Below are 72089 nucleotides of genomic sequence, written 5' to 3'. Positions count from 1 at the left end.
ATTGCAATTGCCACAACAGACAGAAAAATAATTAAGTGATCAGCAATAATGAATTAAATAAAAGAATTAAGACCCTCAGCAATTTTCAAAGGGTCTGGAGGCGGATGGTCTGGGAATCACTGAATTACTGCCTGGTTGGTTCAGCAATTTATGTTAGATAACAACAACAACAACAACAAAAATCCCTCTTCAGAAATTGAGATTCAATTTTGTGTAAGCCAGTGAATCTCAGTTTTATTGAACTTGGAGCCATCTTCAGAACTTACCTATCTTTGGTTCTCCTACCCCTATATTAATCACCTGTTGCACAGGAACAGAGATTTTCATGTGCAGTTTGCAAAAGGCTCTTTTGATTGTGGTGTAATCCAACACTAGAAAAAGACATCTTCCTGAAGTTAGACACAATGACATTTCCATTAGAACAAAAACACCTGGAAGGGCACCAGGTTGATGAAAGCTGGACTAAGGAATCTAGAGGAATGGTGGCCCATTTTCATCTTTAGGGAAATTACAAAATCAATAATATCCATATCTAATTGTAAGAGATGTTGTGCACCTGAGTTCTCTGAGCTCACACACCCAAATGCTCTTGTGCAAAATCATCTAGAGGAGAATTTTTATTGTTTCCAGTGAGCTTCCTTCGGGTAAGCATGCATGGGATTGCAACCTTAAGCAGAGGTGGATTTAGGGACGCGTGACCAGTTCCCCTGCACTGGACGCCAAGCGTGCACATGCAGAATGGGAGGCAAGAGGGGCACCGAATTTTGGGCTTGCCCAGGGCACCGCTGCAATTGGAAAGACCAAAGTCCCTGCCTTAAGCACCTTTCAGAATTCAATTGCATGCTACTTTACAGGTAAGCAGGCATATTATGGTGTTCTATCATTACACTGCCCCTTGAAATGCAGTCAGGAACACACAGCATATCAGAAACCTATAGCCAACATGCATGATAGGCAGAATCACATGGTTTGTGGATCTTGTTGAAAAACTAACAAGAGGGAAAGCTATCTCCTCTAACCATGTCATAGTTCTATAGCAGATGAAGTGGGATTAACATCCCTTTTAAAGGCATCCTTGATTTGAGCACAAATACTTAAACTTCAAAGCATTCTTGCTGAGGAAGGCTCATGTTTTAAAAATGTGTAAAGTAATCAATGCTCGCAAAGCTGTCTCCTTATATTTGGAATCATCACAAAGTATAAGCCCCTGGACTGGAAAGTTTGTTAAAGGGAAAGGAATTTTTGTTTCTCCTAAAATAGTAAGCCACCCGTGTCTGTGTCAGGACCGTTCCTAACATGTACAATGAATGTGGGGAGCAAATGGGTGCTCGTGACATCTTCATTTATGCAATAACACCATTAGCACTTTATTAGAAACTGACATCCATCACGTAATGGAATCAAGGATTAGGATGTTATGTATGCCCCCACTGCAGTTATTCTAGTTATTCTAGTGCTTTCTGGTTCCCTGAAAGTTGAAGGCATATTGTACTGGGAGGAACAGAGGAATGATATGAAATCAAGCAAACTTGGATTAATTTTGATATGAGTAGCCTGCATCTAATGAGTGAGAAGCCTCTCTGCCATTACCCAAAGGCAGGCCAAATATATCCCATGCATTGTTCATGACTAAAAGTCTTCACCTCTCTAGCATGTCTTTGTTCTTCAAACCTAATCTCTGACATCCTGTGCCCCATAGCTGCCAAACTGAGCAATCATGCCTTAAAGCTCCTCTTGAAGTAACCCTTAAGTATTACTTCAGTTGGAGGTTTTGTTTTGTTTTGGTTTGGTTTTTTAAAAAACCCTCTTTGTTGTACCAGGAAGAGGCCTGCTTGCTGGGGTTTTTAAGGTGTGTTACTCTCAGATTCACACCTCTCTTAAGCCATTTACCCCATCAGTGTCATACCAGCCAGGAAGGCAAGATTTTTAGTATATGTTAATGAACTTCAGAGCATAAAAGGTGATGCTTTTCACAGTAGCTACTGGGACTTCGTTTCCCTGCACAGTTATCCTCCCATGGACCTCTGTCCAGAGGCAGAGCTAGCTGCTCTGGCACCTGGAGTGGCACACATGCTGTGCACCTGGGGGCGGGGCTAGCCGCGAGCAGCGAACGGCCCAGGGGGGGCAATGTCACCCACCCTCAGGGATGACACCCGGGGTGGACCGCACCCACCGCACCCCCTTCCTCCGCCAGCGCCTCTGCCCACTCTTCTTCTTTCATTATTTATCCCTTTCTGTTACTGAAGAGATGCTGACACCTCCAGTGCAATGAATCCAGCCTCGCAGTTATAAGGTCAGGTACTACTACTAACCACCACCACCCCTTCCTCCCGGGTATGGTCATTGGCTGTCCAAACACCACCATAAGACTTTGTGTCTTCTTTTCTGCTGAGGTTTAATGTGCTCCAAATAGCTTTGTTGTCCTCAAGTTTCCACAGTCTTGATTTGCCATGGACACACTGATATGTTGACACACTGATATGTCTGCAGGGCTGAAAAGCAAGCTTGTTCCGGCCAATGGGGAAACTGCAGAAGAACATCTTCTGTTAGATTGGCTTCTAATATGCTAACCAGATATGACTATCATCTCTTAACTGGGTCAAAGGCCTATATTTCTTACACTTAAAGGTTTCAAGCTATTTTAAAAATTAAGCCTTTTAGTTTGTCCACTGAACCTTCTCAAATTCCAGCAGTGTATTTTTAATGCATTTCTTTGGACGATTCCTTACGATTCCATTTTTGAATCTCCAGTGGGGTAATGTGCAGATCAAACATTCTGCATATGACTGCTGGCTGACCTGACCCAAATTATATTTCTCAGCCCTTAAGCCACATCTGTTCCCCTAAAACAGAGAGATAAAATAGATAGTATTCATCCTTTTATAGCAATTAATACTGGTAGATGTACCAAACTGAACTCTAAAGACAAGAAGACATTAGCTTGTAGTACGAAGATGTCTCTCTTAATGTATCTTGTGTCATTTATTCTGCGATAGTCCAAAAAACATAGTAGGGCCATGCCTTTATTAGGCAAACAAAAGATCACTCAATAGTGTGCAGTCTCTTGAGTTCTCTCTTTTGTCCTCACAAATTGTGTCTGTAATGGTGGCAGGACTGAGAGATGCCCCCCCCCAAAAAAATTCTCAAAGCCCAGACAGGCTCATATAAGGAGATACGGTACTTCAGGAAGTCTGAACCCAAGCCATATAGGGTTTTTGAAGTTAAAACCAACACTTTGAATTATACCCAGAAACAGACTGGCAGCCAGTGGAGCTGTTGTAACAAGGAGTTTCTATTCTCCTTATAGATAGCTACCTCTGCTCAGCAATCTGCTGCAACATCTTGTCCCATTGAAGTTCTTGAACACTTGCCAAAGACAGTCCCATTTAGAGTATGTTACAGGAATCCAAACAGGATATAACTAAGGCATGTATCTTTGTGGCCAGATCAGACATCTCCAGGAATGGGTGCAGCTGGCACATTACTTTTAAATGTGCAAGCACACTCCTGGCCACTGCCAAAATCGCTGCATCTAAGCTCAGGGTTAAATTCAGGAATACACCCACCCTGACTTTTCAAGAGGAGTGTTCTTCTTACTTCAGAAGGCTGAGTTCTTCTTACCAGATCCACCTTTAACTGCCCAGGATCACACCTGTCTTTTCTGAATTAGATTTACTCACCTTCACCTTGTCCAAAACCGACACAAGACACTGGTTTGGCCCCAAACCAGCTTCCTCAAATTTAGACAGAAAAGATAGATCTGAAGAGTTTATTTCAAGCACCTTGGCATGGAATGCTGAACGTACGGTTTACATTTGAGATGCTTTATGACAAGCAGCTCATGGTAACAGCCATACAACAGACTTGTCTACATCTTGATCCAACTCAAAATACCTTTTTGTTTGTTTGTTATTTGGATTTTATAAACAAGAATAATGTTATAAAAACAAGAATACCAAGTTTTCTCGTGTCATTTGTATATCACAAAAATAGCATACTAAATGCGAAAAAATATCTGCAGCGATGTATGTTTCATTACTAGTGGTCAGTGAATAAGAACTTGTAAAAAGCTCACCTGGATCAACGACATTTGCATTGTAATTTGGACTGCACATTAGGCTGATGCACACCTGTAATATTTACTGAGAACTTTCATGGGTACCATAGGAGGCCTTGCATCTCAGGGCTCTGTATCGGTGATCCACAACATAGGGTGAGGAATTTTTTCATGTCATGGTATGTATCATTTCTAATCCATCCTCCAAGACACTTGGGGGGGGAGTTGAGTAGGTCAGTTTTGTCCCTGCACCTCATCTTGACACTCTTGACATTCTGTCGCTCCTGTAGGCCGCTGAGCATGCTTAGCCTTTATCAAACTATTTGGGGTGGAGTATTTTAATTTATATTCAGATACTTTGGGTAGACCTGAGTACACAGAACCAGAAACAAATGCCTTATCATTAATAATGGGTCTACTTCTCTGCCAAACTGATAGGCACTGGACCACACAGGTTTGATATAGAAGGGATGGTGATTGTGATAATTAAATTGACCTAAGCACTGGGTAGGTTCGCAAGCATGACATTCACTTTGCTTTAAACGAAAAAGAGTGTCTGTGATGATTTCTGTCATGTTATGACACAGAAAGAAAGAAAAAATAAGAAGCTCATGCTCTAAGAATACATTGTTTGCCTCGATTTAGCCCTGAATGTATCAAAGAAAAACAGACCTTGGGTTCTGAATGAATTCCACTCCTGAATAACCCTACCCCCTGCTGAAACCTGCTACCCCAAACATTCCTCTCGCTTTTGGTATTTCTCTTGTATGTGGTACATAATGGTACCCACTGGGGGGGGGGATGATTCCATGTGGATTTCAACATTTAAAAAGCTCACGCTTCAGCAATGATGCCCTTTTGAAGCACGGCTAAACAAACTGATTAAAATAGCTTGAAGAAATACGATTTATTTTGAAGGATTCTATTTTTAGCATCACCCAATCCTTTTTGCAGGTTTAGCTGCCAGAGCAGCAAAATGCTCCATTTTGCTGCATTTGCCTGCAAATATGAATGGAAATAAGTAAGAAATCTCAATGCCTCTTCCCACTAGTGAAAAATTCAAGTACTACCGGAGCAATCCTGAAGGTGCTTACAGAAGCACCTAGAAACAGACATCACTGTGCTCTGGAAACACCCTCCCTGTCTTATGGTTCTTGCCTTGCCTGACTCACCAAAGCAGTCAGGGAAGGTCTGTTTGGATGCGTAACAAGAGTAGTAAATGCCACCTTGAGGGAAGGTATGGTACCGGTAAGATCACTTAAGATGATTCTGTGAAGTTTTTATGCCCTCTCCCACACCCAAAACACCCCCAAATTGTTGCTCTCTTTTTTTAAAATCAAAGTTGGCACACCCAATTTTACACTTCAGTCAGGGCCTTCTCCATTGCAACAGTCAAGTTGTGAAACACCTTTTCCCATGAGGTTTAGTTGACCCCCTCTTGTACTTTTTTCTACTGGCTAGTGAAGGACTTTCTAATCTAGATGAATTTTGTCTTATCAAGTAGATAGTTTTTATTCAAAGGTTATTTTTTGTTTCTCATGACTGCCTCTATTGTATTTTATTGAAGTTGTAGTTTCATGGTAAGATTGTAATTTTAATTATAGGTGCCTGGAGTGGTGTATAGGGCATCAGAACGATGGGGAACAACAATTCTCTTAAGAAATATTAAATGGTCAGATGTCCCTATCCCTTTCCATTGCCCCAAACAGGGAAAACAAGTTCTGTAGTTTGGAAGCAAAAACCAGGTGTGCATAGTGCTGATTGGCTAGTGACCAAAATCCTACCCTTCTTGCTGAAGCAATTCTGCAACATTAAAACAACAATAACAAAAACAGATTGAGTGTACTCCTAATAATATAAATGCACTTGATAGTTTTTTAAAAGACTGATAGAAAAGTTAACCTGACAACAAACTGAGCATTCAAAGTTGAGGCAAGCACAACTGTCAATTTCAATGCAAAGCTGCTGGTAGTGGAGTTCTCCCTACCAGAGGAAAAACAAAGAATCACTTCTTCTTTGTAAGTACATCTGTACAAATCTGGATTCTTCTATAGATAAGTGTAGTAGCTGATGTGAGATCAGTTCCCCCCAACCTGGACCTTTTTTTTCTTTTTTCTTTTTGAAAAAATGTAAGATACAGTAAACATTTGGCTTATTTTATGGGAGCTGCAGCTGACTTAACTGAGCTGTGACTAAACTGAACAAATGAAGCAGCTAGTTTGAACAGCTATTGTGGTTTCCCTTGTGATGAATAGCTTCTGTTTATATCAGAGGTTCAGATCTCCATGTGATACACTTTCTCTATGTTCTGGAACTTGTTTTTTTCCAGCAGCTGCTGGATTTTAGTGCTTTGAGCTGCCTAAAGCGCTCCACAGACTTGAAAGGAAAGATCGGGTGCAAAAAAAGGATCTTCTGATAAAGAGAAAGAACATCAAGTCCATGGAGATTTTCCCTCAAGTTCAAATTTTACTAAGCATACATACTGGGGTTTAAAATAAATCACCATCACTAAGAGACTGACAGGGCAACCTTATGGTTCTATTATGATGGTGGGTGCTACAGTTCATGAAGGGCATTCAGATTGCACACACATATAGTGTTGAAAGAAGATGTGGTTTGCAAGAACTTGCAGACTAGCCTACCACCACCAATGTGCACAAGACCATGCACCCCACTGTTCATGTGCTTATCCGGCACCATGGACAAAATACGGACACAGAGCTTTTTCTTTTAAGGGGGATTGTGATTGGGCCAGGTTCTAAGAGCATGCATTAGTGTGTGCATGCAGAGTCAGTTTACATACCAGCAGAATGCACTGATGGCAGAGTTGAGTTCACATCATGCACCAGTGTGTGAGGAGGGGAGAGCAAGGCTAGTCTGTGACCAGGGATGGACCAATCTGTCAATACCGATGTCACATTCTTCAACTCTTAAGTTCAGTTCTCTACATTTACACATCAGTTTGCATTTTAAAAACTCCTTATGAAAATTCTTCAGCATTTTAGTTCACACATTTTTTGTAAAGCAATTTTCTCCTGTGTAATGCATTTCTACGTTACTTTCACTAATGTATGCAATTAGTGAAATCAACTTGTTTTTTTATTGGTTGCTTGCTGCCCTGAGCCCGGTACAATTTATTTTTATTTTTATTATTAGTGCATTAGTATTTCCATTTATTCTAATGTTGGAGAACTTCATTGCAAAATTCAGAGAAGTGTCAATTTTGAAGGGAGGCTGAGTTTTTGTAATGTCACAAAAAGTGCTCTCATAACTCTGCCTGTGATGTCCTGATCCCTATGCATTCTTGCAATGAGTTCTCAGGTTTGGGACTAGGGTGTGTGTAACTCTTTTACTAGGAAAAATAGCACTGGCTTAAAACAAACAAAAGTACATAAAAGCGAAAAAAGCAAAAATTTAGGGGATTTGATCACATAAAGCAGGGTTGAATTTTAGAGATCAGGTAAAATCTGGACAAAAATATGTCTTTTACAAAACATCAGAAGCAAGTGATGTTTGCAAGTGACTGTGTTGCACCATAATATTAACCCAGATGAAATAATTGATCTTGCAGGTTATGTGCAGAACAGGGCAAACAAAATGATTGGGGGTCAGGCAATGAAAGCATTGGGGGAAGTATAGCAGGTAGAGAGGACAAAGAAGAGGGTTTTAAAATGGAAAGTTAAAAGAAACATCAATGAGGAGGACTGGCTGGCAGCCACCTGGAAGCGGAATTCATATATGACAGGTTGGAATTATTCACTAAAAAGAGCAACTTTCAGTTAAGTAGCTTTCACTAAAATCCACTTCATTTCCAAGTGACTGGAAGGTGGCCAGAATAACAGTAATTACACTCATGGAAGGTGAACAAAAGTAGGTTGTGAGCAGGTGGATGGGCTGTCTGGCAATCTGGCCAGTGTCCAGGAAGCAAGTCATTCATACCCTCCAACGTTTTTCCAATGAAAATAGGGACGCCTCATTCCATAATGATAATTTTATCATTTATACATCACACATCTTATTGGGTTGCCCCTGCACTCGGCCAGCTTCCAACATATATAAAAACATAATAAAATATTAAACATTTTTTTAAAAACCCTTCCCTATATAGGATTACCTTCAGACAGCTCAGGGGTTGGATAACTCCATACCCTCCAACATTTCTCCAATGAAAATAGGGACATCCTAAGTAAATCAGGACATTCTGGGATCAAATCAGAAACTGGGATGGCTTTTCTAAATCAGGGACATCCTTGGAAAATAGGGACACTTAGAGGGTCTGAGTCATTTAGTCTGGGAGCATTTTGGTTTTCTATCTAGAGACAAGTTGTGCAGACAGAGAAGCCAGGCCAGGTTGTGAGGATTTAAACAGCCAGGGTGACACCCCATTGGCCTGTGTGTCACCTGACAACCACTTTGTTAACCAGTTAAAGTACCTCCTTCAGGCCAGCTGCCCAGCTATTGCCAAGCGCAAAAACTCCTCCATTTGGTGAACTGCTGTGGTGACCACAGATTGAGAAAGAAGCTGAATTCAAACCAAACTTTGACAGTATGAAATAAGAAAATTGTGCAAATTAAGACTGAGAAATAAATGTGTGTTTCATTTCATTAATTTACTATGCTGTGTTTTCCAGTTTTGAAATGTGGTATGCTGAACATACAGAATTCCAAGCTTCTGGAGTATAAACATTTTGGATCTAAGGATTAAGGTTTCTTGTAACTTTGCTCCTCAATTACTCTTTCTTCAAACAAAATGCAAATATTTTGGATCCAAGGGTTAAGGTTTCTTGTAACTTTGCTGCTAAATCACTCTTTCTTCAAACAAAATCTCTTTGAAACAAAAACAAAAAAGCTAAAGATGAATCATTTTTTCAGCTCAATGGGTGGTTCTGAACTATTGCCTTCTGTGATTTGAGGTCTCTTGTGATCACTTGTATATTACCCCAGCCTCAGATGACTACAATGCATTAAAGCTCATCCAAAGTTCTCCTTCTGTTTTCTTGTGAAAGCACTTGGCTTCAGAAAAGAAAAAGCAATGTCTTGCATTTGTAAAAGAGCTGAAACGAAGTGTAGCCTGGATAGGATCACAAATCTGGGGAGAATATTTCAAGAATCAAATTAAAGCCAAATTAATTTGCCTGTTACACCATAAATATTTATTGGGGAACATTCCATATTGTCTATGGTCAATCTCATTATAAAGCCATAAATTGTGAATAGTGCCTTTTTATTTTAAAAGCCTCATGAAATTTATTGTCCACTCTATCACAAAGCTGATTATTGAAAGTATATGATAGACACGGCATCAAAAGAATGCATGAAACTTTCTGCTTTCATAGAAACAGCATTTTTCAGGTTAGATTAAATGAGTAAATGAGTAAATGATTGAAGCCACGAGATTGTTTTCGCCAGTGTGTGGATTGTGGACTCCCACTCTTACATGTTTTTGGTTGATAGTTTATGATTTAAATATTTCAGACACCTTAATGACGACATTGTAGGATTAGCCTGTCAAATTATTTCATAAAGCCCATATGAAATTGAAGACATGAGCTTGGCAAGGTCTCAGACTGATGAAAACCTGATGCAGAGTATCTAAACATAATTGAGGTGGAAGACAAAAATACCTACAAGCCGGACATAAGCAGAATTCTTTCATAGAAAGAATTCATAGAAAGAATTACTTGGAGCACTTGTAATAATAATAGGCACATGGACTTTATTGATGTTGTTTTTTTCAAACCAATCAAAACGTTTGTTCCCACTACACTAATACTCATGCATCATACCCTTTTGTTGAAAAAGAACCCAGTTATTCCATCCAATAGCTAGTAATAATGGTGACAATATCAGTATGCCATCAAGGACAATTAACCTTTCTCCATTGTACTGTTATGACAATCAGACTTGATAGCTTTGAAAATCAACAAAACACAATTTTTAAAAAACCTATCCAGCTTGATTTATTCAGAAATGTGGTGTTAATGCTGAGGTTCATTTGCACAAAATAGCCCTCATCGAGCAATCCAATCTCCATCCCCAATCCACCACACCAGAGGTGCTTTAAATATGGTGGGGTCTCTGCCACTCTGTTCAGCCCTGCCACTCCCAGACTGGAGTTAGGATTGCTCCTGTATTTATTCACCGGTTGTCAAGCCTACCACATATCTGCCTCGTCCTTTGAAGAGGCAATCCAGAATGTAAATGCACCTGCAATTCCCTGTGCCAGCTTTGTTGCATCTGCACTTGACAAGAGATGTAAAGCTGCAGATAGGGAAATGGAAGCAGATTTGTGGTTGTTTATGTAAGCAGTTTGACCCATTCATATTATATTATATGTAATATGAAAAGCCTCAATAAATGTTTTGACAGATATGATATAGTGGCAGAGAGCAATGATTGTAGGGTTTTAAGCCAGCCATTCTCTCAGTTCACACTGGCAGGCAATCAACTCTTGTCCACCCCCTTCCTGTCTGGCACAGCTTATTAAACAAGATGGCTTGGTGGAACAGATCCCAAACAATAAGAATCCTGGGCACAATTCAGAGAAATCTAGATAGGATGCATCCTTTTTGTACAAAATTCAGTCTTCTGATACCTGGCTACATTTCCAGTAATTTTTGCACAGTAGTTCCCTTTTAAGTGCTGTTCTCTAACTTTTGAGTTGAAATAAATAGCTGTAAAATAGTTGTATTAATCTTCATGTTCCCTTTTCAAGTACTGTTAAAAACTGGACACATGCTGATGGGCTGTTGGAAGTTGTAGTCCAAAACATCTGGATTTATGGAAGGCTGCAGCATTTGATACATTGTTGATGTTTGTACTGTGGAATTGCTTCAATGTATTTTATGGGAAGCAATTCATAACTGGAATCAAATAAATGAATACAGATTCTATTTTTTGCCGGATTTCATTTTGTACATCCTCCATGCTTTACTTTATGTTTCCCATTCATTTGAGTTCAGAGAGAGAAAGAGAGAGTTCACTGGAAGCTTTTAGGAACTGGCTTGAACTGACTAATTCTGCATCTGCCTAAATATTCGGCTGTGAAATGCCCAAGACTGATTTCTTTCTAGCCCTTCTGCAACTTGATTTCACAAGCTGTGTGGTGTAGCAAATCACTTTAAGAGCCGGACAAACAATATGAAGCCAGTAAATGTCAGGAAAACCAGTTTGCAACAGAGGGGCTGGATCAAGTTGGAAATTGCCTAGGAAGAAGATTTTACTATTTTGTCAAATTAAAACTGAAGGAGAATTCAAAACACACACACACACACACACACACACACACACAACCAAAAGCAAACCAGTTTAAAGCACTGCCTCTCCCCCTCAATTAAACAGTTCTTTGGAAGGGATACTGTATATGTTTTTGCAGATTTAGTACAGCTGTAGAATCAACATGATGATAATTGGAGAACCATAGCACTGGAAATGTTCATTCCCCAAATAGATCAACTGGAAATCAAAGCACAAAAACACCAGCTTATTATTTTTTTTATCAGCTGTTTACCTTTTTCATTGATGTCCTTTTGATTTCAGCTCCTAGCTACCCAGTTACTGAAACCTTTTTCAGTTATGGATCTTCTGTCACACATTGACTCACCAAAAGGCTGGACAAAAGAACTGGCCAGACTTGTTGCAGAAACATGCATAGCAGAACACAGAAGACAGTGGAAAGGATCTGAAGATACGGCATGCACAGGTTTGGGTTGGAGAAGACTTCATGCAGACTTCATGCAGAGCTGCTCCCTATCTCCCTCAGAGCTGCTTCCACTGGCAAGGAAAGTGCCCCATGTGTGCATCTCTTTCTTTGGAACCCTGCCAACAACAATAAGCCCAACAGAGAACAATGGTGGGGCTGGTGTCGTCTTTATACCAAGGATAGGGAACCTGTGGCCCTCCAAATACCAATGGACAACAACCCCTATCATCCCAGACCATTGACCATGCTTGCCAGAGCTGATGGAAGCTGGAATCCAACAACATACAGAGGGCAACAGGTTCCCCATCCTTGCCAGGGAATAAGCTCCATTGGACTCAACTGGACTTTCTTCTGAGTAGACGTGTATAGAACTGTGCTATTTGAGTTTAGGAAAAAAAGATGTGGCGTAACTAACAATTCACAGCATCAAGTTAGCCTGGAGAGTATCTATGCTGAGTGAGAGTCATTAAGTACCCCATGCAACTCAAATAATATCTTGGGGACCTTGTTAACCCTTCATTTTCAGCAGGTGATAATGAAAGCTGATTCGAACTGGGCACACAGAGGAAGTACTCACAAACCAACTTCACACACATGCCAGTCTCATCCCAGATTCACTCAATTCACATGCTCCACATACTGATCTGGCACTGTGAGTTTTTCACCTCAACGAAGGACAATATGCCACTGAGTGTCAGGGACTGGGCAGAGAAGGAAGGGCAGAGACTACCTCCACATCCTGACCCTTCCAGGGAGGAGGAGGAAGACAGTACAGTGGTGCCTCGCAAGACGAAATTAATCCGTTCCGCGAGTCTCTTCGTCTAGCGGTTTTTTCGTCTTGCGAAGCAACCCTATTAGCAGATTAGCGGATTAGCGCTATTAGCGGTTTAGCGGCTATTAAAGGCTTAGCGGATTAGCAGCTAAAAGGCTATTAGTGGCTTAGCGGCTTAGAAAAAGGGGGGAGCGCAAAAAAAATGGAACACTTGCAAGACGTTTTCGTCTTGCAAAGCAAGCCCATAGGGAAAATCGTCTTGCGAAGCAGCTAAAAAATGGAAAACCCTTTCGTCTAGCGGGTTTTCCGTCTTGCGAGGCATTCGTCTTGTGGGGCACCACTGTATAGATTTACAACAAGGTTTGAAGGAGGTCATAGCTCAGAGGCAGATGAAGGGGAAAGTTGGGAAATCATGGGAGAGGCAAAATACACCCAGCTGACATGTTGTCATTAGAAAGCATTCCAGACCCTCCATCTCCCAGAACCTGGCAAGCCTTAAAAGTAGGAGAGCAGAGAGCTCAAAGACAGAAGCATCACATAACATCACCCGTAGAGGAGATGATGATGATGACGACGAATCAGGAAGTGGGAGAGAAGGGAGAGGGATGGAGATTAACTCAGGACAACACCATTATTTGAGGGTGGGTTCCATAGCCTCTCTCTGACAGCATCCTGACCATATATCCAAGGTTGTAGTCCTGCTCATACCAGACTAGGAGAAAGCATGTGTGCTGCAGGGGCTGCTGCAGCTTCAAGGTCCATAGATCTCCTCTGTACCTTTTCCTGCATGGAAATTAAAGGTGATATCCAATGTCAGTCATCCTATGAGAGTTACTTTGTTGGCTATCACTCCAATCTCTGTGTGGGAAATGTAATGTATGAAGTGACTCTTAGGAACATTTTGGATTCTAGCGCCTGATGCTTTCTCTCAAGAAAGATAAGTAAGTATGAATAAGTTCAGAGTTACTAAATAGTGGGGGAAAGGAAGGGTAACTATGCAGCTTTGTATGTGTATATGTGACTGCAGATTTATGCTAGCTGTCATTCCCGAAATGTTAAAGAATGACAACCAACATTATTACGTGCTACAAGGCTGTGTAGCTTCCATAGTAAACAACAATAACAGCTTATTAATTAGTGTAAAATGTTCAGTCAAAAGAGCATTTTTTCACAGTAAAATCAGCCAATGGCACACTTACAAGTAAAGCTGGCAATGCCACAGCAAACAACGTCCACTATTTTAAGAAGAGGTTTAGGAAAACAATGTATTCATGAGCCAAATTAGATCTGTCTATATGCTGGTCAGTCATTTTAAAAGTTTTAGCTCGAGAACGAATTGTGCATTAAGTAAAGCCAAAATTCACACAGCTGGAATGACATACTGATAACTAACCAAGACAAGATTCTTGATTTGATGGCCTTTGGCCTGTGACAGCATGGTGGCTCTTTTTATCTTCCACTTTCCCTGGGGTGCAGTAAAAGAAAGAGAAGGACTCGTAGAGAGGACCTCTCTACACAATCAGTCAAAGCATGCCTGGCCACATTTTAACCTTTGCGCAAGATGCCCATAAATTCCTTTTCAATGACAATGGCATGAGATCCCAGACATAAATAACCAGCAAGAGGAATGGCCTTACTGGGGAAGATAAAACCTCACAATATAGACAAGCTGCCCTTCCTCCATTCTAAAAGGAAAAACAAGTACCGGTATCTAGCAAAACTAGTACCTGAGCTTGTTATTTTCTTTCTCCCTCCGCTTTCCTTTTTCTTTTCATGCTTTTTAGCTTGCAAGTCTGTGGGCAGAGGCCATCTTGTTGAACACAGGAAGCCTCTGAAGAAGCCTTTTTTTGATGGAAGGATGGAGTAAAAACACTTTAAGAAAAATAAAAGTGAATGTGTATTTAGCAGCATCATTTGCCACAACACTGCCAGACTCCTGACATCCACTTACAGAGAGATGCAAGGGGGACAAACCACATATTGGTAGTACAGATAGAGCAGCCAAAAGTCTTTTTTTAAAGTGTATTAATATAATACCTGATGATGGGTAAGGTTCTTTTTGTATGAGTTTTAAAATTATGCTTACTTGTTTTTATGATAGGTTTGCAAATCACCATGACAAGGCGATTCACAAATCCCAAAATCACCACCATCCTTTCCATCATCTCCTGTTCCTCCTTGTCACCACCACTGTTGTCGAGGGCAGAGCAAGACAGCGGCGTAGCGTGGGTTATCAGCACCCGGGGCAAGGCAATTAATTTGCGCCCCCTAACCCGGGGCAAGGCAAGTACAGTAATTTACTCTCCCAAGCAGCAGCAGAGAGGCTTCTCTTTCCCCCGCGCTCTCCTGGAGCTGCCTCTTTTCTTTCCTTTTTTTCCCCTTTCTCCAAGGCTTTTCGCTTTCTCTCCTTAATTGATTCCTCCTCCACACCGCAGCGTTTCCTGGCTGCTCCCCCCCCCTTCCCCTCTCTCTCCTCCTCGCTCTGCTTGCCTTGCCCTGCCCTGCCTGAGGGCGCCCTGAGGAGACTCCGCTCTCCTTTTTGACCAGGTGAGGTGGAAAAGTCTCTTCCCGCCCCCTCGCCAGACTCCCTGCTCGGCTCGGCTCACTAGCCAGGCGGCCAGTGGAGAGAGAGCCGCAATTACCATAAAGCTCCTCTCCCTCCACTTCACTAAGCTGTCAAAGCCCCGGCAGCAGCAGCAACGGCAGCAGCAGGCACAGCCAGACCCCCGCCAGCCAGCCCGCCCGCCCGGCTTCCTCTCCTTTTTTTGCCCGCGGCAGAAGGCTTTGCTCTCCCCCTTCTGCGACCTCGCCAAGCCGAGCGAGCGCGGGCTCCTAACCCGTGGATTTTAGTAGGGGTAGAGAGCTGCTAGTGCGAGCGCACCCCCCACCCATGTTGCGCCCGGTGCGGCCGGCACCCTTGGCACCCCCCACGCTACGCCACTGCAGCAAGAAGCAAGTGAACCAGCCAAGCAGGTGGTGATGGTGAAGAGGAGGACTGGATCTCCTTGATGACTCCCCTGTAGTGATGGGGACCCTCAGAAGAGGACCAACCGTGTTGGCCCAGGATGCTAACCCACGGGCAGTTGATTGTTTGAAAAAGTACTTCAGAGAGCTGAGCATTTCCTAGCTGGACTTAGCCAGAAACTAGGGTGCAATTGTTGGCAGAACTGTCCCGCTCACATCCATTTTAAACACATGGTTTCCCCCAAAGAATCCCAGGAGCTGCAGTTCACCCCTCACACAACTACAGTTCCCAACACCTTTAACAAACTACCGTTCCTAGGATTCTTTTGGGGAAGCCACGCGTGTTAAATGTGCTTTAAATACGTAGTGCAAATGTGAGCTTCTGGGGATCTGCCACCTACTCAAGGAGGTTCTGTGTCTTTCAGATTGAATTCTTGTAAACACATCAGATATTGCAAGGATGCTCTATGTCCACAATATTCACTCATCCAAAGGAAACTAATCTTGCTGGTGCTGCCCCTGGATTTTCAAGAGAGTTGTCCCAGCTCTTCACAGCTCTTCTCTGTACCATCTGTCTGCATTTTGCAAACATTCTAAATGTTATTATTATAGCCCCTCTTCTGGGCTCAGTCTTATCCATGTTATCCCTGATTATATTCCTGATGTTCCATCGCCCGCCCACCGTCTGCTGAACAATCTGATTGCCAGTATTACTGTCTCAGTGAACACTGAGAATTGGCCCTGGAAAGTCTAATTAAAGGATCCTAAGAGTTTTTGGTGACAATCTGTCAAGTGACATAAATCCGGCAAAAAGTTCTCAAGTCACTGATGAAGGTCTGACTTTCTGAACAACTGTGGAGCAACCTGCAATAGCTAAAATGCAAAACCAATTAAAGGTTGCATTCTATAATAAACTGTTATCCTATTTTTAGAGGAACTGGAGCCCCATTCATTTTTAGTAACGATTGCACCACTGATCATATCTGTTAGGATAATCCCTCTCTCACCCAGACACATGCTAACCAAACAATGAATTAAAACAGGTGTCACCAACAACTCAGCCCCAAGCAGCACTTCCTTCTCCAAATGATTTTTGCTGGTTTAATATGTGTTCATATATCAACCTTTGATGTGTGTCGATAGTGATATATCATGCTTCCAATGTTTATTATTGTAAGGCGCCTGGGGGGATGGTTGTTATGGCTGGGGACGATGGAAGTTGTAGTCTAAAACACCAGGTTGGTGAAGGCTGCTTTAAGATAACAGTTGTAGCTCAATGCATGTACCTTTAGATGATTTAGTGGGTTGGACCCAGATTAAGGGCTCTTCCACATTTCTGCTTGTGCTGTGCCTAAGAAAGCATGGGTCTGGAGGGAGTTCCATTTTACTTGCACTTTCTTCAAGCAGTTTTCTCCTTAGCCTGCTCCTTCCCAAGGGACAATCTGCTCTTTAGCCAGTGGTGGACTTTGAGCTTTCACATTTCAATGGTGCCCCGAGTGGTGCCAAAATTTGGTGCCCCCTACCTCTCGCCCTCCATATCTTTGTTGTGGTGCCCCCTGCAGCACCCTCTTAGCTTGGCACCCAGTGCTGGTGAACCGGTCACACTCTCCTAAATCCGCCTCTGCTTTAGCAACAGATCAGAACAAATGGTAATCCAGGGAAAACACAAATTGCCAGTTGCTCCAGTTGAGCGCTAAAGAGTGGCATTTCCTGGGAGAAAGCAGCAGGACAAGAGGCAGTGTGGATAAGCCCTTAGGCATGCATCAATTTGTCTGCAACCACTGCGTATTACATTTAGATGCCATCCTTCTTCTTTTGCATTTCAACTGAAACAAATGGCTGAATGCTATGAAAACTAATGCTGTGAAAGATCTGTGCCTACCATCCTGGATCGCTGCTGCCAGTCAGAGTAGACAATATTGAAACAAGTGGGCAGATAGTTTGGGTTGGTCTAAGGCAGCTTCTGATATGTGTGCTCTGGCTATTCAATGAATGCACGGAGCAGAACATGGGACCTTCATGGGACCTGTCAAGGCAAACTTCACAAAACCACCATAAATGATCCAGTGAGCCAGATGCTGCCTAATAAACAAGTTCACAAATTTTTGAAAACTCACCATGTCCAAGCATTTGATAGGCTTGTCCACTGCAGTGTCAGGGAGGGTTGTCTATTTTTGGAAAATGGAGCAACTCAGATAAAAAGCCATGAAATGAATGGTGGGCCACATAAAAAGGTACATCTATGGCTGTGAAGCATGGAATCTGAGCAATCTAAACTTAGTTTATTTGGGCCTCCTGAAAAACACAATCGGGGAATTGATAGGGGTGTTTGTCCATTAAAGCTAGATTGGCACAATACAGCATCACAGCACAAAGAATCCCAATATAGAGCTGTCCTGAGATGCTTTTGCATTGCTCTAACGAAAATATTATATATGGCAGGCCGGCACAATTATGCATAACTTCAGAGTGACATCAATAAAGGATGCACTATTAAGTTTTTATAAGCAATGATCTATAAAAATGTCCTGCTGACCAAGGATGACATTGAATAAGTGTGGTTATCAAACTTTGTATGACTTCAACATTTAAATAAACACACCAGCAGGACAGTATGCATTCTTACCAGATGTGATAAATACTTGAACTAATATAAACGATGCACATCGGTGCATATAATCTTTTTTCCGAACTCAGTCTGTCCGTGTGTGAAAAAGCAAGGATGTTAAGTGGCAGCAAGGGCAGAGGGCATTGGAAAGGCAAGATTTCATTTTGACAACTAGAAGAGCCCCTGTGACTTTTGCAAAAAATGGAGGGTGGTCAAACCGAGCCCTATTCATTCACAAATTCATCCTGAAATTATTTGCCTCTGGGAAATTTGTGGACACTTCCTACAGACTGGAATAGATGGGGTGGAGGTCAGCACTTAAGTCATGATGAGGTTGCTTCAAGGAAAGGTTGGGTTTGTTTTAGGAGAACCTTGCAGGTTGCTGTGCAGTTCCTCTGAAGTTGCAAACCCTTCACCCCCGTTGCTTTGGGTCTTCTGTCTTTGTCCACTCTCGTCTAGCTGTGTGTGCAATCACATTGACATGGTGCATCAATGGAGGGGGGAAGACCTTGAATCACCCTGACTTGCCTCATTGTGATCATCATAAAGCTGATGCACATTCCTAGCACTTACCGCAAGGGCTGCTACAGAAACAGAGGAAGCTGTGTTATACTAAGCCAGGCTATTTGCCCATCTAGCCTAGAGATGCTGAATCTGACTGGCAGCAGCTCTCCATGATTTCCAGCAGAAGTCTGTCTTTCAAGTGACGTCGTCCCTTGTGCATCAAGAGAATGAAGATTTTCTAAATATTTAATCTCATGATGGGGTCTGAATCATCAGGTATCCTTCTGATTTCTATTGGTGATATAACTGGAAATATAGATGCGCTATTCTTGAAAGACTTAATGAATAGAAATGTCCCTATTGGGGGGAGGGGAACAAAATTGCATGAGCCATGATCCTTCTGTCTGAGGCCTTGGTGCCTACCTGCAGAGGGATTCCTAAACCCAGAGCTTTCCCTCTACTTAGAATGCACATATGGATGCATGCAGCACGATGGGCTATTAGAACACATATTCACACACAATATATACCGAACATTTAAAACTCTTTAATGTGACAAAAAATGATATGCTAACAAAAAATAAAAGTATTTTACGAAATCACATCTCTCAGTTGCTTCCATTTGCAGCTCTAAACTGAGTGTGTCCAGGAAGCACAACAACTAGTTGCAAAGCTTATTAAATGCCCCAAAATGAGTAAGTGTCTAGCTCCTAGGTCTCTTTTTAGCTCAACCAAAGCCAAATGGCCCTTCCTGACCCACCAGGTTTGCTCTGTTCCTAAGTTCCTATCCTGTTCCTCTGGTCAAGTAAGTTATAAGCTTCAAAGCTTGTTGAGCCTGAAGGGAAAGCTTAGATGTGGAAGGGAATTTCACATAAGCCTCGCACTTTCTGTGTGAGTGCGCCAAGAGATCCCTTGTTATTCAGCTGACATCTCATTTCAGTCTTTTATTCCTCCCTCTCAGTCGTGAAGCCGTCAGGAGTTGCAGGGGGTTGAAGACTGACTACTATTTCTGCAGCAGGGTCCTTGTATTTAGTGTCCTAGAGCTGCCCAATCAGCATTAAATGAGATCTTTTCAGCCAGTGTATGCACCAAAGCTAAGCATTTAGGAACACTGGAAACACAGGGCGCTTTGGTTTCAAGAGAATGATGAGCAAGTTCTGTTACCTACAATGGCACTTCAAGGAAAACACTACTTCAGTCACTCCAAAAGAAGGGGCCCTGCAAATAATTTACTGGTGTATGTGCACAGAATATGGTAGATCTAGCTGATCACTACATTATTACAATGCATTCCTAATCATTATTATTGTATAATGATGATTATTGTATAACCATAGAAAGTTGTATCATCTCAAAATGGGTGTAGCTGTGAGGGTGTATCATGAAGGATCCTGCCTTTCTGAATCTTCCACTTTTCCCCTCAGAAAAGCACTAGGTATCTCCACATGAGACAAATAATTACCAACGAATTCAATACCCGATAACTTAATATGAGATAAATATTTAGTTTGAAAAATCCAATCTGACTGGCTTCAACCATTCAGTTTCTTCTTACCATTCTTCTACAAGACATTTATTCCATCACAGTCCTCCAGTCTTAAATCCTGAGTTGATTGTACTTTTTTTGGTGGGGGATATATACTCAGTACCAATCAGCTGTAGTTTCCATGGTTTCCCTCTATTATACAAATTGCTGTATGAGTTCCAGACCCATTGTGTTGACCTTGATCCAAGGGTAAACACAGCTGGCAAAAAAAGTAACATTTATTCATTTGATTTAAAACAGAAACAGCTTGAAACAGGTACTTCTTAGGTGAAGAGAAATAGAATATGTTAAACTAATATTTGCACACTTGTAGGAAGTAGGAGGTCAATGCAATAACCACTTGTTCCTGTTACTATTTATAATGTAAATAGTCAATGACTTGTCCTCTCTGACTCCTGGGGTTGTTGTTTTTTTTTTTACAGAGAGAGTATTTTGACTGAAATATTCAAGGATCCTTAAGGCAGGGCAATGATGTCCACATTCCCAAAAAGTAGAAATGCATTACCTAAAAAAAAAAAGGAAGGACACATGAGGGCACACATTTGCCTAGGAAATTAGTATGCTAATTTATGTAGCAAGATGCACATGAGGAATAATTAGTCTAAATAGAAATGCAATACATCTCATATTCCCCATAGTAGGGATGACTGATCAGGTGTGGCGGGTGCCTGCTCATTCTGCTGCTCAGGTGGTAATTGTTGATGGGCAACATCACAGCCTTTATTCTGCTTTCTTGTGGTTCCTTATTGCTGAACCAGACTTGGACCAAACAGTTTTTCAAATAGAGGACTCCTTGAAATAGTAGATCATCCTTTGTAAAGTAATACATAGCCAAAGTGTTACTATGTGGCTGGTCACCATTACCTGCAAAGTCTCCTGGTGCCACCTGGTGGTACACAGATTATTTCACTGACTATTTTAGCCTCTTCTAAGTTATCTTACACAGTGTGATGGCCTGGGAATCCGATTCAGAGGCTGAACTGGAGGAATCCCAGCCTGCACAGGAGTCCCCGCCTCCAGGGCCAGCTGAACTAGGGCAGGACCTTGATTCTGAAGCGCCTGCACCTGTGCCGGATCCTCAGGAACAGGCAACAAGTGAATCCACTCTGGCTCCGGTGGTGGTTGAGGACACAGTGCCTACAGGTGCACCTCTCCCAGCCCTGTCAGGGGAAGGTGAGTCTCCCTCTGGGTCCAGTAACCCTCCAGCCTCTCCTGAGCTGCAGTTTCTCAGGGCTGAGAGGCGGAGGGAACTGGTTTCTCCCAGGAGGAGTGCTCACCTTAAGGCCAGGAGAGGCGGGTCTCCTGGGGGCCGGGACCGCCCCTGGCCTCAGAGAAGATAAAGGCCAGTCAGCCCGGTCCCAGGTTGTGGGAGCAATGTCGTTGAAGAGCTGTTTCGGCCAGCACCCAGTCCTGTTCCTCCAGAGTTCCTGTCCTTGCCCGGCTCCTCGCTTTGGACCCCGCTTCACCTGTGGAGGACTGTCTGCCGGCCCTCGACTCAGGTCCTGGAGCTCGCCCCACGGTAACCTCCCCCCAGGACCAGCACACACAGTCTGTTGACCAGGCCTGTCCCAGTACCCACCCCTCCTCCTGCATGAGACAAATAAGTCTGAGAATCACTGCTTTAGAGAAAAACTCAAATGCTATTTTTTATGTTGCTAGGGAAACCTTTCTGATAGGGTCTGTGTCATTCTCCTCAGGTGTTCTCAAAGACTCATAAGAGTCTCAGGCACTTGTTAACTCTTGGATCCACTTAAGTGAGTGGTGTTCCATATGTCTTGGAGCACTTTGGATCACTTCACATTTGAGAGTGTTCAAAGAATCATAGAATCTTAGAGTTGAGAGGGTACCCCAAGGGTCACCTAGTCCAACCCCCCACAATGCAGGAATTTCAGCTAAAGCATCCATGACAGATGGCTATCCAACCTCTGTTTAAAAACCTCCAAGGAAGGAGACTCCACCACCTCTTGTGGGAGTCTGTTCCACTGTCTTACAGTCAGAAAGTGTTTTCGAATGTTCAGTCAGAATCTCCTTTCTTGTAACTTGAAGCCATTGCCTCGAGTCCTATCCTTCAGAGCAGGAGAAAACAAGCATGCTCCCTCTTCCATGTGACAGTCCTCAAGATATTTGAAGATGCCTATCATATCTCCTCTCAGTCTCCTCTTTTTCAGGCTAAGTATACCCAGCTCCTTCCTTTACTACCTCTTTTCCTATCTTGGGCTGCAGCTCCCTCCTTACATCATTTATTCTATTATCACCAGGTTGGGCATCACTTTTCTTTTGAGTGAAGACCGAGGCAAAGTAGTTGTTGAGTAGTTCCACCTTTTCTCTGTCACCCAACAGCATTTCTCTGTGTTCCACATGCAGAAGGCCTACCACTTGCTTGTTCTTCCTCTTACTTTGCACATAGCTGAAGAAACCCTTTTTAATTATTTTTAACCTCTCTTGCAAGCCTGAGCTCATTCTGAGCTTTAGCTAGCCCAATTCCCCCCCCCTACAACTGTTGGCTACTTGTGTATACTCCTGCTTTGTGATTTCCCCTTTCTTCCATTTCTTATACATGTCCTTAACTCTCAGCTCATCTGTAAGCTTCTTATGCAGCCACACCAGTTTCCTTAGATGCCTTCCACTTTTCTTTCTTGTTGGTATTGTCTACATTTGGTTCTTCAATATTTCTCCTTTTAGAAACTCCCATGCTTCTTGGACTCCCTTCTCATTGGGTATTTCTGACCATGAGATCACACCCAGTAGCTTTTTCAGCTTTTCGAAATTGGCCTTCTTAAAGTCCAGAGTGTGTGTCCGACTTCACTCAGTTTTCCCTCGCCTTTGTATCCTGAAACCTAGAAGAACACGATCAATTCCTCCCAAGTTTCCAAGCACTTCCACTTCATCAATCAGTTCCTCCCTATTGGTGAGGACCCAGGTCCAAGATAGATGGTCCCTTTGTTGGTTCTTCCACCTTCTGGGAAATGAACTCGTCAGCAAGGCAATGGAGGAATTTGTCAGACCTTGTGCTCTTGGCAGAGTGCGAGTCCCAACAGATATCGGGGAAGTCCCCCATGATTACTACTGTATTTCTCTCCTTTTTAAATGTTTGGTAATCTGCCCATAGCAATTGTCACAACTTTGGCAGTTTTAGGTCTTGGGTGGAATCCTGTAGTCTATCAAAAGAAGGGTGAGGTGGTGACGATACCAGTGTTCCCCATTAAAGGGGTTTTTGAGGGAAGTCTCTGGCCTCATGCGCTCAGCAGGCAGTCATTGAACTCCCCTCAACAGCGCAGAGGGGGGATAGCTGTGTAAACACACGTTTTGCAGTGTCCCCCCATATTCCAATTGATCCTGCTTTGCCTCAGACTCCCAGCAGGGGGCTGAGAGGTATACACACCCAATGCCTAAGCCAAGGTTTCCTACATCTGAAATTAAATAAAGTTGTGGCCATTTTAATTCCAAATTTGTTGTCATGCATATTTATTGATAGAGGTCAGGCTCCCGGAAGGGGGCGGGGACTGCTATTGGGCACGCAATAAAATATTTTAATCACATTTTCAGCTTGGACAATTGCCACATTTGAAAGAAACAGGATAACTTATCCCCAGACACATGTGTACCCACATGATACATAAACCCTCATATTCCATGGTACATTATCATTCCACAATAGTTTTCTTTCTCCAAAATACTACCGGTTCCACATGCAGGGCCAGCTAGGCAGGCAGAGCTTTGTAGTTTGTCTTGGATGTGGAAATGGCGTCAGGAGGAGGAATTTGTATTTGTTAGGCAGTGGGGAACATTCTGGAACAAGCTGGGCCTGTACAAAACAGCCACTTTCATGTTTAACTGAGCCTCTTGGGCTTGCCAATGAGGTCAGTGGTTCAAATCCTTGTGAAGGGGTGAGCTCCAGTTGCTTTGTCCAAGCTCCTGCCAACCTAGCAGTTTGAAAGCACACCAGTGCAAGTAGATAAATAGGTACCGCTGTGGTGGGAAAGTAAAAGGTGTTTCTGTGTGCTCTGGTTTCCATTAAAAATTTGCATGGTTTTTATTGTACTGTACATTGATACTTTTCTTGTAAACTTGCTTGGTATTTTTGGGGCTATAGTGGTATATAAATGTTTTTTTTTATAAATAAATAGAAAATATAAACTGTTCAAAGATCTTCATATATTATTATTATTAAATTTGTTATTCACTTTATCTTGCCCAAGGCAACCCAAAGTGACTTCCAGTCAACCATATATACAATATATATTTCAGCTAGATGTATACAAATACTAAGTGTATAACACTGTGGAAATATAATGATGCTGTTTATTCAGAATAAATCACATGGCTTTCAAATTTAGACCCATATTTATATTTGTGCTCCTACACTTCAGGGATCCATTTCATTTGCTTCCATCTCTGAGGGCTCTGCATCTTTCTCACAGGTGGCCTTTGTACCAAATTATGGTACAAAAATAATCTAAAATGTATTTTAGTGCAATGTAATGACTCATTGCTACTTCTGTTTATTTTGCAATCGTGTCACAATTAATATATTAGCAGAAGCGGAAACACATGTGTAGTTTAATAGAAATAATATGACATGGAAAGTTTTAAGAATAAAGTCAGTTTAAGTGCAAGATCCAGTTAAAGATGCAGTTAATAATCCTTAGTTCTCACTTCAGGTATGGCTACGTGTGAATTCTCTCTCTCTCTCTCTGTCTCTCTCTCTCTCTCACACACACACACACACACACACACACACACACTGTACTTGAGTTTGGCATTATGTGAGACCCTGCAATCCTAGATCTAAAAGCCTATGCAGATATTGCAATTGTGTATGTTAATTGTAAGAATGAGGATGTGAAATGCCACCACAGCTCACCAAAAAACCATGTATACTTTTGAGATCACTAAGAGAAGTTTGATACAGAAACCAGGTTCCCAGAGTGATTTTAGGAGAGCAATTCAACTTTACTTCTACAGTTCACATAATTTCTGGGTCCAGGTATAAAACCTTTTGAGGAAATATTGCTGGACAGCCATGCCATCAGCTTTGGGACTACATTGAGATATAAAGGTATTGGATTGTTAGCTGACCTATTTGTAAGCCTTGCTCACTTTTTGGTGTATTTTAAACGAACTGGTAATTGTTGGATTCTTATTGTGTCAGTTTAAAGTGATAACCTTTATTATGCTTATGTAATATTATAATAGGGTCATTTTATATTATAATATAAATTATAATAGGGCCATTGTTCTACCCAGACACTGAGGTCCAGCGCTGAGGGCCTTATGGCGGTTCCCTCACTGCGAGAAGCTAAGTTACAGGGAACCAGGCAGAGGACCTTTTTGGTAGCAGCGCCTGCCCTGTGGAACGCCCTCCCACCAGATGTCAAAGAGAAAAATAACTACCAAACTTTTAGAAGACATCTGAAAGCAGCCCTGTTTAGGGAAGCCTTTCATGTTTAATAGGTTATTGTATTTTAGTGTTTTGTTGGAAGCCGCCCAGAGTGGCTGGGGAAACCCAGCCAGATGGGTGGGGTATAAATAATAAATTATTATTATTATTATTAGTGTGCCATTTTCAGCACAAACACGGTTGTGAATAGTTTGGTATATAAATAAATTGACTATGACTAAAATTAACAAGCATGTCTACAGAATTAGCACTGCCTGTGCAAATATGCACAGTTGACTTCAGTTTCACACAATATACCCTTGTTTTAATACTTAATTTTAGAAGTAAAGCACTTAATCAAGAACAGAGGAGGCTGCTTTGTGGATTTGCTTGAAGAATTGACTTTCTACAGTTTGCATCTGAAACCCTGCCATCTGCACACTACAGATACTTTTCTTGTAGTCTTATCCTCATTTGCCTGTAGACCAAAGACACAGATAGAATAAGACAGGAATATGTGTGGCTTTAACAGAGCAAATCAAATGGGGTGCAGGAAATGCCTTTCCTAACGCCCAGCTGAGCTTGCATGGGGGATAACTTTTTTCTATTCTGAGCTTCCTTTTTTAAAAAGGGGGGAGAAAAGCTTACCTCCTATTGATTTCAGTAGGAAGGAGATAAACTGTACCAGCTGCAAGACTGGCATAGTCTATTCGCTGTTCTGTGGGGAGGGGGAATCAGAAGACTAGGAGGGCTTTGGATCCTGCACATCCATGAATAACCTGGTATGTTCCTTTTTTGTCCTATCTAACATCAGAGGAGTAATGGCAGAGGACTTTTCCACAGCCTCACAGGGAAGGCTTGAAAGGTCAGGTCTCCTCTCCAAGGGTGAACATCTGTCTCTTGCTTTTTTTTCAGAAAGTAAAAACTAAAATGTCCTATGGCTCCTGGGATGCCCTCCTAGAGATCATAGGACTGCAGCATTAGAAAGTATGTAGAAAGCATATACCTTCAAGTATGGAATAATTACTTTAATAGTATCCAGCTGCAATAGAGAATATATTTAACAGGGGTTAGAGATAGTAATTAAAAGTCCCAAAATCACCCAAAGGGTCAAGAAAAACATGAAAATATGAGATCTATATTCTTTATTCCACCCAAACTGCATTGCAGTCTTCCAGTCTTTATATTTACATTATTTGTGACTCTTTCTATAAGTGCCAGTACAAACGTAACTGATGATAATCCAAAACAGCTTCACAAATGTTTCCCAAAGCAGTGTGCATTTTTTGAGCAGTTTGTTCTGATGTGCAATAATATATATACTATGTAGGCATATATATATTTTACCAAAAGCTTCATAATATGAAATATTTTCCACAGAAAGTAAAACATCCCACTTGCAGCTTATTCAGATTTCAGTTACAGAGACTTCTGCTTTTCAAGTTAGTGCAAATAATGAAAGTAAGAGCCTGAGCAAAATGATGTACAAACAATGAAACAAGAAACAGCAAACACACCAGCCAACTCCCTGCATATAACATTTAATTAGTATATTATTAGTAGTCTTTATATACAACATATTTAAATAAATTGGCTTATTTGAGCTATAGGCAACATATTTACAAATACAAATAAAATACGTTCCTTTCACACGAATATGGAATGTCCGACATATATGAAAATAAAATGCATCTAGTAACAAAACAATGCTGTAAATAAAAAAAAGAGCAAGATGTCTTCTCTTTGTCTTGGGACAGATTTCAAGGCACTTTCTTGGCAAACCAGAGTTCAGGCTTAGCAGAAAAGTCTGAAACAAAAAACAGTTCACTTAGATTCCCAGCTATTGAATAATAATAATAGTAATAATAATAGTTTCAACAGAAACCAACACATTTATAGGTTCTTGCTTACTAAAAAATGAAGAAAAACTATAATGACTACAGGCTTTCCCAGTGCAAACACGAAATGCTCAGTGGTCAACATAACTGCTGGTACCACCCCACCATTGGCACATTCAACTGAAGATACATTTTGAGAGCCCTGACAAATCGGGGTTCCAGTTGTACAGAAAGTCTTTTGCACACAGAGTGGATATGCACACAGATTCTGTTCCAAATAAATGCAGATTAGCAGCAAAGTGGTGATCCTGTTCCATTTTTGAAACAAGAAATGTTGCATTTTTAATGTTGGCTTATTTGCATACCTCAGAAGTTAATAAATATTTCCTGCCCTCTACAAAATAAAAAGAAAGTTGTACCTATCTCCACTATGGAGTCATGGTCTGATATTGTTGATAACCTGTAGTGCAGCTTAAAAAGCTAGTTGTTTGGAAAACTGAAGCCATGTTTTACCTATTATATCAGAAGACTTCTCCATGGTCCTGAAATAGTGCAGAAGTAGCCCACCAGGGCCACATCAACAAGCATTTGACAAAATTGGAAAACGGCAGGTAAGTCATCTCTTTAAGTTACATAATTTTTTTTTATAAATTCAAGTAGCCACAGGGGAGACTGATCAGGCTTAAAATCCACTCTTCCCATGGCACTGATGAAAACAACATTTCCAAAGCAGGGAGTTCCAGTTCCAGTGCCAACAGAGGCTTCCTCTTGATGAAAAAAGTTGTATGTCTGATTTTCTGTGATTTTCACTGAAACCACAGTGGGGAGAAGGCTAAACTCTTGTTACTGTTTGGCTTTTGAGAAAAGAAACTAACAGGAACAAACTGGTCATTAGATTAGAAAGGTGTTTCAATTTTTTTAAAAAAAATACTTACATAACAGGCCTCCTATGGCTGTGTACACAGTGGACTCATTGCTAATCTTGTCAGCAATCTTGCACACCTTTTATAATCTATTTAAAACCATAAAAATGAAGTTAACATTAATCATCATGTGTTTAATTTCCTAGAGTGTAAGTCCAGGTTCATTTGCCATCAGCTGCAAAATGTAGGTGTTTTAGGGAGTTTTTTATATGTCTCCCTAGACGGACTGCAATAAAACAATCATTTAACAAGTAACATTCCTTGTAGGGTAGCCCAATACAAGTGGAAACAAAGGATTCATATATGTCCCCTAATGAACAAAACATTGATATGAACTATTGGTACTATTGGGAAGTTGAAAAGGAAGGAAGTAGTTTTCAACATACATTACATTCAGCATGGCACTACATTCAGCTCTGGCACCAGGTGAAATATGCCACTGAAAGTTGACAGCACTCAAGGTTGATTTAGCATAGCTCTGAACCCCAGTTCCTGGGAATCTCAAGTGGAAGAGTGTCACTACACTCACTACGCTACTTGTGGACTTCCCAAAGGCCTCATGTTTGCCAATGGAGAACAGAATGCTGGACTAGTCTAACCCAGCAAGGCTCTTCTTATGTTCTTAATGGCAGTGGACACATGTGTATTCCATTCTCAAGAAAGACTGGGGGAAATGACTTGGTGTTAAGAACCTGCTCAACCCTGGCCTAAGACCAGACAGACAGGACAATGAAACATGGAAGTAGTTTTTAGCTGGAACTTACAGGCTGGTGTTGAACAATCCCGTGTGTTGTGATAGAGCCGGTGGAAATGCTTACTACATTCAGCTGAAAATGTAACTGGACCTGTTTGAGGATTAATCAAACACAACATTTTGATTGCATTTCTAATTCTATTGCAAACTAAATTGCACAAATGATAGTTAGTTAGTTCATATTTGCTTTGTCTAATATGTTTCAAACCTTTCACCAGATACTCTCCTTGTCAAATAAGGCAAGATAGTGGTTAATAGAAAAGGTACCTTTTCAGTGATAGCACTAGGGGTGTGGAATGTCCTGCTCAGAGAAGCTAACTTGGCACCTACACTGTGGTCCTTTTGGCATCAAGTGAAGGTATTTCTCTTCCCCACTCCTGCCCCAGCCTTTCAATCTTTAAAAATGTTTAGTGTTTTTTAGATATTTTGGGCTACAGTTTTTCCTTAGCTTATTTTGTCTTTATTCTCCTACTATATTCAGCTTTTAGGTTTATTTATAAGGTTTTAATTTCTATACTATAAACCACCCAGAGAGCTTTGTTTCATGGGTGTGGGGGTGTGTGATAAAGAGATACAAATATTGTGATAAATAAATAAATGTTCACAGTACAATTTTACTGGAGTTTCTGAAAAAAATTACATATAACCATATTAATGTAATTAAAGCTAATGGAATAATGAAAAAGAAGGCCAGTGATGGGTGATGGGCTACAACTATAAAGGCTACAAAATTTTATCACCAAGACTTTTCACACTGGCTCCTCAACTCTATTGAGCACTTTCCAATCTATTGGGGGAAAGGCATCTGAAGATACTTAGGGAAGTTAAAAGTTGGGAGTCACTTGCCAATGGAACAGCTAGCCTTTTAATGGGCCTTAAGATTCCATGTCCTAACCTGTGGGTCCCACTACAACCTGTTGGGAAGCAAATAGGTAAACAGCAGCCCCAAAGGATGGACCTAGTAATTTACAATATAGGCTTCCTTCATTGGGAGAGGAGATAAGACACTGCTTTATGTAGGCAACATCTGGCAAGAAATTAAACACAGAATTGCCTTCACACAAAAAGTGTTCTTACCTGTGAAATGTTTGATGAACTTGTCCTTTAAGTTGGAATCTCTTGGAAATACTTCTGGGGAGGAAAAGATATTTCATTATCAATAATGTGTTAAACAAAAGTCTACATCAAAATATGTGCATGCAGAGAGAGAGAGAGAAAGAGAGAGAGAGAGAGAGAGAGAGAGAGAGAGAGAGAGAGAGAGAGAGAGAGAGAGACTGTTTTTCAAAAGCTGTGTTGTTTTCCACCCTGAACTCCTCCTTTAGGAGGTTGGATAAGATTAAAAAACAACAACTAATCATCATCTGAGTATGACTTAGATATCACCATATGGGTTTATTAAATATAAACTATATTTATCCATAAGCTGTTTCAAAACTAAAACTGATACAAAATAAAACCGAACAGCTGTATTTACATAGGCATGCCATACAGAAAATATATATATTAGTTAACATTTAAATACCACTCTCAGTACAAAAACCTTTCTGCAGATGCAGGAGCTCTTCTGTATATACAAAGCTCCACATATGTAAGGCATATTCTTTATGCCAGTGGAAGCATATATTCATTTGTGGGCATAAAGCTGACCCCTCCAATGAGTTTTTGCTGTAAATTGTCTGTGAATCAGAAGACCTAAAGAGTCTGAAACAATGTGAAATGTAGGAAGTCCCCCTTTACTGTGAAGGTCCATGAATGTTACAATACACTCACAGCAATGGTACCCCCACATGGGGAGAAAACTGGCGAGGAGCAGGCATTACCTATGTGCTGTACAGCATCCCAACACTTAAGAGTTGAGGGGAGCAGTATACAGCAAGAGTGGGGAGGCACCTGGTTGGGGGGGGGGGGAGAGCACTCTTCCTTCAAGACTACTTCATTCCCTCACTCCCTTTCAAGAAGCTGCCAGCTGCCCAATACACAATTATTTTTGCATTACATTTCTGACAAATGATAAAAACAAAAAGCACCACTAAAAAAGAGAAGTAGCTAAGAAATGTGTTCTCATAAGTTCTGGTAAGTTATGTTCAATCAAACAATTAAGATGTAATTTGGTATTTATGGTGAATTTTTTTGGGGGGGGGCACAATATCCGCACAGAGTCCCGTCCAAGTTTTTAACATGGATCTTTGCTGTGCATAAATACCAACAAACTGAAACGACATTTAAGGAAGCATTTTGAAGAGTGACTAACCATTATATTTTTATTATCAGCCCTACCCTCTCATGCAGAAGAAAAGCAGCATGCCATTTTTATACAAAACAGAGTAGTTCTAAAACTCGGTGTTCTGCAAATAAAAGCATCTACTCTTATTTGCGCAGGCTTTATGGACTTGCATCCTCACAGTTATAGGCAAAGTTGCATTATATAAGCAAGAGTTTCATCCCTTGCATAATCCCAGTTAATAATAATAAGTAATCTTCTTTATCAGGGATTTCTTTTTTATTTCCAATGGGATCTTTCAACTTGTATGCCTAGTCTTCTTTAGATAATTAAGCATTATAGAATAAATCCTGCCCCTTAGTCCACAGCAGCAGTAGCTATGAAAAGCTGCAGGAGTGGCCATACTACTGATCTAATTCTCTGACGCTTTGGATATTGTTGTTCTTGTAGGCACCAGATGGGGCCCCAAGATTAGCTAGGTTCAGCGGCACAATGCCACACAAGACCTTCCGAGTGACCTTGCAGAAATGCAATTTGTTTTTCTGCTTTAATCCCAAAGCCACTGCCTTTGGAGTAAAACTTCCTGAGGAGAGATTATTTCATGGGAAATAGCTTGAGGATGGTCCCCTTTATAGTTTAATTTGTATCTTCAAAGGAAAGCTTCTTCTTTCTCTTAGTGCATGGTGAATACTTCTCTGAGAAGCAGTGGATCATCAAAGCAGACACATATCAAGTGATAAAGCCTAACTAGCTCTTTAAAATCTGCCCCCGTGGCCCATTCACAAAGCGATGCTTACCACATAACTGAAGCTAATAAATCTAAGCATAATTATGACAAGATGCTACCACAATTAAGTAATCATGGATTTAGCGGAAGCAGACTTACGAAATGGTCACACTTGTCACCACAGTTCTCATGATCAACTGAGAACCTTGCCAAGGTGAAACCAATAAATATGTTCATAAGATAAGACCTTTGGGAAACAAAACCCATTTTAAATCACCATCTGTGATATACATGTTAAAGACTGATCTAATAGTGTTGAGTAAAGAAAACATTGCTTTGGCACCTTAGAGAGACTAAGGATGCAATCCTCTACAGTCTTACTTTCGAGTAAACTGGAAACTAATTGACACTGTTGAATTACTTTGCAAAGGTTTTGGGCTATAACTGATTTATTGAGCCATGAGCAAATTCAAATCTCTCTCTCTCTCCATCTCTCTCTCTCTCTCTCTCTCTCTCTCTCTGTGTGTGTGTGTGTGTGTGTGTGTATAACTAGGTGTAACAAGGTTGAGGTGATTTAGTGGATATGGACAATATAAGAAAAAATATCAAGAAAACAGGATTGCAAACAATAACTCCAGTGCTAACATATTAAACATCAAAACAATATATAAACTAAGTATTTGCTGAACATTAAGTAACCATTGGAGCACTGACAAGTTGGGACAGCCATCCCTTTCCACCCTGCAAAGCCTCATCATTTCCACTGGAAATTTCAGAGGACTGAAGAATGGGGTGAGCTGCTTGTTGCATCTCTGATGTTGCGTGAAGCAGCAGCAATGCTTGTTCCATAACTGCTGTTCTGCCTCATCTCAGTGGTAGCCCCCATCCATCCACCCTTACCCATTACTAGGATTCAACCTCACTCTGCAATCAGGGTAAGCCTTAGCTTACCATTTTTGCCTCCCAACGTCCAGGACAACCCCTACCATTAGGCAGAGTGGGATGACCACCTCAGGTAGCTGATTTCAGGTTGTAAATAACAATAACTATATTACTAAAGCTAGGAAGTAGAAAAGCTTGTGGATTTTTTCTGCCATAGGTAGCAAAATAACTTAGCTGGTCTTGGCTACTTTACACATTGACCAAGATGGAGAGGGCAGAGTTCCATCTGCTTCTACACCTCAAACAGCACAATGTCTCTGATCAGTCCTGCCAACCTCACTGAAAGTGCTAAAAAAGAGGAGGCTAGATAACTCAGCCTCTGATTCCTTCTGTAGAAGGAGATAATGATCTACATATGGCTTGAATTCCAGCAGCAGATTTTGACACACAAATTATGCTAGGCTTGAAAGCCATGACTAACGTAACAAAATATTTCCCCCCCATAAAAATCCAGAACGGCTCTAACAGCTGCCTTAGATCCCCATAGTGAGTGTTAGGAGGCTTGCATTAGTGGAAAGACAGGAGATGAGTAAGGAATGGCCAGAAAGTCGCCATGAGACCTTGAACCCCACTCCACCGTCCTTTGGCTTGTCCTGTTAATACATTGAGGGGGCAATCCTATGCACAATAAGCTTGTGAAGTCGCACCAGATCCAAACCCCATTTATCAGTAGGGCTGCTGCTGCTGTTCTGGCTAAACCTGGCAGAGGAAAAACAAGTCTTTTTAATAATGTTCTATGCTAGAATGCCAGGTCACATACAATAAATGAGCTGAGTAGGCTTAGGGTCTAGCCTAAAAGTCCTCCCTCAGTGGCCCCTTTTTGGCCAAGGCGAGTGGGTTTTTGCCCTCCTGATCTTCTCTGAGTCAAAGAAGAATTCAGTAACATCAGGTACTCATCTCTCATTGAGGCAAGCTTTGTTTTTGAGCCTGAGGATGATGAACTTTACCACCATCATTGCTACTAACACTACCCACATATCATTAGTGGCACATAAGCAAATATCCACTGAGCCTTGTCTATGTTATATCCAGGGTATACATTGTGGCACGGGGGAGCAAAGAGCTTGTTGCAAATTAGTGTTCTGAAAATCCTAAAAATAAATACTACTTTGCATATATGGTCATTCAAAAGAGTGAAATTCCATAAAACATTTGAAGTTACTGGAACTATGTTGAAGGAATTAGGTAAACCTGGCGGACTCATTTTTAGTCAATCTTAACTATTTCTTCCCTCAGGTCTTATGGCACTATAATTTTGTCACTTTAATAAAGAATCAGATTTTGTTGTTCAGTCTTCACTTTTAGTGCAGATGCATAGATAATCAGTTTGTTGAGCACTGATTTTACACAAATGATTCTTCTACACAACTGAGTTGTCTGTAAATTGATCTGTGGAAATTAGTGCATGCGTATGACGCGGGTGGCGCTGTGGGTTAAACCACAGAGCCTAGGACTTGCCGATCAGAAGGTCGGCGGTTCGAATCCCCACGACGGGGTGAGCTCCCGTTGCTTGGTCCCTGCTCTAGCCCACCTAGCAGTTCGAACGCATGTCAAAGTGCAAGTAGATAAATAGGTACCGCTCTGGCGGGAAGGTAAATGGCGTTTCCGTGCACTGCTCTGGTTCGCCAGAAGCGGCTTAGTCATGCTGGCCACATGACCCGGAAGCTGTACGCCGGCTCCCTCAGCCAATAAAGCGAGATGAGCGCCGCAACCCCAGAGTCAGTCACGACTGGACCTAATGGTCAGGGGTCCCTTTACCTTTTATGATATGATAATTGCTGCCCACACATAAAAAAACCAACCTGAATAAGCTAATGTCATGCAGTGCACAAAATCAACCCATATCATTTTAGCCTACACATGTTAGATTTTACATGCGAGGATGACATTCAAATGTTCCATCCTCGCATTGGTATGTGTGGCTGGTGTACACTAACTCTTTTGCATGCAACAAGCTAAATCAGAAGAGCACTATTGTGTGATTCAAAACCTTAGCAGAAGAGAGAAATAACTTGCTGAATTAAAAGAGAATGGCTATTTTCTTCTGCTTCAATATTCAAAATATGTGGAAGTATGTTTGCTTGAAAACATCATGGGTCAATCAATAATCTATATGTTCAAGGCATGACATTTCAGAAGAGAATAACTATGTTCCTCTATTTTGCTCATGAGGCTCTTTAGGCTCATGTTTTTTGACATTTCAAGGGGGCCAAAATGTAAATAAAAGTTCATTTTTTTATTCAAATAAACAAAATAACTAGCTAAAAGTAATAATAAAAACAGCTATAAAAGCAGGAAGAATAAAATTAAGAAATAATAAAATAATAATCATAGAAGCTTTAAAAAAGAAAAGAATTTGTGGTGTAAAATACATTCCATAGTGGAACACAAAGTCCACATTTGTACCAAACATAACCAAATAAGAATGAATGTTGCCAAATAAGCTCATATTTAGTGGGAATATGCTAACCATGAGATTTAGTTATATAAATCACAAACGGTCCCTATGCAAGCAAAGTTGGAGGGCTCCACATTACCCCTGGTGGCATGTATTTTATGAATCAGCTTTTCAGAAATTTCAATGAACATGACTTTCTAAACCACAGGTCCTTAGAATAATAAGTTGCATCCTTGAGAGATCACCAGATGAGCAACAACTTTGCAATGGAGACTTGTCAGAAACCACAAGGCCACACCTTCGTTGGTCTATACAGCTTGCTTGCTTGCTTGCTTGCTTACTTATTTGCATACTACTTAATCACAGTCATCTCTAACTGATGTACAGAAGACTCAAATCAATGAAACTAAAATCAGAATTCAGTTTTAAAAACCTGCTGGAATAAAGAGGTCTTCAGTGCCTATGACCCCTCAGCGGGAGTTCCGTAAGACTGGGCCTATAATACTGAATACACAGGTACTGGTAGATACAAGCCATACATCTGAGCTGAGAAGGATCACTAACCGTGATGCACTCAAAGACCTCAGTGATTAAGCAGAGAAATAAGGGATCAAGGGTCCCCTTTTCTCTCTTGAAAGATAGGAGAAATATTATGGAAAATTGACACCTATCTATTAGGGTCTTCCAGTTTCCCCAAAGTTACACTAACATCCACAACTAAGGCACTCTGGAAGGCCTGTACCTCCCTTGTGGCACTCAGTTTTTATCATCAGTGACACAAATAACAGGGGAACTGAGCTCACAATGGAAATGCTGGTGTACGTGGGTGTCAGCATGGGACCAGAGAGAAGAAATTACATTTTGTAAGTAACAACATACTGCTGATTCTATGGAAATGTAATTTCTCTCCCTCAATGTACCTTGAAAACATAACTGGACCACTGAAAGCAACAGAGCAACAAGTAGGGTGCCTTTAAGATAGATATCAGACATTAGAAATGGCAGTATCTATAAACTAGTGGGAGAACATTTCAACCTCCCAGGATATTCTGAAACTGACCATAAAGTGGTCATTCTGGAAAGAGAAACTTCAAAAGAAGAAAAGAACATGAAACAGCTGAATTATGGTTTATCAAGAAGTTCAATGTCATCTCTTGTGGGTTAAATAAAAACTAATAAGTTTTGTTACATCATGTGTCAATTAGCTTATCAGTGCCAGAGTAGTAATTTTGCTAGCAGCCTGGATTCAAGATGCTTCTGAAGGGTATAGGTATAATCCAAACCATCAACCAAACAAATTTAATACCAGTATTCAGACTCACATAGGCTTAAGGAGGCTTGAGGAATATCAAACAGAGGGCAATCCTCATGTTACAATCTTAATTTCAAAATACAGTGATCCTTATTATTTTCTGATACACCCAATAGTCAATACAAAAAACTTTGGAATTTCTACATATGCCACACACCACCACATTCTCAACGCCTCAAATTTCATACCACTTGAACTAAAAGTTCCAAAGTTCATGCTTATTTTATAAGTAAAACTCCAAAACTCATCTGTTCTCCATGAAAAACAGCCATCCATTATTTAACACACTATGTGGTTAGTGTTCTATGACATGCACCATGGTTAAGTTTCACAAACACTGAGGACCGGCAACCACACAGTAAGCTGAATTTCTCACCGATACAGACGCACACCTGCTGTTCTTAAATTTAAGAAACCTGGAATGAACCGCACAAAGCTAATGAGCTGCATGTGCCCCCCTAAGGCAGTTGTGTATGTCTTGCACTATCCTTGAGTTTCAGATCTTTCCCCTTAACATTTGAAGTTGTATTTAAAAAAAGAAAGGCGGGGAGGGAAAAAAGTGATGCCTGGCTGTCTGGAAAGCCTGAAACCAGAAGCCATATAAGTCAATCTCAATGTTTATTTTCAATGCTCAAAACTTCTCTAAACTATCATAACAATTTTGAATACCTCTCAAATGAGTTTGCACATCCTGAAAAAAGTAAAAGAGGAAACCTGTAGATGGGGAAAGGATAGAAAATGGAGAAAAACATAGCTGGGGTAAAGCATTTCACAGGATTTATAGAGTGGAGTTAAGGAAAGAGGTAATATATGGGAATAGTAAGGATGGTTGAAAGCAGTGAGCTGTGCTTTTTCAGAACACAAAAATTTGACAAACAGGTTTTGAAGGATGGGATGCCAAAATAATGATGGGGACTAGACAGCATTTATATATTGATATAAACTAAGGTGACAAATCTAGTAGAAATATTTCCCACTATACTTAAGCACAGTAAAACAGTAATGGAGTACACATTTTTCAGCCTGTAACAGTAAAAAATGATTAAAATGCAATATCCGTTTTCTTTGACACTTACTTTCAAAAATATTTCAATTATTTAATAAATCTTGTTCTGAAATTTTAGCCTTTTATTGCTAAGCTTGAACAGCAGATGTGAATAAGACAGGGCTGGACCAAAATATTTGATTTCCTGAGAAAGAGCGGGAAATAGTGCCTCCCATTCTAGTCAAGGTGAGGTGGAAGCCAGAGCCAGCCAAGTTATTTTGGTGCTGGATAAAGAAAGCCCCTCCCCTCCAGTCCCTGGCTCAGCAGTAAAAATGCAGTAACTGATGGTTTGCTGCCCTTTCATGACACCCTAAGTCAGCTGCCTGCTCCAGGGTCCCCAAGTGACAATGCCAGAGAGGGTGGCAAAAGAGACACAGTGTTTTCCTGGGTATGGGGGGGCCATTGGTGCCACTGTGTCAAGTTTCCATTAAACTTTGACTCTTGTATTTATCTTGAACCCATTTAACAGAAACAAATCTGAAAAGCAATACAGTCATACCTCTTCTTGCAAATGCTTCATGCTGTGGTTTTTCGGGTTAAGAACGCAGCAAACCTGGAAGTGTTTACTTCCGGGTTTTACCACACACACACAAAAGCGTTCTGCATGCTTTGCACATGCGCAGAAGCGCCACTCTGGTTACAGACTTTTCGGGGAGCGCACAGCACCCTGGAACAAGTCGTGTCCGCAACCAGAGGTACCACTGTAGTTACCGGTCACAAGTTAATATCCAGAAAATTTAATGCTATGTTTACATACAGAAATCCATTATTACGAAAAGCTCACTATTTCTCAGGAGAAATAGCTGCAGGTTTAGTCCTTCAAGTACTTCTCTGTCATGAGTTCTTGTAATATGACTTACACTGGCAGGGTGTATTGTGGCCCAGATCCAGCTAAGATTTACAAAGATCCCACCAAAAGAGTCTGACATCATTGCATTTCATAACAGTAAAATGTCATACAAGAGAACACCACCACTAAAGCAATTTAGGGGGGGGGGAGATAATTAAAAAATTGTGGCAATAAAAGATTTAGTGATTTAATTGTGGAACAAAAAAGATAGTTATTTTTTATTCATTGTAAAATTAAAAATGTTATTGTGCTTTGGCAGCAGTGCTGCACGTGACACTTTACACAAGGGCAGACATTGATGCCGAAATCCATCATCGCCTGAGCTCTGCGAGTGCAGCTTTCTCCCAACTGAAGTGCAGAGTATTTGAGGACCAGGACATTGGCAGGGAAACCAAAATCCTTGTTTACAAAGCTGTTGTACTACCAACCTTACTGAATGCTTGTGAAACGTGGACCACTTATAAATGCCATCTCCAACTCCTTGAAAGATTCCATCAACGGTGTCTCCGAAAAATTTTACACATCACTTGGGAAGACAGACAAACTAATGCCAGTGTAGTGGAAGAAGCAAAGATCACCAGTGTTGAAGCAATCATTCTTCAACACCAACTCTGTTGAACTGGTCATGTTGTGTGGATACCTGATTATCAGCTTCCAAAGCAACTACTCTATTACTAACTTTAAAATGGAAAGCGTAATGCTGGTGTCAACAAAAGAGGTTCAAAGACTCTCTCAAGGCAAATCTTTAAAAATGTAGTATAAACACCGACAACTGGGAAACACTGGCCTGCGAGCGCTCCAGTTGGAGAACAGCCCTTACCAAAAGTGTAATGGGCTTTGAAAACGCTTAAACTCAGGATGAAAGGGAGAAACACGCTAAGAGGAAAGTACACTTGGCAAACCCTCACCATGATCAACTCCCACCCGGAAAACAGAATTGGCCTCCACAGTCACTTACGGACTCATTTTTAAAACCATGTTTATGGCAAACAATCTTACTCAGCTATGAGTGATCGCCAAAGAAGAAAGCACACTACACACAAAACACACTCAGTCTGGTATAATCCTGACTGAATGATTTCAAACAAGCATGTGTAGGATTGCTAGAATCATAGAATTGTAGAGTTGGAAGTGACCCTGAGGATCATCTAGTCCAACCCCCTGCAGTGCAGGTATATGAAGCTGTCCCATATGGGGATCAAACCTGCAACCTTGGTATTATCAGCATCACACTCTAACCAACTGAGCTATCCAGGTTAGGAGATGGTACTGTATCTTTCTACTGTATCTTGTAGAAATATTAGACAGAGATGAAGCCATAAAGATCGCAAACACTTTACTATCCGAACTGTACAATGTTCATGCAGAACCACCTACGAACATTTGTAAACTGTTTGAATTCTTTAAGCCAAACATTTCAGAGAATGTCCTTACAATAGGAAGGATCTACTTGAAAGCTCCCTTAAATGAAATTTAATGAAAGGATAGTGAGACATACTGTACTAAAAACATGCCTGTTCCTTGATTGTGTTAATTATTTTGGGGGCCAGACCAGGTGGTGAGGGAAGCAGGTGGTGCCAGAATGTTTCAAGGAAAAAAACAAAGATAGAGTCTTGCTGCCTGTTTCTGTCTAGAGCAGAATCAGGTCCTCAAACTTTCATTTCAGGCTTTTGCCATATTTTTAAGGGGCATTTGGGGGCAAATACCAAACTTCAAGGGAGAAGAGGGGCCATGAAGAAAGAAAAGAAAAGAAAAAAGGGGGGAGAGTGAATTCATGCTTTCACTGCTATGGTAAGCCCTTCCTCCAAAAAACTATTTTGGGTGCAAAACCACAGCCTCTGAAACAGCTACCTGGAATTCACTGCCTTCAGAATGGGGTGACAAATTTGGAATAAGCACTTCAGTCCATTCCTAGACAGGAGGCAAATATGTAGCAGTGTGGAGGCAGAACAGAATTGGCTTCTATTTGTAGTATTATACTGCCTCTAATACAGTGTTTCCCAACCACTGTTCCGCGGCACACTAGTGTGCCGCGAGATGTTGCCTGGTGTGCCGCGGGAAAAATTAAAAAATTTGAAAGATTTTTATTTTTTTAAAGTCAAATTTTCGATTGGGGCGCCGTCACTAGATGAGCCCTGGGGTTCCCTCCCTCCCTCCCGCTCTGCGCCTCCCTCCTCCTCCTCCGGGGAGGCCCTTCCTGGCTCTCGGCCAAGGCTTGGCGGCTGCCACTCACTCACTCGCTCGCCCACCCGTCCCTCCATCCCTGCACCCGGCCTCTCCCCCTCCGTCCCCGGCGCGGGGGCTGCCGGGATCCGTAGTCCCCTCGCCCTTGGGCTCTGCGCCCGCGCGGGGTGCGCGAACTACGTTTCCCAGCGTGGCCTGGCGGGCCGGGCGTTTTGTTTGAAGCGCTCTTCTCCTGGCCATGGAATGAGCGCAGCGGCGGCGGCCGGGCGGGCAGGGGCTCTTCCGCGCAGACCCCGCGCAGCCTGCCTGCGCCCCCGCAGAGATCGGGCGGCAGGATGGAGCCCGGGGATCCCCGCGGAGGCAGAGCGGTGGAGGCGGAGGCTGCCCCCCAGGTAGGGCTGCGTCGGGGTTTTTTTATTTTTGCAATGCTGCATCCACGCCGGAGGGGACGCATCGGACCGCGGGGAGACCCCTTGGCGGGCGTGCAAGGCAATGCATGCGTGCAGGCGTTGCATGGAGTGCAGTGCAATGCAATGGCAACGCGGCGCCCTGCATGCATGCATGCAACTTCCACCGGCGCTCCGGACTTGGCAGGTGAGGGGGGTCCCCAGTGGGCGGCAGAGAGAGCCGGGAGGGCGAAGGGGAGCCGGGGGGGAGCAGCGCTGCTCCCCGAGCCAAGCCCGGGGGGAAACTTCGGCGTCGTTGCGCCGGGTGTTGGAAGCGGAGGCTGGCGGGGGCCCCTCACCTGCAAAACCTGGTCGCCTCTCATATATTTCGTGCATTGCATTCATCGCCCGCTTTCTCCTCCAAGGAGCTCCCGGGGGCGCGTGTGGTTCTCCCCGTGTTATCCTCACAACAACAGCCCTGCGAGGTGGGTCAGGCGAGTGGCCCAAGGGAGCACCCAGGGATTGTCCTGGCCAGGTGGGGTGATTTGAACCTTGCTCTCTGCCCGGTCTTCGTCCTCATTTAGCCCCCACATGTGCATGACTGTGCATGACTGAGGTTTTCCCCCCTCGTCTTGGCTATGGTGTGAGTCTGTGCTGTTAATTAATGGGGTTCTGCCTTCGGAGAAGATGAGCCAGCCCTCAAGGAGGTGATTATGTAATTTGCTAGCAATTCATGTCCCTCCCGGCGTGACGCTGCGCGCTGACGTCACGGGGCTGTAATGGTGGTGTGCCTCGAGATTTTTTTCATGAAACAAGTGTGCCTTTGCCCAAAAAAGGTTGGGAAACACTGCTCTAATAAGTTATAAAGGCAAAACAAGAGAACATATGAACACCCACATCCAGCAGAATAAATTCTACCAGGTCATTTGACCCAGGTTTCAAAAACATTCAACAAAATAACCATTAGAGCTTATAGGATGGGTCAAATCATTCTGGTCCTCCTACAGGTTTCTGCAAGTCAGGGCCAGCAGCTTCCATTCAGCAAGCAGCAGAATCTAGCAGCAGTTCATTGTGTCTAGATCACTTCCACAATATAAGAGACCCTAGGCATTTATCCAACCTTTCCTCATTTTTCTTGGAACTTGTGCGAGTGCAGAACTTGGAAGACTAAGCCTGAAATCTTTGCAGTATTCCTATTACCGTGGTACCTCGGGTTACAGACGCTTCAGGTTACAGACTCCGCTAACCCAGAAATAGTACCATTGCTTCAGGATGAGAACAGAAATCGTGCGGTGGCAGCACAGCGACAGCAGGAGGCCCCATTAGCTAAAGTGGTACCTCAGGTTAAGAACAGTTTCAGGTTAAGAACGGACCTCCAGAACGAATTAAGTTCTTAACCTGAGGTACCACTATAATTTCATTTGGACTTTCTCAGCAGCATTTCTCGGTCAATTGTACACCATGAGTTTTACCATATTCTACAAATGTGCTACTTAATATTAAATATATATTTTGAAGATATTATATTCTGAAGCACATTGCTTGATTAAAAGAATGCAAAAAGCCATTTGTTTGATGGCTACAAACATTTGTTTAATGACTATTTGGTCTTTTCAACAACATTATTCTGAAATAAATGCAACTGTTAGAGAAATATTTTATTGTTTTGTAAAACATTTGGGAATATAGAGGCACCACTTAAGATGAGAACAAGATTGTGTAGGATTGCACAATGCTTTATATAGGTTCTCAGCAACTTAGTAGGATCAGCATAGTAAGGTATATTGGATTTGTAATGATTTAATTTGCTTGATTGTGGGACAAGCAGCTGGAGGCTCAAGCAGATAATTACAGCCCTAAGCCATGAAGTAATCCATATGTGGGGGGTTGTAGAACAGTCACACATGATAGGAAGCTTAAGTTAGAAATCAAGTTAAGCTGACATTCACAACACTTTTTAGTAGTACAAACTTCAGTGAATGATTAGCATTTAGGTATTCAGGGAGTTTGAAAATGCATAATACTATTGTTTCCTGAAAGGTGGAATAAAAGACCTTGCAGTAGGAGGGGAGGCACATGACTGATATTTCTTTGGCAGGAGGGATGAATGGTCACAGGGTCAGGTTTCTAAATGCTTTCCCCAATAGGCACATAAAAATAAAATTTGCCTGCTATTTAAACAGCCCCTCCCTCCAAAAAAAGACCCCAGGATGCACTTATGGCAACCTAAGACAATTTTCCCTCACATTGTCTTTATTCTGAATGCCTGTCTCTCTAGGGTTGTTGCCTTGAAACCCTAAAAATAAGAAGTGTTTGCAAAAAGTACCACATATGCTTTCAGTTCAAGCCTAATGAACATATTTAGCATCCTACATATAATTATCCTGAAGCCTCTTGACTGAGTCTGTGTTGGATTGTGCCTACACGATGCCTTTGAAAATATTTGACAGGCAGCAGTGGAAACTGCAGCCCTAAATATTATTAACAACACAGCAGAGATACTTTTCCTTTGGCAAGCAATTGTTACTCAAATTAGTAATGAATATTTCTAAGAATAAATGGTCCACATCAGTGTACATTCATTCCTTTGCCTGGCCACGTATCAAAAGCATGCCTTTCAGCCAGACATTGTGCAGTCCAGTTCAACCAAATTCCTTTTCTGCCTCTGCAGGCTTCCTCCCTTGTTCCTATAGGTTAACATCTTGTTGTTTTGATGATCATGTTCTCTGCTGCCATTTATCAAAATTCTGTCTTTACTTCCTCTTTTCCTTACTGCACCAATCCAGGGCGAAAACATCCACACACATTTCTTCAGGGGCTGCAGCTGACTAGCTGAGTGCAAGTTTTCCATTCAGAAAGTCCAAGCTTCTAGAGTTATCCGTGATTTCAGACAGCAGGGCTGAGAAAGCGCTTTCAAAGCTCTCACCAGTCAATATAGATAGCACCTTGGACACATCAGCCAATGATTCAAGTTTATATATGTTAACCTTAATCTAATATCTCCAGCTTTCCATTCCCTTCTATATTATCCTACTGCAGTGTTGAAACAGTCCACACCCATCACAATCCTATGCATGTTTACTGAGAAGTCTCCTGAATTCTATGCAAGTGTGCATATGATTGCAGCTTTGCTCTATCCAGTGTTTAGCTGTTAATTTTAATGGATTATTCAAACTGATTTAAATGTTTCTTTTATCCCTCCTTTACTTCATTTCCCCTGGTACAACATACACATTGTCTGCTATTTATTCTTCTTACTTTCTTTCTCCCCACTGCATTTTCCATTTTGCTGCTCTCTATGTGTAGAACACCCTCTGTGTTGTTTTCATACATGTAAACAAGATACAGAACTGTGTTCTCGCTTTAGGCATATTTGTTAGTTTCTAAAGTTATATTTTGAGGACTCTTCAGAGTAGTCCATGCTGAGCATGTCTTGAGGATGACCTACAAAGGCTTGCCATTTGGTACCTCCTTTCCCACCCCCCAATCATAGCTATAAGAAACTAAGAAATTCTGATTGACACACAAGGGGATTCTTGATTCACTGTTCCAGACATACAGAACTGACTCCAGACTCTTGGGCACTGTGAAATGGAGGAAACTTATACGTCTCTCTTTTGAAGAGTGTTTCAACCTTTGAATCCAAATTGAGACTCAATGGATTTTTGCTAATTGTCCCTAGTAATAAAATTATAGCTCTGCTTCCCTGTGACATGCTCTAGTTAGCAGTCTAAAACCTTAAAATATCAACTCCACAGTAATATGTGTGTATGTGTGTAATATATGATCCGGAGGTCATGCAGGCTTGGTTGGTAATAGTGAATATGCTCAAACTATGAGCATATATTATAATACCCACTGATATTATTATTAAAGCTGCTTACATTAATAATAATAATAATAATAATAATAATAATAATAATAATAATAATAACAACAACAACAACAATTGTTCGTAGCACTACAGAATGAATTAGGAGGGATTACAGCTGCACTTCTGTGGTTAAAAATATCAAAGAGTTCCTTGAAGCCTGCATTAGAAAGCATTGATTTGTACTTAAGAACCAGTTTGTGATACAATAGAGATGAAGGTGAGGGACTGAATGTCTGAACTCCCTGTATATACTATAATTTAGAAAGATAGGCTATGATAGAGCCTTTCCCCCCAGCATGCTATTTTGCATCTATCAGAAATTCTCCATGTGCACGTACATTTAAATTTATTTGTCCTTCCCTGTGGTTAGTGGTTTAGGAACAGATGTAAAACTTGAGCTGACTGTGTACTCCATCTCTAAGGATCACTGGGCAGGAATATGAATGGAAGCAGCCAGAAAATGTATGCACCAGGAGTCATCAATCCAGTGACATTCACTGCACCCATGAAAACCATCACTGGCATCCCAGAAAGGACTCCAAACTCTGAACTTTCATTTAAAAGAGAAAGCAAATCTCTAGCCCTCCTTGAAGGAAAGCCATGAAGCACAATTTACAGGTACCCTTCTAAGCAATTTCTGTAAAATGAACTAGACTTGCTACTTCTGCTTGTTAGTGTTCTTAGCCAATAAGTGAAGTCAGAGCCGTAAATGAAAAGTTAGTTGTTTGGACACCAGGCAACAGTAATCCCTAGGGTCCTATGCTTTCCCCTCCCGTTTAGTGCACTTTTCCCAAATCTGTCTTATTTTCGAGTGCTTAGAATCTCCACTTTGCCCTTCCTTTTTCCCTAGCAACTTGGATGCATCTTCCCTGTCATGGTTTTGTCTACGATTAGGTAGCCCCTTATAGGTGATTTTCTGCAAATACTGCTACACAATAGGTGTAGGTGTTAAAGACCTGCCCTCCCAATCCCCAAGAAGGCAAATGTAAAAACATTGTGAAGAGGTTCATATATGTCTTCTGCTGTGCCAGAGCTAAAGACCAAGTATTCACTGGTCCAAAAAGGTTGGTGACCCCTGGTCTACAAATAAATGTTTCCAATTCAGAAATCTGATTTAATAAAGTGATGTAAACCCTTTTGCGAAGTTCCCAGTTTACATATCCGTACTATAGTTATTGCTATTTTATTGTTATTTTACCTTTTACTTTTTTGCTATGACATGACAAAAATATGCATTTTGTCACATTTCCAAACCACTAACTTTTACTCAGAATAAACCCACTGAAATTAATGAGCTTAGACATTTTCATTCATTCCAATGGGTCAACTCTGAGTTAAAATTAGTTGACTACTGCCCAAAATTAATTTAATTTACATCCCACGCTTCCTTCCAAAGGAGGGGGGGGAAAGCTTTTTCATAGAAGTCCTTTGTTCTAGGAGCATCTTGATTAATAACCATCTAGTATGAACACTAAACAGTTTTTATTTGTTTTGCTTTTGCTCTAAATACTTAGGACTCACCCGCTATTTAAAAATTGCAGGACATGACTAAAACAAAAAACTAACCCTAAAAAGGAAATATTTTTATTGTTCTATGTCTATTTCTGTGGTCTCAACTTTGGACCTATACTTCCATAAAACTACATAGTAAAGGTAAAGGGACCCCTGACCATTAGGTCCAGTCGTGACCGACTCTGGGGTTGCGGCGCTCATCTTGCTTTATTGGCCGAGGGAGCCAGCGTACAGCTTCCAGGTCATGTGGCCAGCATGACTAAGCCACTTCTGGCGAACTAGAGCAGCGCACGGAAACACCGTTTACCTTCCCGCTGAAGCGGTACCTATTTATCTACTTGCACTTTGACGTGCTTTCGAACTGCTAGGTTGGCAGGAGCAGGGACCGAGCAACGGGAGCTCACCCCGTTGCAGGGATTCGAACCACCGACCTTCTGATCAGCAAGTCTTAGGCTCTGTGGTTTAACCCATTTCTATTTGCTATCTACTTTTTGCATTTTTCCTATGCATTTACACTGCACTAGTCATGGAAATACCCAGATACAATGACACCAAAAAAGTACAGTGGCCAAATTTAGACATAATGCTCATGTTGAGATATAACACTAAGCCATGGTTTGGCATTACATGAGTGCTTCCCTGTCCTCCTCTCACTCAGTAAATAATAAAAGTTCAAATGCTTTTGACTTTCCCTTGTTGTTTCATCATGTATGAGATAATGGATTGTCTCAAATTACGGTTATTCTAAACAAGCCAACTTCATAACCCATGGTGATTGCTAGAGTGAGTAACCATAGTTTCTTTTGACGTCTAAACTGGGAACCATGGTTGCCAGGTTCAGATCAAACCAGTCTTTGAAAACATGAGCTGGTGTCAGTTTCTAGTTGGCCCAGTTTGGTCATAACAGAAGGCCATTACTTATTATCTGAACAAGTCTTAAATCATGGCATGGAGAGAAGGGTACAGGAAGTGGGAATGGATTGCACAGGCACATGTCTCATGTGTAGCTCAGCTTAATAACATGTTACTGTACATTTAAACCAGGTGTTTATCCTCTCAAAATAATTTAGTCCCTTAAGTCCATCACTATATTATTCCTTTTCTAGAAAGCTTTCTAACACAATCATCTACACTCCTGCTTATTTCATTCCAAACTTAATTGAACGTGTTGCAAGAATGCCATCACTGATAAACATACATCAATACATACAGTCACCAAAAACATAAGGATGGCCTCGTGCCGATACAACCTTTATTCTATTTGATCATTTTCTATTCTTTGTTTATTGCCATTCTCTTAATCAGATTAAAATGCCTTAAGGCAGAGAGGCCTGTCACTCTTACATGTTTGTTCATATCTAAAGCACTGAGTAAAATCAATGTTTTGATTTTGCTCATTCAACAGTTTGTTCATAGGCCTTCTTCTAAGATAGATTTATTCAAACTGATGACCTGAAAGCAAATATTCAATAGCAAGGGCTTCTGTTCCACCGCAAATCTGGTATGAAATTGTTCATCGGTCCATCACTTATTTCCCTACATATTGATTGGGTCTAATTAATTTCCATGTATTGTTAAAAGCATACCTTGCCCTTCAAAATTATTTGCCCATGGCTACACACTGATCACAAAATTCAGATCTCACATTGGTGTGTTGGGAAACAGTCCACCTTGGCCTGTGGTGTTTTGTTAGCCGCTTGATTTTGACTCAAGTTCAGTCTATGTCTGCTTCATTTCTCTCCACACCCACCTCCATTCACTACTGGCAAATCCAAGAATATCTGCAACTTTTCCAGAATTCAATAACAATGTCAAGCTCTTATATTTTCACCCACCCAGATAAAGCTTAGCAAATTACGGAAAATGAGTGTAGGGACATCTGTGCTAGGCACAATTAATTTTTAATTTTTTAAAAAAAGAAAATTCCCATATGATATTTTTATTTTAGGATAGAATTGGATGAAATTTGCAAGCAAAGTCACATCTTCTGAGCACATGAATCCTGACACATGTTAGAAGGATAACTGTAGTAATTTTCCTGAAATTGCAACCATTATAGTTTCTGGATTTATAAATAGGAATATCTTAAACTTCCATAGTATTTTGTGGGTAATTGGTCTGAAAATTGAAGAGATAGGGAGAGATACTCTAGAGTAAGACACATGCCAAACTGCAGACAGATAAGACCCAAGGCTTTTGTGCTAGGCAGGCTGTATAGGTGATTCTGGAGTGGGCAAAATCATTCCCTCTGATTACAAGCTAATTCCACCTTCTTGATCCTCTACTTTTTCTTAAGCTAGAGACAAATCTTTTAATTTTGCAAAGCTGCTCCCTTTCCCTCCTCCCGCCATAGCTTGGTCTTTTCCTTATATGGTAAGCTTGGAGACATTTACTAATTGCTTTTTATGTATGGCTTGCTGAGGCACAACAAGGCATTTCAAGGGTCCCTGCTTTGACTTATGCAGCTTTGCACACATCCTGCTTCATCTCAGACAAACTCAAAATCTCTCAGAAGCACCCTGCCTTGGCTTGGCATTCATCCATATCCAAAGCACATCTCTATTTCCTGCCAGGTTTTATTGTACTTTTTCCCAGGTTACTTACTCCCTGTATTAGGTAAAGGTAAAGGGACCCCTGACCATTAGGTCCAGTCGTGGCCAACTCTGGGGTTGCAGCGCTCATCTCGCTTTATTGGCCAAGGGAGCCGGCGTACAGCTTCCGGGCCATGTGGCCAGCATGACTAAGCCACTTCTGGTGAATCAGAGCAGCGCATGGAAACGCCATTTACCTTCCCGCCGGAGCGGTACCTATTTATCTACTTGCACTTTGATGTGCTTTTGAACTGCTAGGTTGACAGGAGCTGCGACCGAGCAAAGGGAGCTCACCCCATTGCAGGGATTCGAACCACCAACCTTCTGATCGGCAAGTCCTAGGCTCTGTGGTTTAACCCACAGCGCCACCCGCGTCCCTTACTCCCTGTATTAGGAAGTTTGTAATGTGGATATGCCCCCAGTTTGATGTCTCACTGTGCTTATGTTATGCTGGAAGCTGCCCAGAGCAGCTGGGGCATCCCAACTGGGTGGGAGGGGTATAAGCAATTAATAGTAGTAGCAGTGGTGATGGTAATAATCAATTTTTTCATCCTTTGCATGAGAGTAGACTTTTTAGCTTCAATTTTGTCCCCCATGCTTTTTAACATGTACACTGAGGTTGAGAACCTCTAGCCCATGGGCCAGTCTTGGCCCACCAGGGGATCCAATTAGGCTTGTAAGACCTTTTTCCTGAACCCATGCCTCCCTGCCCATCAGATGATGGGCAGAAGGACAGGATTTAATCCTGCACAGGCTGTCATCCCCTGAGCAAGGATAAAAGCCCTGTGCAACACACCCTTTGAAGCACCTTGCATGTGACAGATGCTTTAAAGAGGCTTCTACAACGTAATGTAGCCCCTATACTCCTGTTTGAGCCTCTGGAGACCATAGGGGCTATTTTAAAGTATTCTACAAGTTTCTCCACTCCCTATGAGTTCCTGATTCTGGAGACTTGAAATGGAAGCATGGGGAGACTTTGGTTCCCTCCACTTCCTTTTTAAGCCTTTGCAACTGAAAGCTTTAAATGGCAGTGCAGGGAGGCTTGCAAACCACAGTGTATGACCACTGGGAAGAGTGCAGAGTGAAGAAATACCATGGGGCATCTGTAGCAGCACAACCAGATGCCTTCATCTGCCCCACCAGCAACAAAACATGTCTTTTCCGTATCAATCTCTACAGCCACAGCAGGCACCTCAACCTTCCAATAGTTTGACTTCACCCCCAAAGGTAAACTCCTCCATTGTTCCCCCGATACAGATGCCAGAAAGACACTATACACGTATCAAATTTGACCTAGGAGGCAGATCTTGATAAAGATCTTGCCCATGTAGCCAAATGATTAACCACCTCTCATCTACATGAAACCAATGGGGCAGAGGGAGAGTGAAGTACAGTATGGGATCATCAGAATTCCATGACTCCAATACCTGTTTTTCCTTTGCATCAAATCCAAGTGAGGGAGTGCAATCCATGAATGCATATCTGGCTGCTGCTCTGATTATATCTCCTGTTTCAAAGGCAAATATTACTGCCTGAATCTATTTCCACTCCCCCCTCTGTTATCACTGTATCTTTTGATGTAGTCACTGGCACCCAGTGTCCAAAATTGTATGTGACATTTAATAACACTTTGTTCTGCATCTGTTTCATTTTCTCTGCCTTGAGACTCTAGTATCCAGTGCAGGTGCATTTGCACTCAGTGGTTATTGCTTATTCCAATGTTAATCAAATCATCAACCACCCACCCCATAAATAGTGAACGGTAACTAAGGAAGTCTCCACAAAAGTTAAGTGACCCAAGCACCTTCTGGTTCCCTTGTAATTTGAGCAACGGACCTTATGGTCCAAATGTTTCATATTATTATTAAGACTACTATTATTCGGTTGTATCCAGTGGTGGCTTTGAGTAAGCACTAAGCATTTCTGCTTGTGCAAGGTGGGGCTCCCAATTTTTTGCTGTTTCCTCAACTCACTGCAGTTTCCCATGCCCCCCATGCTACCCCTGAGGATATGAGACACAGAGGAGGCAAAAATAACAACAAACGAAGTTAGAGCAGAGTCAGAAAGGCAAGAGAAATAAAGGATGATTGATGCATTTATTTATGCAAACCACTGTCCAGCATATCTGATGATCAAAAATGTTATGTTTTCTCTCAATTTAAAACCTTCTATCAGCAAGAAACCTACACATATTGGGTCAGTTGCTTATTTAGGAACTGAACTGTGAGAGATTTAGTTTGAAGCCATTAGTCCAATTAGTATATGCTATGCTTGCTTGTAGTATATTTTGCTGGACTGGGATGTTTGCCAGTGAAATGAGGGATAGCATGTCAGCCCCACAGTTCGAAACTGACATTATAAAAGTAGGGCAAATAAATTAGGTCTCAGTCATAGTAAGGGGAAATCAAAGCAAGAAGCAACCCAATAACTATTTAATAAGACTCATACTATGGGAATTCAAGAAAAACAACAGGTGCTGTGATTCAAGCATCAAAAGAATATACATTTGTGCTCCTATTTCTAAAACAAGTGATTAGCTTCTCACATTTTCTATCAAGTAGAAACCACCTCTGTGGTTTTAGGGCTATTAATTTAAGAGAGTCATCAGGGAAAATAAAGAGTAACTAAGGAACCTAAGAAGTATAACTATACACTACCAATTGTATGTCTCACAGAAAGCAAACTTCAGAATTCACCATGCTTTACAATTCTTATACTTAATCATTGGTGGGGCATCCACATGTAACTAATCATTTCAATTTAGAATTGGTTTGGGTTTTTCCCAAGCCTTGAGAATGCTTAGAAAAGTATTCAGCTTATGATAAAAATTCTCCAATGCATGACAAGACCCACCAGCTCTTTCATCTGCCAATTTCTATCACCATCTCCTTTAGTATATTTCCCCCAAACTTATGAGGGGTGATGGGATGGGAAGGATATGGCAGCCAAGCACTTCTGCAAAAGCAGAGGGCTTTCCCCAAGTTTTCAGCTCTGTGCAGTCGAGATCTCTGATCATGCATGGGCCCACCATTTTTACAGGAAATGTGGCAAATGAGATAGCTTATCAGAGTGAACTGAAGGCAGTTCCATCCAGAGTCAGAAATATCAACCAATGAAGGCAGTTCCATCCAGAGTCAGAAATATCAACCAAGCACACCAAGAAGGCTTTGTTGCTTTGGAATGGAAATGTCTTCAACTTACTGTGAGAAGAACTTTTTGTTTTTGTTTTTAAAAAACCTTCTGGTCAATGAATAAAGAGGATGAAAAATACTATGCTTGCTAGAATTCACGTTGGCAAGAATGGGCAATGAAGTATGGCATAGTAAGTCCACAAACTATACACAGTTAAAGACTAACAGATTTGTTGTAGCATTAGATTTCATAAACGAGAGTCCGCTTCATCAGATCTGTGATGAAGTGTTGCATATGATGAATTGCACTCCCATCCATACCAGGTTATCTCATACCAGATGTGCTAGTCTTTAAAGTACCACAAAATTCTTCATTGTTTTTGAAAACAAAGGATTTTGTTGCATATTGTCAATAAGGTATGTCATACAATCGGGTGGGGCAGAGGGGCAAGGAATCATGCAAGCAAGATAAACTGCAGGAGAGGAAGCCCCCGATGAGAAAATGCCTCAAACCCACTGAGAAAAAGTATCAAAGAAAAACAAACAAGCAAATTGGGCACCTGTGTGAGATTAGCAACAGAGTGAGGAGACCAGTACAGACAGTCCTCTCTCTCCCATGTTAATATTACAATTAAAAATGTAATATTGCAAATTACAAATTCCCAAGTGAACAACAAAAAGCCATTGTATCACGTGTGTTGCACAGAATGGCACATGTACCTGCTGGACAGAAGCCTTGAGAGTGTAATTAGTGCAATGAACTCTTGCCTCTCAGGGAACAAGTTTGATCCCTTAAGGCCAAAGTAGTCAACCTGGAGAAACAGAGAGGCAGAGAAGTTTGTGGATGAGGTCTTTAAAGACATGCCAAAAGCATTTCACTACCATGGACTCTATTGTCACAGAGAATTAGAATCAGAGAGGAACTATTCATGAGGGAACAAACAACTATCCTCTTGTGCCAGGAATCCACCACCAGGGACCCAGGTTCTACTGATAGTAAGTGATCTGATTATAATGGAAACAGACAGTTGGATTTGTCATGGCCATGGAGATGGCACAATGATGTTCCTGCATGCCAGGCATGAAAGTAACAGATATCATACTTCATCTAGATAGGTTGGCAGATAAAGCTAGGGAGGCATCAGCAGTCATTCCACATGTCAAGATCACTGACAGGAACAAATAAAATGTGGTTCTAGAACCAAAATTTAGGATGATATGTAGAAAACTGAAATCCAGGGCCTCTGCTGTAGCTTCCTCAGGTATGCTACCTGTTTCATGCATAGGACCAGTTAGAAAGGTAGAGCTGAGAGGTCAATGAGCAAACAAAATTGTGGCTTTTTATTTTATTTTTATTGCTTCTTTGAATTCTGTGGAATTCAAACTGCAATAAAAGAAAATAAATAAAAGAAGCGATGAAAATACAATTAAAAATCAATACTGTACAGATATTTAATGCAATAGATGCACCACTTGTGGTCTTCAGCCATAAATCCAAAGACATGCCATAGACCACCTGAATGGGAGCCCCTGATGTACATGAAAAGGTCACATTACAGGAGTTCATTTAGCTGCTCCAACATAAACTTTGATTAAAGAATAAAATAGTGGTTTCAGATTTATGCCACTCACAATCTTTTACTGAAGGCTTTTCTAGTACACACTATATATCCAAGTAGTCCTTTCTTTAAAACAAAAAAAGGTTGAACGTGTGCTATTTGAAGATAAAAGCATGAGATCAGTAAACATTCCAGAACAATTCTAAAGTTAAATGGAATGAAATTAGAAACCCAGTGTAATACTGTACATATAGGTGGTGCCCAATGTTGTCTGTCTGCAAATGGAAGTTATTTGTCAGCAGAAAAAGCCAGGGTGGCAATTCTCAGCAGTTTCCCCTCCACTCTGCAGCCTCCTATGCCCCCTCTAAATTTGCTCCGGAGGATCCTCAAACATTCTAGTTTGCACCAGGGTGCAGCGGGCTGCAAGACTGGATACTACTCTGTGAAAATGTGATCACCTTAAGATATGTTAACCAGTGGCAGACCTTGGGACCTCAAATTTGAGCAATGCCCTGTGAGAGTCCAAAATCCCCCCCACCTCCCCCTTTCCATTCTACATAATAGTTGTGGTGCCCCCTAAGCTCCGCACCCAGTGTGAGCAAACCATTCATGCGCCCCTAAATCCACCTCTGTGTTATTTTATGGAATTTGACATCTTGGGGGGGGGCGCTGTGCCCTTCCACCAACCATGCTAGGATAAAATATTAATAGCCGAATTTGCTTTCTTGAAATGTGGTACCAATGGAATGAAGACTACTTTTATGCCATTCAGACTGCCATGATAATTGTCCATAAGGTTCTCTCTTTGGTTATCAGATCCTAACTCCACTGAGAACATGGACAGCACTGACTGTATTCCTGGCATTTTGGCAGTATGGGGATAAAGGAAAATGGTGGTTGAACTGACTGCTCCAGCAAGAATTCAAAATGAATTCTAAAGGGCTCCAAACTCAATCAGCAGCAGAAGCCGAGTCCACAGAAAATAACTATTTTTAAAGTCTTTTTGTTGGTTCATAAAAGGACAGATTACCATAATGTATTGTGTTTTCCATGGAGAAAAGTTTCTAGAAAGCCCAACGATCTAATGAATTGTTCTTAATCAATGACCAATTGTTGTAATTTCTCATTGTAGCCTGAAATCTTCACATAGAAAATAATGGAAGTTGTTTAAAAACAATGGCTTCTAATCTCAATTGTAATAACTCACAAATAATTGTCAAAATCCATAGTTTCTTCATGCCATGTTTATGCTAATTTAGCTCGACGAGCTGATTATGTCTGTTACTATCTTCCTGATATTACATCAGAAAAAGGACAAACTAAAAGGCACACAGAGTAGATAATATGTAATCAACTAAAAATGTGGAATAAGTAAAAAGAAAAGGCAATTTATTGGCAATTGAAACTGAGCATTCCTTCAACAATAGGTTATTATATAAAATTTCATATTTGGACGTAACCATTTCTGTGATATTGATTGTGTGTGTGTGTTTGCAGAAAATATTCTAACAGATGATAGTGGTAATTTATGACTAGACTTACTTAACATTTGTCAAATTTTACTTGAATGCTGTGGCTCTTGAGTAGCAGCTTCATGCCAAGCATAATGGTAAAAGTGGTGTCAGAGGGCCTTGGACTTACTGGGAAATGAAATGTGCTTTTGTGAGCATGGTATCTTAGAATATCATGAGATTTTTAATATTTCCCTGTATTAGCAAAATATACAAATTCAGCCATCTTTGTGTAAACTGCATAAGGCCATGAAAGTGTAATTTCCATTAGCTTCTCTATAGTTTATCTCCAGAAAAGAAAAACTTTAATGAGTTTTATATCACTGAAAAACAAACTCTTCTGTACCTGTTGAACGTATCTGAGAATTTAACAATAATTAAATTACTTTAGCAATGAAAAAAGGTGGAATAAGTATATGTAAATAAAATGTGCATCCATTTTTTAATTTACATCAGTGGCTGCACCTCTGCTATCTGGAGCCGCAGTGCTGCAGGAGAAATGGTTGAGATGCAAGAATATATTTTAAGACAAGAGCACATTGGCATGGGATATTTTAACACCAACCCTAGTCTAGACACCATGAAGGTACAGTGGTACCTTGGGTTAAGAACTTGATTCATTCTGGAGGTCCGTTCTTAACCTGAAACTGTTCTTAACCTGAGGTACCACTTTAGCTAATGGGGCCTCCCGCTGCCGCCGCGCGATTTCTGTTCTCATCCTGAAGCAAAGTTCTTAACCCGAGGTACTATTTCTGCGTTAGCGGAGTCTGTAACCTGAAGCGTCTGTAACCCAAGGTACCACTGTACTGCCAAAGCACCTTGCCTACAGTGCAGATTGAGTGGCTCACTTGCTTGCATCTGACAGAAAACTTCCCAAAGGCATTGTACAGACCAGATATATCAGTTATGCATTGACAAGTATACAATGTACAACTGAACTCACACAGATTTGTCCTCGTGTAGATGCAGCTCTTGGGAAAGAAAATGACTATTGTCTTTGGGTACAATCCAAAGACAGACTCGTGTAAGTTCCGATGAGTCAGAACTGAAGCAAAAAATCACATAAATCATTCTATGCAAGGTCCTATGAACTCCAGATGGAGTTAGTTGCCTCCATCTCATTGCAGCCTCCCGATCCTGACATCCAAAGACCCTTAGGAATGGTGTGATATGAGACTTGGGGTGGTCACAGCTGGAGGAGGACCAGCAAAAATAAGGACAGCCTTGTCTGGTGAGCAGGAGCTCCTTCAGTTTACACAAGCCGTCCATTGGATCAAATCCACTGCCTTCATTTGATGTATTTTAGTGGGACTTGGGTACACCTAGCATTCTGTCTCTTATTTGCAAACCATCACTCTCCACTTCCAGCCACTTAGGCACTAAAAGAGAAAAGAAATTATCAAGATGAAAAAGTTTGACAAAAGTCACCACTAAAACTAAGTACTTACTTAATCACTTCCTCTGTCTAAAAATCCAGGAATGTGGTGGGTTGGTGTCAACTGTGTTTTGCCCTTAAAAATGTTAACTATAGTTGTTTAGGAAGGCTTTGCTTCTTTCTAAGTGTTAAAAAGAGTAACACGCTTTCTAAACAACAGATACATTTTTTTTTTATCTTGATCAATGTGGAGCCAGAAGCAAAATGGGAGTAATAAATGCCAGGGGCCAGGTTGTGACCTGAGAACACATGAAAGAAACCTCCACCTTTTAAAAACTAAGTCAGTGCAGGAGAGGAGATGGGTGCCTCCTGCCAGGGAACACAGAGAACAGAAATGCCAAGAGCCAGTGTTGCTTCTCCCTTTATGATTGCAAAAAGGATTTCTTTGGGGTCTATTTGCCTCCACAACGAAAGACAACAGCAGACTCTCCTGGAACTCCGGCTGCTATGTACATAAAGCTGGGAGGCTTGTGCCTTAAGGTTTTAGCCTCAGAAGACCTGTACCAATTAACAGCTCAATAGGCACTTGGAGAGCCTGAAAGTGAATGAGCCTTGCATACCCTGGAACTTTTCAGGACAAGGCAGGGAAAGTTAGGGAGATCTGCTGAGGATCAAACACCACGCTCTGTACTAGACACAACAAAACCAGGGCTGTGGAGAGCCAGCCAGAGAAATAAGGCTTGTCAGAACAGCCGGAGCAGCAAGGGAACACACCGAAACCATGAGCGACAGTAAGCAAAGCAACAGGTTAATTTGCATTTTAAAATGGCCTAAAACTCAGCTACCACTTGCAATATGTTTGGGAAGCACCAAGTCAGCCTGGCTGTTTACCAACCGGATCCTATTTCTAACAGTCATCTGGAAGTAAAGTTAAAAGTAGCACCGATTTCAATAAAGTCATTTCGAAGTCATTAGGTCAAAGTAAACCAGAGGGTAAACCTTCTGTCCTGAGTTCAAACGATGACCGCTGCATTAATGTAATAGCGGTGAGCAGGGATGGTCCTATTTTAAAGCCTTCTCCTTTACTATGCGAAACTACTAGCGATGAGGAAAGCAGAAGGTAGCACCATCGCGTTGAGGAGGCGCGCATCAGCAAGGGAAGGCGGAGGCTCATTCAAGCTTACCTGGAATCCAAGCCTTGAGATCTCAGTCCCAGGTAGGAACTGGGTTGAGAAAGGGGGGGGGGAGGTGGCGCTTTGCACCTGGACAGCGGCAGTCGTGTTCTTTCCCCTGCCCCCTGCAAGGGGGGAGCTCTGACTCAAGCTGCGATGGGGCAGGAAGGGCGAGACCCGTTAGGGGTTAGGCTGTTCTCCGCTTACCTGAATGCCGGGAAGAGGTGAAGAACCTGGGTGCCTGCGCGCCTGCTCGCTCCCTGGAGGAGGAGGACGACGACGACGAGATCACTCTGGCTTCTCGATCCACCGAGGCGGAGGAGTAAAGGGCGCCGCCGGTCGTGTAGCGCCGAGCGATGACCCGTTCCGCCCCCAAGGGGTGAAAAGGCGCCTGGTGCTGAGGGCGGCTGTGGCCGCTGCCCCTCTCGCGAAGGGCTCTGAGCAAGAGTTCCAGCAGCGCCTTCCTGTCCGCCGCCGCCGGGCTCTGGAGGTCCCGGGTCTTGTTCTTGGCGGCGGCGGCGCCCTCGGCTCTGGGCGCCCGTCCTGAGGTGAAGAGCAGGAAGAAGAAGAGGGCAGGCAGCGCGTGGTAGCGGCGGCGGCATGGCTTGGCCCCTTGCATCTCTCGGCCTCCTGAGGGGAAAGAGAGCGAGGCGGCGGAGGCAGCGCTCGGCAGTTAGCTCCTGCTGCTGCTGCTGCTGCTGCCCCTTCCCGCCCTCAGCTCCCGCCTCATCGTGGGGCCGGCACTGGCCGCGCAGCCTGGGGCTCGAGCGGAGGGACAACACGCCGAGCCCCGCGAGCGCGAGGCCGCTCCGGGCGGCGGGTTGGTCGCCGCTGATTGCGGGCGCGCCAAAGGCACGTGTCGCAGTTGCCGCGCCGGGGAGAGAAAGTAGGGCGTCCGCGCGGCGGCGGCGGAGGCTGCTTTCCAGTGGCTGGAGCCCTCGCTCCTCTCAGCTTGGCCGCTGCGAGGGGTGTCAGGCCAGCTCCCCAGGCGCGCGCTCCGCTAATAGTCCCAGCGGGTGCCTCGCCAGTTGCCAGCCCGGACGCTCGCTTCGCGCTCGGGTCTGTGCCGGGGCGTGTGAAGGGAGGAGGAGAAGGAACACCAGGCGGAGCAGGAGGAAGAGGGAGGGGCTCTTGGAGCTGGTCCCGCCGCCGCCGCGACCCCGCCCACCATCAGGCCGCCGCCGCGGCTTCCCTTTTAGACCCCGGAGCCCTTTAGGGCACATTTATAGACACGGATTATGAGGAGGGCATTAAGCAGGCCACGCATTTCGCGATCCGCGGGGCTTTAGGCGGGATTTGCCTGGCTTTCTTTCCCAAGCGCTCCTGGGGCTTTAAAGCGCTCGACGGACGAGTTTTAACTCGGAGCAGGGGGGCGCCAAGTAGGGTGCGGGGGGCTCCCCCGACTCCCCTCTCCCGAAGGAGCATTTGTGAATGAATTTGTAGGAGTGGCTGCTTATTTCTTACCCGGATATTTAGGTCTGTGATCAAATAGGGGACTCCACACACACATTGCTCGGGTTAGCTATTTCCGGGGCGCGCTGTTGCACCAACGTTGCGCGCACCTCGAAAGTGATTCTATGGGGCGGGGTAGTTATTTGTTTTTTTTCAACACTGCACAACGCCTGGATTTTCTACCCCAGTTTATTGATTTCCCCCACCCTGGAATATGGCAATTTTAAAGGATTTGTAATTTGACATCTTTTCTAGAATGGGCACCCAGGACCATCCGAGGTGCGGTTCAAAATCGAACTCCAGGACTTGGAAGCAGCAACCTGATTTCGATTTTTAAGCATCTCTGTTCAAACCTATTAAGAAATTACACCCTTAACCCAAAATTATATTCAGAAACCAAAGTCTCTCTTTGTCTCTCCCTCAAACACAGCTAAAATCTATTGCATCGCGAAATACTATATTCTCATTTATTTTTTTTAACCCTTCTGGAAAATTCCTCCGTCGTTCCTTTTTTTTTTTTTACAGCGCAATCCTATGCTTGTCTACTCGGAAATAAACCCTGGGGAATAAAATGGGGCTTGGTCGAAGTGTTCGCAAAATTGCAGGTTTAATATCCCTCCGCCTCTATCATCGACGGCAACTACAGTATTTGGATTCGTAACCTGTCTTTATAGGGTGGGGTTTTTCTTCAAGCTCTGATTTGGGTGGTCTTACGCCTACACCCACCCATACCTCTACCGCTTTAAATCCGGCCCTGCCCATTCTGCTGAGTGGGGCCCTGGGCTACCTTCCCGAGGACACCCATGTTTTAGACCCCCTCGGAAAAAGAGAGAAGCGATTGGAAACCCGACCACGAAGGGACTCGGGCTCCCAAGCTCGGTACTTTATCCCCCTAAGTAAGCTCTCCAAATATAGCGAACAATGAGGATTAAGGGAGGGAGAATATTAATTCAGTTATTCACAAACCCACTTCTTTGGGTTCTGTCTCTTCCAACTCCCTTTCGCCCAGTGTTGTCTTTGAAAAAAAATATCTAACGGAGGGGAAAACACAGAAACACCCACCCACCCGGTGGTTGTAGCGTCTGCACAAATGCAAACTTCTTCCATTCACCTTCCTCCTTGGCAGGTGCATCGCCTGGAAAGCGATTTCACTGTTCCTTCATACCCCCCCCCCCCAGGGCACCCTGATTCATTTCAAGCAGAAATATACTAGTAGACAGAAACCCTCAGTAATACCCAAGGGGCCCCCGTCCATTCACAACAACGTTGAGAGACCTGCCTAAAGCCTGTCATGAGTCTTTTCAGGGGCGAGGAAAGGACTTTACCGTGCCAAAGTTGCCTCTTCGGTCCTGCGACTTCCTCGCTTGGAGGCTGGTCTGCGATCCGTAAAAACTGCGTCCTGGGCGTCGATTCGCAGCCGTCGGAATTGGCTGCCATACACCTGGCTTATATAGTTCCGCCTCAGCCAGTCCGCTGGAGTGCTATCGACTTTAGGTGGGTGGAAGGCAACGAAGTCTTCTCTTAATCATTCTTCTTCGGCTCAACGAGGGTCTCCCCCCCTCCTTTTCCTGACAAACTTCCTCCTCCCCACTTTTTTCCTTCCCCTGAGGACGCAGGTTCAAACTCATGGAGATGACTCCCCTCCGCTACTTGTGAAATGAGATTGTCGCCCAGATTAGAGGATGCTCAGAGCTCATATATCCGAGCGCTTTCCTTTCTTAGGTTAGTGGGATTCCCTAGCATTGACGTATGGGGGGGGGGGATGACCGGAGTGGGTGGGTGAGACACGCAGCAGGAAAAGTATTTTTTTCTCATAGAAACTGAATTGAGGATGAAAGACCTTCATTTCAAAGGACAGGTTGTGTATAAATTGCTCAAAACTAACGGTGAGTTGATCTTGGAAGAAAGGTGGGGCAGTAAAGTTAGCATCAAAAGGGAGAACAAAAAAAAAGCGAGCCCATTTAAAGTTTTATCTATGGCTGCAGAATGCAGACACACCATTTATTCAAAGTACACCCCCCCCACCATCCTGCACCCCCCAAAAAAAAGAATAGTGGGAGATGTAGTTTATCCTTCACAGGACTACAACTTCCAGCACCCAAAACTACAGTTCCCATGATTCTTTGTACGACAGGGATTTATTTGGAATGCACTTTAAATGTATGGTGTGAAGTGACAATAAAATATCTTATGACACCCACAACTATAATTCATTAAATCAACCATGCTAGTGTAGAGGAAACAGAATGGCCTCAGTCCAAGGAGAGCATTTTAAACCCACCAAGTCAATGGGCTTTGAATATAATTTAAAATGTCTGCAAAATAAAAACAAGAAAATGTTTTTTTATGCACAGAATCAATTGTTTTGACACGGCCCTGCTTTGAAAATAAGAGAAAGAGCCACTTTCCCACCATAGTGTTTACTGCTGCAAGAGAGCACTGGGACAAAGGTTTTAATGAGATCCAAAAACGAATGGGGTTGTGGTCCAAAAAGATCCAAGCATATGTGTGCCTACTCAGAAATAAGTCTCATTAAATGCAATGGGACCTATTCTTAGGGAGTGAGCTTTAAGATGTGCTCCTTTGTCCTCCCCTTCCTCTACTTTCCCCATCCCTCTTCCTCCTCATTTTGGCTCTTGCAGGTTCTGCCACATTTTCCCAGCAGCTTATTGGATGTGTGGGAGAATGAAACATTGATCTGTACTGTATCCCTCTGAAAGATAACATCTATCCGAGCAAACTCATTCGCTACTAGGGGTATCAACAATGTCACGATACTTTCTGACATTTTGTTAGAAGTGTTAGAAAGCTGACATTTGGTAGATACATAGTCCCAATGCACCTCCATCTCACTTTGCTCCAACAGGAATTTAACGTGATTGATCCTGCATTTTAGAGGAAGGCCTCATCCAGACTGGAGTCTGATGTGATGTTGAAGCTGCTTAGGTCACTATTCTCTTTTGTGGTTTACACATGGGGTCCTCTTCTTCAGTGGCACCTCCCACTTACCTCCCACCCCCCTCACAGATAATCCAATAAGGGGAGAAAGTCTGATATAAAATTGCACATTACATGACAGTGGATGTACTGAAGCACATTGTGTGATTTCCCCCCCCCCCCAAAAGCGTACTTCCGCTTTACTGGCTGCACCACCTGCTAGATGCACTGCATCCTTTCCCACCAGTTGTTGTATCTTTATAATTAAAACCACTTTTTGTGCAGAATGGCTGTTCCACAAAGTAAATGTATTAAAAGCAAAAAATAAAACTTGCCCATGCAAGTACAGGAGGCAGGAAAAGGAAAGCAGAAAGGAAACGAAGAAGCAGCCTCTCATGCCAATAATTTCAAATGATTCCCTGGCTTTTTAACATTATTGCTCATTGGTGCAAATTTGCTATATTGAAAAACTTGTAGAGGAATGGTTGTTACAATTATTGGACTTAGCTGAGATGGCAAAGGTGACGTGCTTAATCAGTGATAAATCATTGTTAATATTTAGTAAAGAATGGAAACTCCTTATAGATTTTTTGCAAGAAAAAGCAAATGAACCTACGATATCTGGGTTTGAGGATTGAATAAAATATTGGTTTATAATAAGTGGAATGGTTGGGTGTTATCTTGGAGTGGATCTTTTGAATAATATTCTATATGTAGCTGACAGATGAAGAATCAGAAGTTCTCATTTTCTTCATTTCTTCCTTTCCTTTTTCTCCTCTTCCTTTTTCTCGCCTTTTTGTTTCCTTTCCTCCTTTTGGTTTGTGCTTTTATTTAGATCAGTTTCTTTTATCTTTGATAAAAATATATTGGATAGTAACCTTTATATATTTTCTTTCAAACTTTAATAAAAAATTACTGGGGGGAAACCTTACATTTCACATATGAAAGGTGCATACACAGAAGTAAACAAATACCTACATGCACACCCACAATTGACATAGGTGTCCTTGCTTGGGGTAGCATCCACACATTTTTTGATTTTTTTTTTAACTGCTCTTTTGTGCAAATCTGGTACGTAGAAAAATGTATCAGCTTGTACTACTAGCAAAAGATTGCTTACAAGGGACCACAGCTGAGAAAGGCTCCCAACCCCTGCCTTAAAAACCTGAAGGATAAAAAGACAAGCCATGGGGTGAGGCTGAGTGAGGCCACCTTTGAGGATCAGTCTCACTCAGTTTCACAACTTACAGGGAGAGCTGTAGCTCTGTGGTAGAGCATCTGCTTTGCATGCACTACGTCTGCAGTTCAGTCCCCAGCACCTCCAGGTAGGAGTGGGAGAGAGGGCTATGTGAAGTCCTGGGGAGCTGTTTCCACTCATTGTAGACAATACTGAGCCAGCCACTATATTGAACCACCACTTGTCTTATGCGGTATAAGGCAGCATCCTGTGTTCCTAAGACAACCATCCCTGTTGCAGACCAATTTACATCAATCAGTGAAAGCTTCAGAAAGAAAGAAAAATGTATGTGTGTATCCTGTGTATTAGAATCATAGAATTGTAGAGTTGGAAGGGAACATGAGGGTTCAAACCCCTGTAATTCAGGAATCTTGTGGGGTTCAATGTGGGACCCTAAGATTAAGAGCCTCATGCTTTTAGCAACTGAGCTATCCCACTGTCCTAAAGTATATTATGTATTTTTGCTGGCTACACCATTGCATATAATTATAAGAAAGAAAGAAAGAAAGAAAGAAAGAAAGAAAGAAAGAAAGAAAGAAAGAAAGAAAGATTAAAAGTATCAAGAAATAAAGCTAGCCCACTTTCCCATTGAATTGAATTCTATAAATTCCATAAAAGTGAGTGCATAAATGTGATCTTTTAAATGCCGTCAGTCATGCAGTGTTATGCCCGTACCAAAGAAAATTGTGACACAGGCAAGAATGTTTCTGACCACATGTACAGGATGTCACTGAAGGGTTGGGCTAACTCAACCTACTTCTAGCTCCAATGAAACAACAGGAACACAGACTGTCTTGACTAAGCATATCGAGCAACTGAAAACTCATCTATCCGTCTTGGAAATGGAAGACTCAGTTTCAAATCCTGAGTCATCACGGTGATTTGCTAGATAACTACTGGCAAATGACCACCTCCAACCTCAATTTCTTGTGTATAAAAAAGGAACAATGGTGCCTGCCTCAGTTGGCTACAGTGAAGATAAAATATAAAGCTGTTTCTGTGTTAATAGAAAATGAGATTTTGAAAATGAGAAATTAAATTGAGAAGACTGGTAATGTGGGATGATCTTCCAATGGCAAAGTTCTGATATCTAATTAATTTTCACAACGGCAGTGTGATAATCTAGATAGAGCTCATCTTTAATGTTACCAGGATCACATAAAAGGTGTTTAACTTGCAAATTCCTCTCTCTCTGTGTGTGTGTATGGGAGAGAGAGGGGGAGAGAGAGAGAGAGAGAGAGAGAGAGAGAGAGAGAAATTCAAGATCTAGAAGCTGTAGCTCACACTACAGTAAGTGGAATATCATAGGACTGTTGATCAAATCTGGATTATTGCTTTTAAACGCATAATTTGGTATCTCACCTTACCATATTGATTTAAAAGGTGGGGTATATATTTTAAAATCATTGAAGTATGGGACTTGTTCAGCAAGTGACAAAAACTGCAAACAATAAACTAAGATGCGGAAAGAAAGAAAGAAAGAGGGTGGTGGAGGCCAAACCTAATAGAACCATCAAAACTCATAGATGTAGTTGAACAGATAAAGCCTAATAAAGCTGCCAGAAAGGATTTAATAATCAGGAATACCAAAGGCACTAAGTGATGCCTGGAAGGTATGGAAAGTGAAGGTATGAACTCATTCCTAATCAAAAGCATATGCAACCTGGGTTAGGGAAATATGTCCCCATTGAAAAAATATCAAAGATAAATGCCCCAGACAATAATAATTTAGAGATGAGTTTCCTGACCCACTTTTCAGTGTGCAAAACTATTTGCTGTGGCATATGGCCTGTGCAATCTAGAAGGATAAAAAAGCTAATTTGAAACTTGTCAAAGCACTGTGCAGCTTAATCCAATACATGTTTCTTCAAAAGTCTCCACACAGCCCAATAGGAGCTTCTCCCATATAAGTACATTGGTTTCACAGTCTTTGAAGATTGCAAATTGAAGGCATATGCATCCATTTTATTATTAGGGATGTTAAAAAGGCATTGCAACATTCTGCAGATTCAACATTTGCATACTGTAGACATCACTTCCTCCTCAGTGCTGCTGTGTCATGATCTGTCAAGATTTCCCAAAAACATCTTCTTACACAGTCCATCCATGTCCTGTATATGGACCAACTTCACACAGGCTAAAGAATAATGCAAGGGGATGTTGAGGATAATCTCTGTAGCTTCCAATATTGTAATTATTATTCTTCACCCAAAGATTCCAGGGCAAGTTACAACAATTAGAACATTAATATTAGAACACAATATTACACAATATTAAAAACAGTTTGAAACATAAAATTACAAAGGTAAGGTGGGTACTAAAAATACACATCTCAAGTGTCAAAAGCCAGGGTGAAAGATCCACAATGAAAGCCTTTTGTATCTGTGGAGGTCACTCAAACATTTAAGAACCCTGGAACAGAAGGGGGTCTAAAACAAGCAGGGAACCTTGTGGATACACAAAACAAGGCTAGCCTACCATTAGGCAAAATATGAGGCAGCAGACAATTGCCTTCCCAAATTCAATGGCAATGGGGTGGAGGGGAGAGCTTTCACTTGCCACCACTGCCCCTTTTCTCATGATTTAACTTAAATCTGATGCCTGCATGAGGATTTTATTTTGTCATAATAAGAGGGCCAGACTCTACCACACTACTGTATAAAGGGAGCTTCTTATCTGACCCTTCCCAGTAGAGGTAAAGTGGAGAGGGTGCATTTTTACTGCAGCTGGGGAATAGGCTGTGGGTCTTCAGTCAGGAAACACACCTGGTTTCCATCAAAAGTGCTGGATGCTGGAGAAGAGGCTTTAAAACTTCGGTTAGAAAGATAAACACTACTGTTTAAGAACACTGTTACCTATCATAGTTATACACTGTTTCTAGAAGGTTGTTTTTCACTGCTTTGAGAAGTTTTAACTGTATCACTTTAGTATTGACAAGTTTGCTGCCCTTTGGTGAAAGATCACAATATAAATTTAATCATTAACAACAGCAGGCATTGGAAAGGCAGAATATAAATTGCTTGTCCATCTAAATAAGTAAAGTAAATAATTGGAGGTGGTAGATTCTTCCATATTACCTGTCTCTCTAAACCTGCTTTCATACAGTATATTCAGGCAATGTACACATGAGCAGTCTCTGAAACTCAGGGAAATCACTTCTCCCTGCTGTGTTTCAAGTGGTATTCTTATGTTGCTATGCAAACATCAGGAATGTCTTCACTTGATTTGTTTCTCCACACCAAACCCCAGTTCAATGTGCAATGGCTGTCTGAAATGTACACACCTCAGCTTAACCATGGCTTATGTGTTCAAGTTGGATGGAGCTGTTTGAGGGAAAGCACATCAGAAAGGAATATTTCTCAAGACACCACAGAATTGTGGCTAATGTCATGCATACTTGGCTTCAAACACCAGCTGTGGAAATGTACTGGTGCTGGAGTAAACAGTCTATCCAGAGGGAGTAGATACTTCCCTGACTGCCCTCCAGAAATTTTATATCGGCATGGTCAGCTATTATGCATGATACTGCTCAACAGGGAAAATGACACAATGTAAATAATCGCTCCCAGATTTTTTGCCACCACAAACTAGGGACTGTTTTCCTCCTAGAGAGTTTAGGGGCTACAAAGCTCTAGGTTTGCCATACAAGATGTTATTGAAGGAAGACTCAGTCTGAAGACTCGGTCTGACTCCAACTGCACACAGGTTAGATCACACTTGAAGGCATACTGTCTCACTGTCACAGCCGTACCAAACCTTTTAAGCGCACGGCTTCCCTCAAAGAATCTTCACAGAACTACAATTCCCTGCACCCTTAACAAACCATGGTTCCCAGGATTCTTTGGGAAAAGCCATGGGCTTGAAATGTGGTTGATACGTATAGTGTGCATGGCAACAAAGACATCTATAGCACTGTTCATGTGATCAAAGAGCAAGTGTGAGCATACCATGTGGAGGAGGCTTGAGAATGTGCACACCAGCTGTGCCCCCAACATCACCATTCCCATTGCTCCAACCCAACTGCCTCATGTTGGGTGGGAAGGTCAAACATGTGGTTCTTCATGTATGAATTTACCTTTCTGCAGTCGAGAACCTTCCCAGTTGCATGGAGGATTCTAAGCCCGTTATGCTGAAAGTGCTTAGACTCCCCTTTAAGAGCTTCCCACTCAACACGAGAAATTGAGGGGCTCACAGGGACACTGGAGGTGGTGCGTGCCCCCCCCCCCATGCACTTTCTGCCCACATGTCTTATTTGAGCACAACGCTATTGTGTCTGCTCAGTCTTTGCCTGCAGAGATTTCCTGGGTGATAAAGAGCTTATTATATGCTAAGCCCTGGGATGGTTTGCTGGAACCTTCAGAGGCTTGCTGTGGCTTATTTGCAAGGCACTTTGTGGATAAAATCACTCACATCTGTTTCAATGGATTCCACTTTAGATGGAGTGGTTCATGCACATACACAGAAAGAGAGACAGACAGAGAAACATCACTGTTCCTTAAATTAGGCTTTAAAGTTCAGCACCAGTAATAATAATAATAATAATAATAATAATAATAATAATAATAATAATAATAAATTTTATTTATATCCCGCCCTCCCCAGCCGAAGCCGGGCTCAGGGCGGCTAACAACAATCAAATAATCAAACAGTCAAATAGTCACACAATCTAAAAATATTTCATTATAAAAATTAATTAAATCAAATTGATGGCAACCAATTAAGCAAAATTCTGTGCAGGTTGCCAGAGGAGGGAGTCAGGCTGCGCCCTGACCAAAGGCCTGGCGGAACAACTCTGTCTTGCAGGCCCTGCGGAAAGATGTCAGGTCCCGCAGGGCCCTAGTCTCTTGTGACAGAGCATTCCACCAGATTGGAGCCGCAGCCGAGAAGACCCTGGCCTTTGAATTGAGCCTGAAAGCAAATATGTGTCTGTGAATATGGCTTCATACATGGATAATATTATCTAATCTGCAGGTGCCAAGCAGCAGCGAAATTATGAACCAGATGAAGTTTCTGAATTGTCTTCAAAGGCAGTTCCAAAAAGAGTTCATTACAGAGATCACATTTCAGTGTGACTAGGGCATGCATGACAGGTGTCCTTTATGGATCACATGCATTCAGGTTCACCGGGGATGTTACTATATACAGAATCCAAAAAGGAGCTGTTTTCTGTATGGACCTTCTCTGTTCCTTACCATTTGAAAGCATCCCCAACCCCATTTTGGGTTGTGGGGAGGACACTTTTTACCAAATAGTAAAATCAATGGAGTAAATGGCTTTCACCCCAGGCCCACTATGAACTAAATCAACAGCTTATAAATTATGCTTCCTAATTTTTACTACCATGCACTTTGTTTAATGAATTTATAGTTTTTTGTGATAAGAAGCACATAATTATGTGTTCCAAAATATCACCCCCTTCCCATGTCAAATTTGATACAATGACCTTTTTCTTATCATTTAGACTGGAATTACATCTCTTATCTTGTTCCCATAATATATCCATGCCAAGCCAATGCGATGAGGACAGTACACTAAGCACTGGGTGAAAAAAAAAATTCTAGATGAGTCCAGAAACAACAATCAAGGTTGCAGTCGCAGCCCGTCATATAATGCTAAGAATTGGCTAAGAACAGTATAAAATGTAAGCCTCCACTTTAAATACCTTTTCCTATTTATTTATTTTTTTAAACAGGACCAAGGGCCTAAGAGGTTTTAGAGATTTATTTTCTGTTATTGTGCAAAGCCTTATCTCTGCTTAGAGTGTTTGGGCATGTGTTTTCGGCCCGTATTTCAAAAAATGACACACAGACAGCACCTGGGAGAAGGAGGCTGTTTTCCTAATCCCAGACAGTTTTGATGAGTTGAAATCCTATTCTCAGCCCCAGTCTGCAGGCCCTATCTGGCAGTAGCCACAAAGGGCTCCTCCATTAATCTGCTCAAAAAGAATCCCAGGGTGAGCTGCACAGCAAAAACCTCCGAAAGAGCAGAGAAGACACAGATGCCTAATCCCACCAATTGACACTGCAATTTAGTTAGGAAATAAGTAAAGCACATAGCCACAGTCATCGTAAATCACTTGCTGTAAATCAGACACTGTGGCAGAACTGGAGGGGGGAGACCAGAGAGAGAAGGAGAGCTCTCTTTTCTATTTGCCCATTAAAATTATAAGAGCAGTCAATACAAATTCCTTCCAAATTAATACTCTCCCCCTCCAAAGTACAGAATCGTAGAATTTGAGTTGGGAGGAACCCAAAGGGTTATCTTGACTAACATCTTGCAATGCAAAGATGCAATCCTGGGAACTGCGAAGATCCCTTAAAGAAAAGCATTTCCAGTTTGAGCAGGGACCCTGGCATCCAAGGCCCTGGGGCCATTTTGGGCAGGGACAGACCTTGCCCCCATCTCAGGGATGCCTTATTGCAGCTCCCTTGACTTCCATGGGAGAATGCCATAAAACCCAACATTCACTTTAATGGGGGGAAATGAGGGAGCTGAGTTTAGGAACCCCAGAGACTCTGTTGTCAAGAGCAAGGTGAATTTTATACCCATCCCACCAGTTTGCATGCATTCGGGAAGTAATTACAGAAGGCATTTTGCTGCCTGAAGTGGAACAAATGCCCAGTGGGGCCATTGGCCAACTATTAACTTTCCCCTCCCCAACGCTAGCACCCTTAAACAGGTTGCTTCATTCTACTACTTAAAGACTGTCCTGACATTAAGTGAAATATAAATAGATGGTGATTGTTTTAAAAATCCTGCTGCATGGTAGGGCCAATCCTTTTCTTCAGATAAGTCATTTTCAATGCCATCCTTTCAGTCAAATCCCATTCAATGCAGCTCCCCTTGCATAGTAGTTGTATGTCTGCAGCTTTCTGTTTGCAGTTCTGACCACACTCCCTGATAATTCTCTTTTCCTACTGTTTTTTGAGCAAAGCAAATACTCTCAAATCATTATTTAACTGTATTTAGTGTTTTATCAGGTGCAACACCATGATAGAATACAGGCTTTTCTAGATTAGAATATGGATAATTGCTTTGGATTTGGTCAGAATTTACCCTCAAAGCTTATCTCATAACAATATCCTTCAGGTGAGCCAGTGATGGCTTCAGAGCAAGAAATAAATGAAGGGTTGAAATTGGGAGAATAGAGTATTACCCCTCAGGCAAGTTATGTACCAAGAGTGGGGCACTTACTGAAATCTTTGCTTTCAGTAAACAGAATGCTGTTTGGATAAGTTCAGGGTGGTAAGCCTTTCTAAATCGCTGGAGATTTGCAATAATTGCAAATAGGTTTTACAGGCAATTACAGAAAATTGGATGCATTGAGTTAAGTAAGAGGACAATTTCTCTTGAAGTTGCAATATGATCTGGGATGGGGGGGGGTTAAGGGAAAAAAGTGGGGGAATCATTCATCCAATTCACCACAAGCTCTCCGGCTTACAAAATTATGATGGTCACCTCTCCATCCATATGACTGACAGAGCAAACAGAAGCACCACTGTGAACTGTTCAGCCTATACAACTAGCAGCCTGTCTTGGCACAGGGATACCCCACCACTTATCTTTCTAGGGAAGCTTTCCATAGCTCCTTGTTGTGCATTAACATCACCAAACTGAGGGCCTGAGAAGCTATACAAAATGCATGATTAATTTGGTGGTGACAGTGCACTGGATGCAGAGTAAATAGGAGTGTGTACACATCCCAAATCATCAAAACACGCCCTCCTGGCTGTGCTGCAACCTGTAGAAATTCATTTGGCAGCAGCCAGGGCGAGAGCCTTTGGGGTAATGACCCTTTTCCCTTGGAATCACCTCCCCTCGAAACTAAGACAGGCACTGATATTGTTGCCATTTTGACACCTGCTAAAAACTTATTTATTCTCCCAAGCCTTTGCTGGACATCAATCCCAGTTGATTGTAATAACTTGTTGTGCCTTTTTTGGCTTGCTACACTGTCTTCTGTTTTATTTATTCTGCAATAAAATGTAAATGCATCACACTGCCTTGTGGTGCTTAAGTGGAAAGTGGTATAGAAATCATGTTAATTGATAAGGAATAGTAAATATATTTGGTTCACTAAAAAGTAAAAACTGTGTTTAGTAAATAAAATATTTATTGTTTAACTAGACTTTTTAAAGTTGGGTGCAATTAAGCTTACCAGTTCAATTACATCCCATATGTTTTTTGTTTTGTACATTGTACATCCTGTACTGTTTTGGACAATGTTACAGTTCTGTTTCATATGAAATGTTTTTGTTCCTATGGAAGAAAAGAAAACCTCAGCTATATCTAGTTGGCATTTTCAAAATTATTTACATATTTTGTTTTTACTGGATAGGAAGCAAAGTTTCTGGAAAATCCCTCCTGACACACAAGTCTCCTGGTTTCATGATGCCCTGTGTTCCTTAACCTTCCACTGCCAACTGAAATAAGTTTATAAGGCACTTTGGAAACAACTACTAGAGTTTAACACTCGGATCTACTGCTGCTGCTATGTCATATATACCCAAATCACATTTAAATTCTACTACTGCTTACCAAAGCCCTATAGAGAAGGAACGTGGAGGGGAGATGGCCTTAGTATTATTATTATTTTAGTGTTTTATTTATTTATCACAGTTGTAT

The 72089-nt window shown here is 41.9% G+C and overlaps 1 protein-coding gene across 2 annotated transcripts; it reads right to left on the bottom strand.

Annotated features, from left to right (window-relative positions):
* Positions 1 to 26663: 26663 nt before the first annotated feature.
* On the bottom strand, positions 26664 to 60924 carry ALKAL1 (ALK and LTK ligand 1). 2 transcript variants are annotated; one of them, XM_083518076.1, is made up of 6 exons: positions 60616 to 60924; positions 58046 to 58468; positions 30126 to 30176; positions 29059 to 29139; positions 28307 to 28383; positions 26664 to 27340 (listed from the first exon to the last, which is right to left on the bottom strand). In XM_083518076.1, exons 1-5 carry the CDS (start codon positions 60725 to 60727, stop codon positions 28319 to 28321), a joined length of 732 nt encoding a protein of 243 aa, XP_083374202.1. In that variant the 5' UTR covers positions 60728 to 60924; the 3' UTR covers positions 26664 to 27340; positions 28307 to 28318. The 2 variants fall into 2 exon arrangements, with proteins under 2 accessions (XP_083374202.1, XP_083374201.1); XM_083518075.1 differs by having other exon boundaries at positions 30126 to 30179; positions 60616 to 60905.
* Positions 60925 to 72089: the final 11165 nt, after the last annotated feature.

Source organism: Podarcis liolepis (assembly GCF_965112155.1).
Source record: "Podarcis liolepis genome assembly, chromosome: 8".
Taxonomy (NCBI): domain Eukaryota; kingdom Metazoa; phylum Chordata; class Lepidosauria; order Squamata; family Lacertidae; genus Podarcis; species Podarcis liolepis.
This window is presented reverse-complemented; position numbering and strand designations above follow the sequence as displayed.

Bases quoted from the DNA above. Each gene is read 5' to 3' on its own strand.
- ALKAL1 (XM_083518075.1), bottom strand. From the start codon at position 60,727: ATGGCAGCCAATTCCGACGGCTGCGAATCGACGCCCAGGACGCAGTTT. The intron at 58,469-60,615 runs GTAAAGTCCTTT...CTTTCCCCTCAG, and splicing joins GAAGAGGCAACTTTGGCACG to GAGGCCGAGAGATGCAAGGG. The intron at 28,384-29,058 runs GTAAGTTCCAGC...GGTTTTAAATAG, and splicing joins GGATTGTTCAACACCAGCCT to ATTATAAAAGGTGTGCAAGA.